Source organism: Oxyura jamaicensis, chromosome 10 (genome assembly GCF_011077185.1).
Source record: "Oxyura jamaicensis isolate SHBP4307 breed ruddy duck chromosome 10, BPBGC_Ojam_1.0, whole genome shotgun sequence".
Classification (NCBI taxonomy): Eukaryota; Metazoa; Chordata; class Aves; order Anseriformes; family Anatidae; genus Oxyura; species Oxyura jamaicensis.
The window spans coordinates 13,285,924-13,354,751 of NC_048902.1; the positions used below are offsets into that span (position 1 = coordinate 13,285,924).

General features: G+C 42.1%; 2 protein-coding genes across 3 annotated transcripts; one reads left to right on the forward strand and one right to left on the reverse strand.

Annotated features, from left to right (window-relative positions):
• Positions 1-1,020: 1,020 nt before the first annotated feature.
• ZFAND6 (zinc finger AN1-type containing 6) lies at positions 1,021-38,553 on the reverse strand. Of its 2 annotated transcripts, XM_035335419.1 has the most exons (7): positions 38,408-38,553; positions 35,845-35,939; positions 14,629-14,795; positions 13,303-13,414; positions 11,023-11,123; positions 2,587-2,700; positions 1,021-1,973 (listed from the first exon to the last, which is right to left on the reverse strand). In XM_035335419.1, the coding sequence occupies exons 3-7, from the start codon at positions 14,777-14,779 to the stop codon at positions 1,825-1,827; spliced, it is 627 nt and encodes a 208-aa protein (XP_035191310.1). In that variant the 5' UTR covers positions 14,780-14,795; positions 35,845-35,939; positions 38,408-38,553; the 3' UTR covers positions 1,021-1,824. The 2 variants fall into 2 exon arrangements, with proteins under 2 accessions (XP_035191310.1, XP_035191311.1); XM_035335420.1 differs by lacking the exons at positions 35,845-35,939; positions 38,408-38,553 and adding an exon at positions 32,224-32,351.
• A 25,919-nt stretch (positions 38,554-64,472) lies between these two features.
• Positions 64,473-67,413, forward strand: BCL2A1 (BCL2 related protein A1). The gene is made up of 2 exons (XM_035336339.1): positions 64,473-65,054; positions 66,547-67,413. Exons 1-2 carry the CDS (start codon positions 64,635-64,637, stop codon positions 66,649-66,651), a joined length of 525 nt encoding a protein of 174 aa, XP_035192230.1. The 5' UTR covers positions 64,473-64,634; the 3' UTR covers positions 66,652-67,413.
• The last annotated feature ends 1,415 nt before the right edge of the window (positions 67,414-68,828 follow it).

The following is a 68,828-nucleotide window of genomic DNA, read 5'->3' on the forward strand; positions in this document are numbered from 1 at the left end:
GCCAGCCATAGTTTTTAAAGAGCATTCAGAAGTTTAAAGGATGCAGTCAGCTTTGATTAAAAATTTAACATTTTAAATAAAGCCACGCAATCTCATTTATTTCACAAATGCTCAAAGGCAGCAGGCAAGTCACCGAAGTGAAGTTTCAACTGGGGAGCAGTACCATCTGGAGAGGAATTGGTTCTACTTCAGTGTGCTGTTATGTTCTGTGATAAGCATCGCTGGCTGAATTTACTGCGCTACTATACAAACCACTCGGCCTTTGTCATGTGGATGACCGGGATGGATGAATAGTTGAGGCACTGACTCTGATCTGACAAAATAGGCAGTCTTAACTAAAAGGAAATTAATGAACACCCCCCAACAAGATCATAAAATACCCTCTACCCCCAGAGGAGGATTACTTACAAGCCTGTAGATCCCCTAAGGAGCGTAAGGAGGGTGGTTACGGCCGTGTTCAATGTTGAAACCTACAGATTTCAAACCTCAGAAGAACTGGAGAAACCGTCTCAGGACAGTTTTCTCTCAACCATCTTCATCTTCAAGGAAGTTTGTGCAGTGCTCCAGACAGTGGATCACAAACCCCACAGCAGTATTTCTTAGGACCATAGTCACACACGCATGGATCCACAGCCTCATCACTGACTCAAAGCTGGCAACATTTGTTCTTCTTGTAGGCACGTCCCCAACTAAAGTGCATTGTCAGACGTGAGTGACACTCTGTATGGAAGCGGAGAGAACTCCCTGTGCAGCATGGATCACTATATAAGGTAGAAGCAACTGTGCACATCTGAATAGCAGTGTGTACCACAGTAAGTATACAAGAGAGAAAGCTTCTGGAAATCAGAGTCTTACCTGTAGTTATAAGTGAAAAGGTAAAAAGTTCTCTCTCTATATATAAATCAGAACTTACCTGGCATTGGATTAGGTACAGCCTATGGATCAATGCATTGTAAGTAAACGAAACGCCAGTGGAAGGTCCCATGAAAATAAAGCAGGAAAAATCCAGATGACAGATGCTAGTGACAGCCACAGGGGCTCTTTTTTTTTAATTTTATTTAATCAAAGTTAAGACGTGGATAAACATAAATACAGCACAGGTACTTCAGATCATTCTTCATATTTGTGTACAGACAAACTGATGGATGTAATCCCAATGAAACCTGCAGTCAGTGATGTGCATACAGCCTTCCCCCCATACACACAAAAACAAAAACCAATTTAAAAAAAAAAACACACAATCTCAGCACACACTCTCATTACAAATGATTCATACATAAATAGGTAGAGGGTGCAAACAAGCTAATATGCGAACATGTATAACCTCTCGTTAATGGGGAAAAAAACAGAAGCAGCCATAATGATTAAAATACATTCAGTTACTGATAACTAGTTGTGCCATACAAGGCATTATCAAAAAAAGGAAATTGTGCTGCAGAGAAAAGCTATATACAACAAGAAAATAAACTGCAAAGTTAACGCATGCATGTTTAAACCTGGAAAAGCACAGCCCTCCAATATTTTCTCCATGTTTGTTATAAAAGCCCTCTGCACTCAACTAAAATTAAAATGATCTTAAAGGATAATACTTGTAAAGTTTTACTTATGTCTTCAGCCACAGAAAACTGCAATGAAAATAAATGTTCAGTCATTTTCAAAAAAAAAAAAAAAACAAAAACAAAATCTATTCATCTGATGACATGCATGATTAAAAGGTCTAGGCAAGATACACTGCTCTACATTCCTGATGACTAAGGAAAAAAGCTCAAGTCAATTTAATCTGCAGATGGTCAAAGGATTTTGTATTCCAGCAGAAGCAGCAGTTCAGATCTTCTGGATCTTTTCCCCAACAACTACAGGATTCTCTTTTCTGATTTTCTCAGCAGCATCAGCTTTATAATTGTAAGAGCAACTGTGTACATCTGAATAGCGGTGCATACCACAGTAAACGTTTCCACACCGACACTCAAACCCTGTGGACACAAATATTAGTTTAGACATTTCAACATTCTTAATTATACTGGCCTGCTTTAAATCCTGAATGTGTTCACTCACTATCAATAAATCTCAGTCACCAGTGTCAATCAGCCAAAGAGCCTCTGCTGCAGAAAGCATAAGAATCACAAATAATATATTTAAGCAATTACAGTAAGATTTGACTTGACCATTCCCTCCTACCAAGATATACTAGTACAAAACCCTTGGAGACCTCCTGCTCATTTAATTTGTTAATCTTCACCCCACAAAACTCAAGTTCCTCAGGCCCTTTCACTGAACCACTGCAAAAGGTGGTTAGTGAATGGCAGCAAACATCAGCCAATTCCTCAGCTATGCAGACTTTAAAAGGGCAATATTTGGAGTTATAAATTTCACTAGAAAAAAAAAAGGAAGCTGAAAAACAAAATGCATACGTGAAAGATTAAATCTAGTATAAGCCAGCTGAAAGCACCTTTGCCCAATTTTTATTTGAAATTTACAGTATCAAGAGATGACCAAGCCCCAATTTTGCCCTAAGAGAACACCCTTTCAAAGGCCCAAAGCCTAAATCTCCTTTTAAGAAAGGGAAGTAAAATTGTTATTTCTTACCGGTAAGTCCAACCTTCTTCCTGCACATGAAACAGCGATTCTTTTTCTGTTTTGGTTTGTCAAGTGACTTGTCTTGTTCTTCAGGTGTAGGCTCTGCGTTCTCTGACACTGAAGCTAATATTAAAAAGTTGATGAGAACAGTGGAAAAGCGTCTCTCTCTCTCTCTCCCCTTCCCCTGCTTAAGTCATATAATAAATTTAAATCCCACATTGTAAGTTTGGACTCTGGGGTTAGCAATTTTGCTGCAACTTCCATGTCTGAAGTATAATGTACTCACAGCACTGGTACTGGAACTCCCTTCCTCCAAACCTTCAGTCTAAGTCACGGAGAGAATTCACTGAACACTCATACAAAACCCACAGTACAACAATACCATAAAGGAAAAAAAATGATGTCCATCCCTTTATACATCAGAATAAATAAAAATTAGGTTTGAGATTCAGTGCTACCAGATTTCGGAAGAAAATCAAACACCAGATGTTTCCTATGGGTGTTACTGGTCTGTTTCTTAAAATCTGCTTATAAAAAGTGTAAGAAGCTTTGCATATTATTAGGATCGGTTCAGAAAAACATTCCCTTCCAAATGCTGAAGCAACATTATTTTTTGCTGAAGGCTGCAATACTGAAGCCATACGAAGTGCAGGCAGTGTTTCAGAACAGTCTCTAGTGCTGTGATGCTGCTGCTCATGTACACCTGGAGAAAGCCTACACAGGGGCTCATCACTAATTAAGGGTAAGACACTAATAGCCCAAGATGCACAGAAATATAAGGGGAAGTACACTACCCTGAAACTCAGGAGGTAGGTAAACACCTATCTCATTTTGAAGATATTTGCTGGGACAACCTTCAGACTACCTTTATATTTTCCCACGTCTGAAAGGGACAGGTGACACGGAAGATTATAAACAAGTAACCATAGTATTTGCCTTACCTAGGTAAAAATAGATATTGGCTGGTTTTCCTCAAGTATTTGCACATTCCTTACATTACAAAACAGAAATAGAAACCAGAAAAAAAAAACACTTAATTCCAAGAAGTGCTAAGATCCGAGCTCTGCCAAGCAGCTATTGCTGTATGACAGCAGGACAAGTTACTAGTAAGGTACACAGAAGTGAGGAGTATTTGCAGTAAAAGAGGGAAAGAACAAAAGCAAGCTCCAGCACAGAGGAGCATCAACTAGAACCAGTGTGGTAAAGAATAAAATACAACAGCAAGCCCAGACATTTGTCAGGAAATAGCTGCAGGCATCTCTGTGCAGCTGGACTTTTGTTAGGTACAGACTGTTGATGCATCAAGGACCTTGCTAGTTCTGTGCCAGTTGACAGTGACTCTGCTCGATAATCCAGGTGGTTTTTGCTCTCCCCTCTCCTCGTGCTATTTAATTTTGGGGGGTGGAGGGTGGTTAAGGAAGTGTCACTTCATCTTTTTTGTATTGTATCAAAACATGGTAGAGACATCAACAGCTAGCAAAATCTCTGAACAGCAGACTTTGCACAAGTGGGTAGCATATTTCAAATGTTAAGACAGCAAGGACAGGCTATTAAATATGGTTTATTAAATCATTTTAAAACCACCATCTATGTCACAAGCACCAGATTTTTCTTTTCCGGAAACTTATAAAAATAATAGTTTGCAAGTGGCTTTACATGGCTGTTAAAGGGCAAATATGTGAGTGGACAGATAACATTAAAAGGTTTGCAAGATCAGTATAAAAGCAGTAAGGATTAAAAGATGTAAGTATCAGAAGAAGTAAGAGTTACTGAACTCTTGCAGTGTTATACAGAACAGACATTCCTGTGTTCATTAATTTGTTAAGAAAGCTTTATGCCATAAATTGGCATTTAGGAGCTAAAACTCCCAGGCTTGCACTTCCTCTTGTAGCAAGATCCAGTTATTTCAATACAAGTTTTACAGAAAGCCTCTAACTGTTAACCAAATTTAGGAAAAACTGGCACTGTTCCCTGCATAACAAGGCTCTAATACATACATAGATCTTCTTTGTGCATATGAATCTCACACTAAAAAAGGTTTAAAAATATTTAAGGGCTGCTGCTTTCTGTGGAACCGAGTGGGAAGATTTTTCTACTGCTGCCACGAGTCATTTTGTATCTACTGTAGTAACCATAAATTTTAGATCCGTTTGCTTTTCCATGGAAGCCAGAGATTTAACTCAAAGTCCTCTTTGATAATTATAGATGTCCTGACTACTAAAGCACCTTTAGATAACAAGGCACCAGTGCTTAGTGCTCAGTCTATAAACTAAACATGATGAACACAATAGAAAAAGGCCAGGTAAAGTGCAATACCACCCCGCTTGGAGCTTGCAGGAAATATGTTGCAACCACTCCCAGCTGCTGTACTTTGTCTGGATTCCAGGATGCTGCTGCCTGTGTTGCTTGAACCGGTTCCCTCCCTTCCCCCAGCCCCAGCTCTGCCTTTAGCTAGAGAACAGAAGCACTGGCAGTACCAGTACAAGCTGCCAACTAACCGAAAAAGAATAAAGCATGAAGAAACACTCATTTTTCTGCAGGTGACAAGCTGGCCTGCCTGCTAGAAGTTCCTTATTTTACAGAACATGTTCCTAGCTGATCAAAACAACCAGAGCCTGGATTTCCTCCTAGAGGCAGAAGCTTTTGCTACTGCTTTGCTTGTGCCAAGCCTGCTTGAACTTCAACATACTCTGACTGACCATGAAAACAACACCTAGGAGATGAAGCACGCGTCAGTCCTTGTATCCCTGCAGGCTCAACACAGAACCGAGCGCATTTGTTGCAAAGCTCCTGACATTTCTTCTGTTCTTTTCTCTCCCCCTGCTCTGGATGCTTTATGTTCGTTGCCTCTGTATTACCAGGCAGACTTTCTGAAAGAAAAAGGTCATTCCCACAGGAAGGGGACTAACAGCTATGTTTACCTTTTAAGTGCATTTCATTACACCTAGGAAGAATACTGTCTCCCCCAAATGAATGCAGTATTTAAAGTTAATCCTAAACAGAAGATCACTACTAACATTTCGACAACAAACTGAAAAAAATCAACCTAAAATACACTGCACCTACAAAGAGTAACAGTAGGATATTGCTGCATTCGTTTTGTGGTGGGTTTTTTGTTTGCACTTTTCCACCCACATGAGCTAAACAGTGCAGAGGGATTGTTTCAGTCTCAGATTAAAGATGGGACAAAAGGAGAAATCGTTTTTTTTGTGTTTTTTTTTTGTTTGTTTGTTTTGTTTTGTTTTTTACCACTTGCACTTCACACTAAGTCTCTGTGCAGTTTAGAAAGGCTTGCTGCCTAAATTTCATCCGCTTGGATCAGACCAGCATTTCACTAGCACAGACATAAAGAACTTCTTTAAAAGAAGAGTGTAAAAGACTGCAAGAACATTCCCCCAGTTTTCATCAGAAACCTTTCACCTACACTCTCTTGAACTACTTCACTCCCCTTTAAAAATTTCCATTACTGCAGTTAAACTAAAACTAGCAGCTGAAAAAAGCATCTGGCATCCTCTAACTGTTCAAACTGCTCCCAAGCAACCTGTTACAAGTTAGAACGTAGGGAAAACTATTTCCCCTCCTCATCCCATACATCTTGAGCCTACAGGTGAAGACCAGAAAGATGAAGTCCAGTAGATATTATGGGCTGAAAAAAGACTGGATTCAAATTCAGTTCCTTCAGCCAAGGACCGATAGCTGGTAGCTCCAGCTTTTCCTTGAGGTGAAACTATTCAGATGTCAAAGCATCTAGGAAACTATGAGAACGCAAGCTTCCTTTACCTGACCCCTGACTGCCTCTGAACTGCTGTAAACCTCAGGCAAACTGGGAAAATAAACCTTACTTCCAAAGCCAAAAGCTACATATGTATTCTGTCGCAAGGCTAGGATTTCCCCTGAAAAATTTAGTATGGGATAAAATCATAAAATTTTAAATATAAAAGATGTGAGGTACACCTAGTTTTCACTGATATTCTACAGGAGAAACTCCCAAATAGCAATAGAAAGCAAGGCTAAAAGTGATAAATATTTTGTGACAAGAGTTAAAACACGAAAGATCAGTTACTCCCATAGAAACCTCTGGAGAGGAAGATAAAAATGAAAGACAGGTAAGAACAAAACTAGCACCTGAAAAGAGAAAATATGCAAAGGGAAAAAGTGTATTAAAGCTACAGTATTTAACTTATTTGCATTTTTAAAAATCATTTACTAAAATCACTGACTACAAACATGAGCTGTTTCTTATAAATGTGAACTAGAAAGTAAAGTTTGCCAGAGAAACCACATCACTGAGCTACATAAGTAGCCTTAGGAGAAAAGCAGAAGTTAAAAAAATATATATTCTACTACATATATAAGTGAGCTTGTATGCAGTTTTAGTATGGAAGCACTAAGTAAAAGTTTACATAAGATAATAGAGCATTTAAATAAAAGCACACTTACCTATCGAATTTAGTTTAAATCTCTATCATGAGTTTCATTTCTCCCTGGATCGTTCATCTGGTAAATCAGGCTATCCTACATCATTTTCTGCATCTGTATCAAAATTATACTCTACATCTAAGTCCCTGGTACTGTCACAAAAACCTCAAGTATCCATCAATTCCTTTCCAGTACTGTTTACTGAAACAGTCCTGAAAAGGCCCAATGCAGTTGATGTCATTAGTTCACTAGAATTAAGTTTTAAGTTATCTCTATGTAAAATTCTGTACCTACTCATTGGTTTTAATATTAAGCTTTATTTAGTCAGCAATGATAATTACTGAAATGTTTTACCTCTCAAAAACCTAGACTAATGCCAAGCCAGATGATTTCATTGAGAGGAAGAAACACGCACCTTTTAGCTAGTTATTCAAGTTGGTTAAGCTTGATTTTTCAAAATACTAACAGTGCCATAGTACATTATTGATTGAATTTTGCATGCTAATATATGGACCTTCCTAATTCACAATGTGCTCAAAAAACAGATCAGCTCTCTAGGCACCCTGGAGTTTTCAGCCTCAGAGGCTGAGAGCTCACCCATTAATATAGCCTGTACTTAGATCCCAATGCTCTTGAGCTGTAAAATCTCCAATGAGTACGTGTTGGAAAAATCCTGCTTCCCAGGACAAGTTTCATTTACCTTTAAAAGCATCCCTGAAATATAAAGTACAATTCCTAACCTGGATGTTTTCAAAGACTGTTAGTCCCAAAGCAGTGAAATGCCTCTATTCGCTTGCAGGCTTGCCAGGTGGCAGCCCCATTAACCCACTGGCTAACAAATAAGGAATCCTGACCGGCTAATTATAACAATGCTGTAATGAGTGAAAGGTACAGCAATCCATGAGACATTTCTTCAGCTGAACTGAACTCAAGAAATGCTCCAAATAGAAGAAAGCTGCTAGAAAAGCTAGATTGTACCTACTTTAATGTGTTTCATTTTAGGTCACCTTTAATGATATGTTCATAAGAACACTAAATTCAAAATAAAAATATCTATTAGCCACTTTATAGCATCTAGGCTTTTTGCAGAGTTCAGTACCTACGAGCATTATGACAATCACTAAATGTAAAGACTAGATTTATTAACATATTCTGTAATTGTCCTTTATTTCTTTTGAAACACAAATTCAATTAAGAGAAAAATCTCAACTGCTCTTTGGGATTTTAGCTTTGTGGTTTTAGCTTCTCTGCAAACAGCACGAACTGTGTGCACAAAGCTCAAGTCCCGTTTATGTCTGCTTTAAAATAATCTAGGAAACCAAGCATTCAGCTAATCTTTCATTGATTTTATATACTAGTAAGATCTAATAAATGTTAAGTAATGGGACTTCGACCAAACAACTGCAGTAGACTAACTTATTACAGTAGTACAAAACAATTTGCTTCAGACAAGTATTCTAATGAAGCAATATTTTTCTGAATAATAAATGCCGAACAAGTGATTGAATCAGACAATTTTATTTTGTTCCTCCCCCGCATCAACACGAGTAGAATTATAAGGTCTTCTGTCTGGGACCAATTCCCACAATACCGAGACTTTTTTTTAAAATACTACATAGCCAGACAATGCTAAATAACTGAGTCACACATTTCTCTAACATTCTTGTCAGCAGCCTAAAATTCAAATTCTGAACAATGTGAGGAAAAAAAGTCTTTAGGGTGCAGAATTGTGACAATTCAATTAAGTCCACTTAGCATCCATTATAAGTTGCTTTCTTTCCAAACTTACACTTTTAAAGTAGAATATTAAAACTGGAAACACTAAATTTCAGATGATTTTCAGTTAAGGGACAGCACAGAAGCACTCTTCAGAAAATGGGGCTGACCCTGCCACCGTGAGTTATAAATAGAGATTGTAATTTAGAACTGCAATTACGTGCTGATGTTCTTAGTTTAGAAATCATTAAGGTACAAAGAAAAGGACACAGCTGAAGTACTCTAAACACCAGACATAGGTTGATCCTTGAAATGTGTACTGTAAAATAGGAACATACCCTTGAAATCAAAGCTTCTAGTTGAGAAACCATCTTCTAAGGAGAATTAGGAGTACACATTTATCCAAATTACTAAGAAGAGAGACGTTCTGGAAATTTGCTGGGGAAGTCTTTTCACAGGCCCAAGTTACCACACAGTACCAGAACCAAAGATTATTTTAGAATAAAGTACTCTTCCTCCTGCCTCCAAGTGAAAAAGCAGTAGTGCTACAAACCCAGAGTTTTGATTTACAGCTAAGCCAAGCAAGCAAGATACGTATGTAAACAGAGGCACTAATTCAGGCACTGGATGGAAAACAATGATCATGAGACTAACAGGTTGTGGAAACTTTTGAAGTAGTGAGGGAAAAAAAACAACATGACGGTCAGAGGAAAAACAGTGTACAAAAATCGACTTCATGTTGCCTGATACATGCTGTATCAATATCAGAATAAACCTGTAGTGCCAGATTTGTGTATCTGCAGCGTTTGCTCTACTTCTGAGGTCCCCTGCAAGGGACATACCTGCATAGGAGCTAGGTTACGGTTGGTACACAGCCCATCCCAGTTTGTCTATAGTGCTGAGCTGAAAGTAAAGCTATTTCATTACTGAGCAGTACATCAGCTGAAAGCCTACCTTGCAAACCTACCTCCACTGGGCAAATATATACAACTTTAGAAGCATAACCCTTTTCAGCCCTTGCTCTTTTCTCAAACCAGGAAGGGTCAGATGTCATTGATCTGTATATTAAGAGCATGCTGTGTGCGCATTGTCAAAGCTGAGGCAACAAAAGCTTTCAACTCCAGAAAACAAAGTAACAGGTACATGCCTCTAGAATAGATCTTCAAGACTAAACAAACTTTTGTCCAATAACTGACTTCTCAAAGGCTAGTACAAAATTACTTTAGCATTACCACCTTTTCTCTCAGTTTCACAGCTACTGTTTGTGTCACCAGCTATGTGGCCTTTACTCAGCACCAAGGAGATAATAGCCACAAACAACGACTCTACTATTCTACCCTACAAAAAGGGAGAACTCAGGTTAGTATAATAACTGTAATGCAGAACTTCAATACTGAAAATTCAACAAAATAACTTGTATTTATCAACTTTAAGTGGAATTATACGTTATATTTAAGGGAAAACCCAAACAACTATTTAAAGACAAGTCCATAGAAACAGCTCTACTCACTGAAGCTTTATCTGTGTGAGCAAAAGAAAAAATACTTACTGACTTACCTTTAAATAACTTTTATAATGTCTGTAGATTACAGGACTGAGCAGATTTGGTATACTATCTGTTATTTTTGCATCTTCCTAATAAATGCTATCAAACACTTTAGTTTTAAGCTCTGCAAGACTGTACGTAACAATCAATGTGGAAAAAAAACACTTTACTTGTAAGATCAGTAAGGATTTTAGGCCTATACAGTTGAAGTGATCCACTCAGTTATTTCCCTTCAAGCAACCAGAGTGCATAGTTCCATAATTTTATCTTCGATAACATTAATTTCAGTAGTTTAAAATATTACACCACAGCAAATAAAGTTCTTAGGTGAAAGGCTCTTTTGTAGGCATTTCACGTTTATACTAGAGAATAACACTGTTCTTAGCTATGTCATAACATCCTCTCCAAGTACGCTTAAACTTCTGTGATATTTGCCCAACCTGAAAATGACTATTTTGGGAAGTAATATATAGTCAGAGCTCTATCTACATGCAGAAGCTGTGGCATAAAGACTTAACAATAGGTTCATTTATGATGTGCATTTCCAATCCCAATAAACCTGATGCAACAGATACTGAAATCCACAATTAAATTTAGAAATTTCCAGTTTAAGGCTCATATATTAAAAAAAATCCTTATTTTGCCATCTGATTTCACAGAACATTTGGTTTTGAGAATGAGCCATCTCTTGAACAGGAGTGTATTACGAACACAGATTTTAAAACATTATTCATAAGCTCCATCTCTGAAAACTAGGCACCAACCTTGCAAATCTTCTGTCTCAGGTACTGTTTTGTCCACAGCCGTACTATCCGGTTGGGATGACGCTACAGATTCTGTTAAAAGTGACTGACTTGACACAGGGCTAGAAGGCAAAAAAAAGTTATTTTTAAACAAGGAACGTCCATATCCTAAGAGCATTCATTAAAGAAATACTTTAAGTCTTGACAAGAGACCATGCCAAAACTTTTCACTCTGAAGTTGCTTCAGTAACCACTAAAAAAAAGCGTTACACTAGGAATACCAGACAAGCTGAGCTGATGAAAAATTAAACATTTTTGCATTCACTGCATTCATAGTGAATATAGTCAGTTTAACTACCAAAAAATGTTTAGGTCTTTTTCCCCCCCCTTTTTGTAGTTTGGCATACTGTCCTTTCACACAGAAGCAACAATGCAACATTCAAAGCGCAAAGGTTTCTATAATATACACCATCAAGATAATTGTAGAGGAGGTACTTCTGGTATTCCAGTGATACAAACAAGAAAATTGCAGCATGTCAATGTTTCCAGCAATAAAGAATCTGCAGTTGTATGCAGAACCCCTTACATTTTTGCAGTGAAAAGCAGTGATGGCCAAGTTTCTCAACCCTGTCAGCCATACTGCTGAAATCAGTGTGGCTACAAACTCAGAGGTGAATACCCTGGACAGTTATGAGAGACAGATTTAATTCTAGCAGTCACAGACAAACTTCTCAGCAGCAGTTCTACTGTGGGACAATGTCCAGGTGATGGGTAAAACTATCCAATCGTCCAACTTATTTTTCACCTTCCTCTCAGGGATTCACTCTGAAATCAAGAAATCAGATTACCCAGCAGTCTATGAACCAACAAAGCCCTACAAGTAGTCCGTGACGCAACCAGGGCATCAGAGCTACAATTTTAATTGTTAAGTGTTACATAGAGGCCTTGAACTGCAGGCTGTCACCTACAAAAGTCCATTTTCAATTTAGCAGACATTTCCTCAGTGCATTGTAACTCTAATGTATGACCAGAGCCCCTACTTTTAGTTGAGAAAAAAGAACAAGTGATTTTTTTAAAACACAAGTCTCAGAGCCTCCATCCATCTTTTCTTCTGTAACTGATAAACTAGTGATCAAAAAAAATTTTTTTTTTTAAAAAAAGTTAATACTATAAAGGTTAGGTGGGAAAACAAACCCAAGGCACTGTAACTGGTTCACCTCTGTGCATTGACCTAGACCATTTTGTGTATATATACAACTTTATATGTATAAATATATATGTAAAACAGGCATTTCTTTTTAAATACAGATTAAGTGTTATATCAGGGTAAGATAGAAAGTATATATCTCAATTAGAAATCCCAGAATAGAAAGACCAAATATAGCATCAAGCATGGCACCTAGCACTCAGTTCATATGCAGGACCCAAGCATGAGATAACACCTCCTATAAAAAGCTAAGGAGCAGAAAACAGTCTGAACAGAATCAGTCAACAATAACAGATGAAATCAGATCCTGCTTACCCTTGGCCTGTCCTTTACTACATTTTGATTTTTAACTAGCAGTAATATTTATTCAAACTTTCATTTAGCTTCTATAGTGTAACTAACGTTTTTCACTGCAGAAGTTTCCAAAGCCCTTAAAAAAAAAGTTGCTGTTGGTTATGTCTTCCTAAACTGAATTGTAGCTACCAAATAAATATTTAGCTTTCACAAATGGAAAACACTTTAAATCTGAGGGATTTATAAAGGGCTGTTACCTCTCCTTGAATAATCCAGCTGGAAATTAGTTGTTTAATAAGACATCAGTTCAGCAGTACCACTTGTACTAAGATTCAGACATTTTTTCCTCTGTATGCTCCACTTTTTGTGCAACAACTATTCCTTAACACATTATCATACATTTATTTATTATTGACTTGTAAGTCAATAGCTTTCTGCCATTTTACAAAACCCTCAAATTTCTGGGATGGAAAGAGCTCTCCTTTGGTAAATATACAACCAACTGCACACTGTGGAGCCGGAAGACTAGCCAGACAAGTCTTTGTAGAACAGCATGAAGCTGGCAACACTCCTATTTGAGGCTAAATTCTAAAGGCAAATTTGCATTTCAATGCAAGATGTAGCTAACAGATCGGCCACTATTTACTGAGATCCCATGCTTTAAATTTCTCAGTTAAATCTTACATGTTTTCCTAATCCAGGTCTTGGCATTTAATTATGCAGAGTCAGAGCATAGTTAATCTCATCATGCTGATTAAAACATTTTTATGTACAAAAAGTAACAGACAGAAACAGCTTACCTTGGCTGCATAGATGGAGTTGATGTAGAATCTAAAGTTGACTGAGTTTCCTGGGCACTGCCTTCTGTGCATTGAACTGGTAAGGACTCAGTTATACTACTGACAGAAGTTGCTGGAAGGAAGACACTAATGTAAAATGTGTTACACTACTTCCTGGGATTACATCAATTACACAGTGCAATTATTCTTCGACCCCTGTGACACCAGCCAGGAAAGTAACTGAACCTCAGTCAATACCATAATGAAAAATAATTTTACAAGAAGTAATTATGCTTGGCCATGCTTTGAACATGTTCCAGCCCGAAGCCCCCACAAGTTCCACAGCACAAAAATGTTATGCTGGAACTTTAAAATAGTTGCTATTTTCCGCTACCTCAAGTGTCTACTAACAGCCTTCTCAGGATAAGCTCCAGTTTTCTGACGTAAGTTTTGTTTTACTTAATAAAACAAGATGGATCTGTGAGAAACAGTATTATTGCATCCTAGAATCACCTTAGGATCCATTCTGAAGTTGTAGAACCTAGAACCCTAGATTTCAAGCAATGGAATCTATTGCTTTAATATTAGAAGTTAATATTAAAAGGCAAAGAAGTCTTGAGGACGGCAACGTGAGATTCTTGGTGTCAGTATCCAGCCAAGCCAGAAGAGACATTTCAGGTTCTAGAGGGAAGCACTTCCCCACTCTTCTTCCCCAAGCAGAAACAGAGTGAACAGAGAAACGGTTCCTCTTTCTGAAGGAACTGCCATGAATTTAAGGGGAAAAGATCTCCTAGCTTATTCTTGGAGAGCAAATATAGGAAGAGTTCCTCAACCCACTGAAATTATTATGATCTGTTTTTTCCAAAAGTATATTGGGCCAAATAAGGATATAAAAAAAAAAAAACACAAAACCTATGACATTAGCAGAAACCTTTTAAAAAAAAAAAAGTGGAGGTTAATCCTTTAGCATCAGGCTGCAAACCTAAATGCCTGTATTTTAAATGCTTTTCACAAAGATTCCCCAAGCTAGATTTCTGTCTACTGCCAGTAATTTCAGGAAATGTGTTGATGTAGTGCTTTTCTGCATTTTTATCATGACATTGGAAACAACACAGCATTAAAACAAAGTACATTAGCAACTGCTAAGCAGATTAATCACAGCACAACTACACTGTGAACATTTCACACAAGTTTAATTTAACAGGTAAAATATGAATAGGATGGAGTGGTTTGCTCTAATGCTCCTATACTTTCAAGCATATTTAATAACTGGACATGGTCAGGAATCAAGCTACAGCCTAACTTTCCATTTCAAATTTCAATCAGCACTACAATAGCATTACTTACCAGGAGGACTAATTCTACCATTACTGTTCTGCCTTTGAAGATGTTCTTTGTAGCACACTGAACACATGCCATTTGTACGAGGGTTCCCATAAAAGCCGCAACCAGTGGAACAAAGCATAGGCACTTGGCTACGGTTGGTTTCTTGAGCCATTTTCCCTTCTACACACCTGAAATTGAGATATATAACCCATTATTTACAGGCCTCAGGAAAAACTCTTACAGTTAGTGTTCGGAAATCTGGATTTCCCTAAGATTTATCAAGATCTTCTAGAAAATCTACAAAATACGCTTATGGATAACCTTAAGCCTTCTTAATAAAATTACCACAAACACCCCTCTTCAATTGGATTTGAACCTCCTAACTATTCTCAAATGGTTGAACTTCCACATGAATTATGGATACCTGTCACTCACTGAGAATTTTTATTTTTATTTTTTTACCAGTTGCGAAAGAAAAAAAAAGGTTTCCCATTAAGGAACTAAGTATCTCAACATATTAATTATTCCACTCAAGATCAATTTAGGTCTACCATTTAACTCTCCCAATTAAAAATTAGACTGAAGCATAGACAATTTTAATTCTTGCAAGTTAAAACAAAGATAATCGGTATCATTGCTAATCAATGCTTCAAGTAGTATCAGTATATATATCAAAAGCAGAGATAAGAAAATCCAGAGGGAATGAGGTTTAAAGATATTTGCATATTTCACCAGTTGCCAAGTTATAAAACTAAATTAAACCACAGTCAGAAGTACACCAGGGTAAAAACATTTCCTTTTACATAAGATGTATTTGAAGCCAAATGCTAACAAGTTTCCCATTATTTTGTTTTTAGACAAATATCCTCAGCTCCTCTCACACCCACAACCATTGCATTTTGTTTTTATTTCCCAAAAGCACATGAAATTGATACCTCAAAAGTAAATCTCTGGGTTGCAAAGCTAGAAGCAAAACAGAAACAGCCCAGTCTTACAGAAGTAAGCTGCTCTACTCTAAGGACCATAAAGTACTCAAGATATAAGACAAGGGAGAGGTACAGGCAGGAAGACAAAAAAAGTCTCAGTATTTTATTAAGCTTCATCCTGCAATTAAGGTTATTTCAGCTGTTTGACTGCACTCTCCCACCCTAATATAGAAGCCCCCATTGACCTCAAACAACAGCTAAATTTGATTTTGCTGCAGTATTGTACTTGTAGCTAAAAGAGCACTTTCATGCCTGCCTTTCTCCAGATAATCCTTTCGAATGAAGCTGCAAGTAACACGTGGGAATTCAATTCTTATGCTGGCTGAGCCCAATGTTACACTTCACTCAAATGGCTTAGCTGAAATTAACACAAGTTTTCTCTGCTTTGGTAACTCAAACCAGTTTAAAGGTGAAACCTTACACAAGTCACTCCTGGCATAGTACATTTAAGACTGAACGACTAATTAAAAAACTCTTTGGACAGAGTATTTCAATGGCTAATAGAGATTCAGTGTCACAGTGTCACTTTTTAATTTTAAACAGCAGCAGATTAAAAAACCTTACCATACTGACTTTCAAAATTTACCCTGGTTCCTGCTCAACAGTTAGCTTCAAGCAGCATGCAGGAACTCAGTAGAAACAGCAGTTACTGCTAATTTTCTTATTCCCCAACACAACTCTTGCTGAAGGCAGCAGGTGCTAAAGCAATCACACAATAACAATTTCTAACATGGACTTAGAGCCTGCCCCAATTCAATAAACAAATTGTGAAAGATGCACAAGGATGCCCAGAAGAAGAACAAGAAAATCTGGACTGAGTTCCAGCTCAGCCAGCTCCCGAGTTCATTACGCAGTGGATCCAGCCACCAGGCAGAGTACAAACCAGTGGCAGGAAGCTCCAGAACACTCAGATCTCCAAGGGAAGTGCCAGGGATTCTTCTGAAGAGTTTTAAGGAAAGCCACAGGAAGTGGAAGATCCTGTATTGGCTGCTAATATTTTGGGAATAAAATGGAGAAGAGGGTATTGAATCGATGCAATGTTAGGAAGTGAGAATGAGAACAAGGTTGAACCACTACAATAACTTGTGGCATTCAGAAGGGGGCCATAGCATATGCTGTCCCCACCAGCTCCACTGCTCACCAGGACCTCCACTGACCCACCAACTAGATCCCCAAGCCAGGAAGAGAAAGAACGCCATCACAAGTCTCCTGACAGGTCAGTGAACTCAATCAGTCCATGCACACAAACCAAAATAAACAAGCACCATGCTCAGGGGAAAAACTTGGGGAGGGACGTGAAGGATGGCATGCAAACAGGCAGGATGCCTCACGGGGGACCACCCCTTTTAGCAGCCTGGGAGCTCCTGGGTGAGATGCTTGACCTGATCTATCTAAACCCTAAAGCCACAGACTGCCAAACCAGCACAATAAGCTCTTGTTGCTGAGCTTCTCACTCCCTCTCCCATGCCGTTCACTCCCTTTCAGTGCAAACAGCCACTGAAACAGATCAAAGTGATCAACCTTAGCAAACCAGCCACTCAAACAAGTTGCATCTGTCACACTTACTGGGCCCAAGAGAGGGGTTAAGGTGGGAGGCAGCAGCTGAAGACACATGGGCAATCACTTGTTTCAGCAACTGAGCAGGCCGAAAGCCTTAGGAAAACCATTGGCCAAAAGCAGGCGTTTAGAATACAAGGGAGCTGAGATCCAAAGTGCCGTGCCTCAGTGGCATTCCTGCCCCACATCTTGGGCAGGGCAGGAGTCAGATGGCAGCAAGGTATGCCTGCTGCCCTGCCTCTGGGAGCAGCCACTGAATAGATAACTGAACAGATGTCTGGGGGGAGCAAAGACCTCCCCCCTCCAGCTCCTGGCTCAATTTCTGAAGATGTGCTTCAAAACTGTCTCTAATTCCTCATGCAGGAAGACCCACGACGTCATCGAGCCCAACCATCACGTGTAATGGGAGGCTGTCACAGAAATTGCACCTTAGCAGGGCTGTGAAAGGGGTAATCCTGCCTGCACAGCCCCGGCCCCCGCTGCGTGTTCCCACCCCTTCCTCTGCACTGGAGCCAGCAATCACGAGGTGAGTCAGAGCAGCTCGTTCATCTGATGGAAAAACAGCAATATTTATGCTGGTGGACTGGAGAGCCTGCAGATCTGACAGACCAACTCGAGAACTGATGCACGGTGCAAAGGAAGTGACAAGGTTAAAAACAGGACAGCCCCTTCTAGTGGCAGCAGGCCATTACCGGGGATTAAGCTACTGTAAAATACATGCCAAGCACATACCCTATCTGTAGTCTCAAGACTGGTCTCCTAGCTTGGCTCGAGTACAAAACTGGAAGTAACTCTATAGCTGAAGTGACAGCAAGGTCTTGCGGCCACCATGGCCGCATATATGTCCCCCTCGGAGGTGTCACAAAACAAGCGTGGAGTTTTTAACACTGCTGGAGAGGTTTCCAGGCTCTGCCTGCTCCGTGTAAGCTGTGCTAGCACAAGGCTCGTAGGGTCACCCTGATACTTTGAATGCAAAATTGATTCATCTTTAAAAAAGACAGAACTTTTTACAATATTTTAAGCACGTTCCTTGCTGTGCTTTATAGTATAGCTGTATAACCAGTGGTATGAGCACTAATGCGAGGGAAGTGTACTAGAGGGAAGGGCAGGAGTTTCCCCTCAACACAACCCCAGAACATCCACTTTGCTGAAGATTATGGAGGAGACGGCCTCTTTTCGCATTAGCTAGAAATTGTTAAACTTAAACTGAGATAACCTCTGGTAATTTTTATTACTGCTCAGTTCAGAAATACTCACTGTTGCCACTAGAAGTCTGCAGCACTGTGTGCTACCATGCTAAATCCTTCTTTTCCTACCAATTTAGACTAAGATCTACCCATTTCTGTTAGCCTTGCCGTATACAGATATTTCCTGCATCTATAAGGCCTGACTCACCAAAATCTCACATGCAAGTCAAACACTAGCCTGCTGACACAGGTCCCACCATTCCCTCCTCACCAGCACATGTCTGCAGAGGGTAAATTACTCTGCATACCAAGCAGCAATCACAAGGAACCATATAAAGGACATCAGTGATTATAATCATAACATATACAGAGCTGAGGCTGTGGAAACGTGAGAGCTGGTTAAATCTGCTGGACGTCAGGCTCGCTGTGAAGAGAGATGCCTCTTCCAATACTCCACAAAGCAAATAAAATACTTACGTACATCCTTTCCCCACAGAACAAACACCATGATACTAGGCTTTTTTTTTTTTAAAACTAATATGTTTATATGATACAAGTTTCAAATAACCAATACTCTAGCTTTACAGGCTTGAAACGTTAATCAGTAAGATCAGAGAGCAGCATTTAGTAGGATTAAACACAGAAGGTTTAGGAATAATCTCTCTTTTTCCCCCCCTCCCCTCAACAAGAAGAGGAAAAAAAATCCTAACTCTGCAGTCAGCTCTCTATCTGTCTTCCCCTAAGGAAAAGATTCCAAATTCAAGTTCTCCTTAAACTTCCTTTCCATTCTGGGACACCCATTTGAATGGCATTTTCTGATTACAGTTTTTGTCATCTTATTCAAGATTGTCAACACTGCAGAAAATCTCCAGTAGGTGCTCAATGCACAGGCAACTCCTACTCCACCACCGGAGCTTTACGTTGTGAGGTTGTGTTTGCTATCCCTGCCCCATCAACCACCCCTGAAGTACACGCCTAAAATTCATTACTGGTATGAGAAGGATCCCTTCCCAAATGCTAACGCTGAAGCTAAGGAGACCACCCAGCAGCACTTGGCTGCAGTAGCAAACCCAAATGCAGTTTGAAGCGCTGCGATGCCAGCCTTGAAAATACTCCTCAAGGAGAAAGCAGAGCATTTAGTTCAGGCTCCTCTCCCTACTGTCAAGGACGATGGATCAATGCACTGACAGATTTCAACCAACACTCATCTCAAATCACTTAAAGGATGAGTCCAATTCTTAAACAAGCGATTAGAATATTCCCTCCTCTATCATAATCACCTTTTAATGGATCGGTTCAGCACTGATTTAACAAGCACCAATGCTAATGGTCACCTTCCCCTTGTGCTAACGAAGTAAGGAAGTAACTATAAAAATGGAAATTGTGCTGCTTAAATGTACAAACCTTCATCCCAGGCCCAAACAAAGGCAAGATATGAAGTTGTGTAGATTAAAAATGCATTTAATTCTATAGCACATGCTGAAACAGCTATCTAATGCCACCTGTATCACCATATGAAAAAGGCGTGTTAGCACAAAAAGTAATAAATAGGAAATGCATTCCTCCACAGGCTTATCAAAACAAATGGCAAATAAAGGCCTAAGGAAAGAGCTCTGTCGAATCTTGCCGCAGAAGTTTCCAAAGGGCTGTGTTAGAGGATACCAGTCCCCAGCAGAACCCACAGAAACAGGGAACGGCTGCTCAGGTGTCACACTGAAAGCAGGACACTGCTCAGGCTATAAAGCCCTAGAAGCATGAATCAATAGCGAGTTACAAAATAGTCCTGCTTTCTCTTTACTCTTCTGCTCTCTCCCAAAAGGCTCCAATTTACATTCACAGAGCAGATACTTGTAGCTGCTTTAAGGCATTGCCATGTCCCAGCAACTTGCTAGGGAGCCAAGAACTGGCAGATTTGAATAGGGGCCTCAGTCATTAGAGCTCAGCCCAGCTTTCTGGTTGCAGTCAGACATGTCATTTCATCTACAGCTCACCCTGGCTAAAACACTCCAGCTGGTTCAGATTTGCCAGCATAGCTGCACGCAGAGTTACACTCTGACCCAGTTTCATCAGAACGCTCTGGGTTAAAAAAAAGTGAATATGGTTAAGGACCAACTATGCAAGCAGATCTGTAAGGGCAGTGACCTCTTTGTTCACGTAGCAGAACACACAGCTGCTGCATTTTTCAAAACACAGGAGTTATCTAACTTCCTCAACACCCAGAGAATCCCTGAGTTTTAAAGCTTTCAGTTGACTCCAGTAGGCCCCAAGTTCTCCCTCTGCTCACAACTAAATGCAGCTTTAAATTGCAACTGGAGCTACTGAAGCAGATTTTATGTAATGACTTAATATTGAAAACATAATATTCAAACTAGTGACCAAAGACTTGCGTAACATGTTCTTGCAACTCACTTGACAAGTCATCTAATATCTACTTGTGTTCCAGTCTATTCCTGTTGAACAGCTTTTTATTTTTGTTTCATGCATAGACTTATTTTAGGATAAAAACAAGCACTTATATTAGACACTCCCTGCAGAAACTTTACAAAAAAATAGAAAGAGTTATAGAAGTCTTTTCTCCACTTTGAATTCTAAGTAGCCATCTAGTTCAGAACTTTCAGTACAAAAATTAAAAGTAAAGTTTGGACCCTCGAGAAAACTATGCTCACCTACAGCATAAATCCCAGATTTAAGATGGGAGAAAGACTGTTTACTCCCATAGTTCAGAATCACATCGGTAGAAAAAGCCACAACAAAGTGCAGTCTCAGAAATAGAAGGTGGACAGAAAACACCATACAGGTCTTACGAAGGGAAGGAACATCAGCAACTTTCATAACTGCTCTGAGCCAGAACACCGTACTAGTAGTATTACATCATTGCACAACCCAGGAACACTTGGTATAGACAAAGCCTCCAGTGTTAAGGAGTTTATATTGTGAACTTCAGCTGTCTGCTCTCACACTCTAGGTTACACGAGGAACAAGAAAACATTTCACGACCACCTCTTTGCTCTTAGTAGGGAAGAATAAAGATGCAGATTCTATACGAATATCAAGAAGATCATTGATACTAAGGATTCAGCTTTCCATGCTTGTCTGCATACACTATTAATAGACGTTACTTTGTTTACTTGTGGCCACATTCAACCTTTGCAAAGTACAGATTACGAGAATCAAAGATTAGCTTCTGTAAAACAAGGTACTTTAGAAACTCATTCCCCTCATACAAATGCATCAAGTTACTTACAGTGACCACTAAGTATGTCTACAGACAACAGAAGCAAAAGCAAGTTGTTCTTGTTTCCAGAACTCTTGCTACCTTCACCATACCAAATAAAAGGGCAATCCCACGATGTTCACCACTCTACTGAAGACTCAATCCTAAAAATAATGAGAATGGTAACAGGTATGTTTCATTGACTAGCAGAAGGAGACATATGCCATTTACATGGGATTTCTAAGAGCACAGACAAAAATTGTTTCATGAGTGTTGGAATTCCAGAAAGCTGCCACAGGGAGCTACAGGCTTTTGGTACCAGATGTTACCCCAGCATCATTGTAACACCTGCGGCACCTTACAGGACTAAATGCAGCACTCTGTATAAAGACTTCAAGAATCTTCCTTCTATCCTGGATGTATTTCACAAAAAGACTAAAGCAGCAAAATATAACTTGAGATACCAAGATTTGTGTTTAAATGTACTAAAAATGTTTTGGTTTCTTAGTTGATCAAGACTAACACCACAGCTTTATTAGCTTTAGGCCCTTGTGCACAGCATGATCCAAACTTTGTGAAATTAAGAGAGACACCAGTCTGGCAGAAAACACAACAGCTGCTTCTTTAATTCTGATCCCCTAGCAACATAATACCCTTGAAGACAGTCCCAGGTAACACAGGAAACTCCAGCCCACAGAAGTACCTAGCAGCTTTCAGAAACATCACTGCTAGCTTAAAGCTTTGGCCTCTTCAATGGTAACTGTTGAAAAATCTAAGCTGACAAAGCTGCCTTTTTGGAGAGGTCAACCTAAATGCAAGTTAATAAAAAAAAAAAAACTGCAGAGCACAGAAATGATGTCTACCATTCAAGAGAAAATAACAAGTAGCCCTTGGAGCAGGACACACTTGTTTACAGTAACACAGGACAGGGACCTTCAATAAAGATAACTAGTTAAGCATTGAAAGCACCAAGAGCAACACAGTAACTACAGTTATTTTGTACAAAGCAAAAGACAACTTTTGAGTGAATTACAGACCAAGAAAAGTGAGGAAAAGAGCAGGTCATGTTTCTGTAAGCTGCTTTTGTATCGGTATCTCTGGGAGAAGTCCGAGAGGCATATCTGAGGAACACAGGGAGGACACCGGCCAGCACCCTACTGGTCACGCTGTCCTACCCAAACCACCCTCAGTCAGTACACAAGCCAAAGGAGACACAAAGGCTTCTTTCTCCCAAAAGATGACGGTACACTTGCTTACTTTAGCCTACCCAGTTCACCTACTATTTGAGACTAGAGGTAGCAGGTTCGTTTTTGGAAGACAGCTCTCTGTGACAGGACAGCCATAGAAACCTTGCATGAAGTTATTTTGGTGATAGAATACATCATCGTGAATAAAAGAGCACAAATTTTAGATCAGTGCTGCTCAGGTGTCTGCTCAGGATGAGCAACGACTGAGGAGTTACACCCTTTAGAAAACCAAACCATCTCACAGTAATTGTTTTCCAGCAGCCTGTCACCTCAGCTCGCACAAACCAGTTTCCATCATGTGTAGCAGAACCGGTGTCAAGCTGCAGGAGCTGCAGACACCGCTGGCTGAGCCTTCTTCTTCCCCTGCACAAACTCTAGAGAGTGCTATCTCATAGCTGTACTTTGGCATTGAGGTGCCTGGAGCCAAAGATTGCAGGAATCCTCAAGCTACTCTCCATATTTCTATCACAGCTCTATAAATTAAAAGAAGGCATGTCAATAATCTGTCAGGTTTCAAATAAATTCTCAAAGTGTTCCAGAAATGACAAGACAGCTACTCTGAAACAGGCAAGACAAAGCCACATTTGGCTTGCCTTGGCACCACACAGTGCAGTCAGCCATTTCAGAAATCAGGGGTTGGGTAAAATTAGAAGATTCTAAAATTCCCTACATTCCTTCATGATACCAGACCCAAGTTTAAGGGATGTACATCGAGGGCAACTCCAAAAACTTTCATGCTGTGTTTAAAAACAGGTTTGGATTTACAAACTGATAAAAATAATACGTAGGGAAGATTCAAACACTTACAAGATTACCCATATAATTACTAGAAGAATAGATACAGATTCGGTAATCGCTTCTTTTGATATTCAGTGAATAAGTAATCTTCTCACAATACAGCATAAGTTTCACTTATTTTAAGCATATCAAACCCAGAAGAGATAAAAGCCGCTTTAACACGAGTTCCCAAAATAGACAGCTTCTTGCTAACAAAACACCTGTTGCTGAGAACTGACAGTAAGCACAAAACACGTTATAATTTGTTTTTGTAAACAGCACCATGTAGAATTTTAATTAGCTCATAATGCTACAGTTCTGCATAGGCCTAATGCTCAGGGAGGTCCTGCTCTAATATTAGGGTTCCTAGATGTTAATAAATAAAAGGATCATCATCATCGCTTCTGGTTAGGGCATCTTGAATTCAGCTCAACTTCCAAGAACATTGTGATTATCATGGATGATGTGTTGTTCAATTTAGAATGATGCACTATGTCTAATTTAAGTGTTCAAAATTATACAATACCCTTACTGTGGTTTGATGGGGAATTTAACCTAAAGCTAAAGCCTGTCCAAACAAACAGGGTATTTAGGGACAAGTTTTCGGCAAAAGAGGTATAAGTATAATGTTCCCTGTGGCAAAGCTGCATTCCTGGTCTTTTGCAATGCACTTAAATTTAGGCAAGGATTCAGAGGTGCTACTTTGTTTTAACCCCAATGTGATTCCAGTTTTGTTGTTGTGTTTTTTCAATCATAAGGGAAGCCAGGGAAGCCAGCTTACATGATCCCAAACAAGTTACTGAATTGTCTAAACAGTAGAACCAATCACCCTGCACCAAAGATACGAAAATATTACACAGCTGAGCAGCAGCCACCACGCTGGGCAACTGATATTTATCCATCCCTTAACATTTACTGCCACGTTGCACCAAAACTATGGCTAGATCAGCTATCCGGTCACACTAACCATGAAGTTGTGTCTTTCCTTAGCTTCCTTTCAACTGCCACACTGCTTGAAGCACTGCAACAAGCGAGCAGCCAAGTGCAACCAATAAACGTGCACCCAATTTGCACCTCCACGTAACCAGTGTGGTGGTTTCATGGTACGGGTAACTTGGGCATAATATCGGCACACCAGGAACTGATTTACCTCAAAGACTTTGTACTTCCAAAGCCTGGAGCAGTTCCTGTATCTGGTTCATGGTGCAGCTCTACAGTTCTGTGCCAGTAGAGTCAAGGTAGCACTGCTCTGCTGCAAAAAGGTGGAACTATCAAGGTAGCGTTGGAACTCAACTCTAAGCCACAGCTTCAGTCATAGTGGAATTCAAGAAAAGGTGAAAGCTGCATATGGCACAGAGACCAGGGTGAAAATCACACAAGATGCCTTATTGCAGCCTTTACCATTAATCTGACACTACCTCAGATAGATGAGGAGTTTAAAGAATAATCCAAAATTCACTGAGTGTAAGGCACTCTCCTTTCTGAAGGCTTCTAAAACTATAGCACTTGCTCAGATGGAGGGGTTGTCACGGCGTTTAGGAAAAGCTTAAGAACTATTGGAAGAAACTTAACTGAGGACAACTGGCTTTTTTCCCATTGCCATCACGGAACAGACAATCAGTTTTTTTTCTACTTCTTTTCTTAGCCCATACAGAACAGACTGCATAGATTTCAGTTACTCAACCTGAGCAGGACAAAAGCCAGAGCTAACTGCCAGCTTTCGAGTAAAAGTCTATGTTGCAGGCATTGTGCTTTAATCACACTTTTCACTTACTAATATTCACTTCAGGTACAACTCTGACCTGCTTTTCCGACAACCACGTTTGCTATTCATTCTGTTTTCAGGCTGGATTCAACTCCATGAGCAGGCATTTCTAGTACGAGGTCTCCCCCGCTCACTGTCCAGAACACTCAGATCAGCAAGTTAAGAGCACAATAGCCTAAAAATAGCATGGCTGGATGCCACTGTCTCCCATTTAATATGATGGTACCTTTGTACAGTGTTCTTTTTACAATTCTACAAAGAAAAATACAGCCATAAATAGCTTCAAGGGAGGGACTTGTATCCAAAGGACTGAGCTGTTAAGCAGTGCTTTGGGATTCCCCCTTCTTCATCCACCCATATGAGAAGAAATTTGCATTTTGAACAATAATTCCTTAAATACATCTGACTTCTCTTGCCACAGTGATTGTATTCTGCCAGATAACAGATCGACACATGACAGAGTAACAACACCTTCCAGAGAAAGGAAAATTCATGATCTAAAGGAGAAGTACAAAAACACAAGCCAGATCTCACTTCAATTACTTTGCTTGGCATACTAAGACCTCTTCATCCATTCTAACATGTGATACAAAACCTGCTCAGAAGACATTAAACCTCATTTTGTGCAACTGCATGGCTTTCTATCACAGCACTCGTTCCCTTTCATTCATAAATACTGGCCAACGTGACTTCTATCAGAAAACGCTGGAAAAAAAGGACACCACATACCCCATTTAAGGCATAAGGTCAGAAATACATGGGAGATCAGCAAGACCAAAGCCCTTCAGTGAGCCCTACAGACACATTCACATGCATCACAGCTTCAGCTGCTACATTACATTAGGCTAATTCCATGAGTACCATTTGTTTTTCAAGCTGTGGCAATGCACTGGCATTGTCTCCCAGAAACGTGTCTCACATTCCTTTCTGATGGGAAAGCACACAAAAATTACCACTGTTGAAGAATATTTGTATCCCTTGCATAAAAATAATTGATTTCACCCATAACCCTGGATTTTAAGAAAATAGTTTCTCTTATTTTAATAAATAGCTCTGATGCTGCTTAAGAAAACCCAGCAATACCACAACATGCATTTTACTTTGTATGTGCCACCCTGCGCAAGTTCACCAGATAGAGCTATCAGCTCACACAAAGAAGTTTCAGCAAATTCTTCATCTCAGTCCTTGACAGTTTGAGAAATTAAGGTGTCATAGCTGCATCAAGGACAGAAATATTCCTCAACAGAACAGACAGACTGATATTTCAAGCATTTTGACTGTGCAGTGGGGAATCTGTGGTAAAAAGATAGAAGGATAAGTAGGTAACAACTAATCAGGGATTTAGATACAGAATGACTAGGTATAAACTTAAGACCATGGGTCACACTGTGACTTTGAAAAACAACAAGCTAACTCTTGCAATAAGATCAAAAAGACAGATCAAAACAGTCAAAAGTTTCACAGACACTAAGCTAGAGAAAAGCAGATGCAGGAAGGCAACAATCAGCTAAGTGACTAGAACATAAAATTAAGTTTTGGGCTTGTTTGTTTGTTTTTGTTGTGTTTGTTTGTTGACTCTCCTCCTGCCTCCAAAAAAAAGGAGTTTAAAAGCTAGTCAATTACTCCACTGCTATGCTCAGGAGTTTTCAATTGAAATCAAAGCACTACACCAAGTTTGACTAGACTTATTAGGAAGGCAAAATATTCATGCACTGCTGGTACGCCAGTCCACAACAAGTCAAATCACTCCTTGATCTGAGTATTGGTCTCAGCCTCAGCACAGTTTGTCACACTCAGCTGACAATGTTTATTATGTAACTAATGACACACTTACCTTGACCTATCGTTACTAATGCCTCCTTCCTGCTCTTCCAGGATACTTTAAACAAAGCCCATGAAAACATACTGATATTCAAAACAACCCAATTGAGCAACTCTAAAGTTTCTTCCCTAAAAAATGTTCTAGGTAAGTCCACCCATGTTGACACTTATTTCAGGTATGAAATCAAATGGTTTTGATATCATAAGCACTAAAATAATTACATTTCTAGTTACCTTTCCCCAAGACAATAACATTTGGTTGATAACTAATTCTAATTAGCCCCTACAAAACCACTTATTCAAGGACTGAACACCAATACCCAACAGTACATCATCCTAGGGTAATATTTGGATGGTAGGGGCCCAGCATAAGAAGTCTTGTAAGTTTCACTTAGAAAACTAACTAGGCAGGAAGAACAACCTGCAAGTGTTTCAGTTTCTAAACACAACACAAGCACTTCCTTTGCCCCTGCCTCGATAAGGCTCTAATGCAAGAGGATTCTGTTGCACAGAAAACATTCTACTACATGGTAAAGTTACATTGCAAAGTTACATTGCACTAAAGATACTGATTCCCTATCATTTTAGAAAGAAAGCTTAAATTCACATAAGAGATCTTTCTTTGCAGCCTCATCTGCCCTGCCCTCAAGAAACAGCACAATCAACAACTGGTTAAATGTTTTCTTCTGACAGTCTAACTCAAACGTAAGACTTGCATATAAAAAGGCATGAAACTGCCCGATTTACTTACAGAAGTTCTGTAGTTTTGCCTGTAAAATCAGTGATACTCTTTTGCCTCTCACCTCCAAAAATTTAAAGCCTTCAGTGTCAGCAGCTAAAGCAGCTGTCTTCCCCGTGCAGTATTTTCATCAGCCTGATTTTGTGCATATATTCAACGGCATACGCTGTTCAGCCTTCTGCCTTGTTCAAGCTAATGGTGAAAAGTCAAGTCATTGTTTGAAAAAATAAAACACGCCCAATGCAAAACATTTAAACAAGCCGAGAGCACCTCACTTCTGTCCTCAAAAATCCTGCTATTAAGCTTCCACATTAATTTGATAATGAAGTTTATATTGGTTTCCCTAATCCTTCACATGGATAAAAATGCATTAGCACTGTGAATCACAGGACGCACCAGCGTGGTGTTGTCTTAAACCCTGGGCTAGTTAAACGTTCAGGTGGTTGTCAGGGCCTGCCAAGTCAGCCGCACTGTTTATAGTTTCGTTCTACAGATACAGGATTATTACATTTCAGACTGACAAATACCATACCCTGAAGGTTAGAGTGCTGTGACACAAATATATCCTGACAGGGTGGAACGGCTGAGCAGGGGTGGTCTTCAGCTTGGAGACCAGAGTCGAGACAGTTTCAGCTTCTGTAAGATTGCTGAACCATTAAGTTAAAGGAAGAGCCATACATTTAATGAAACTGTTGCTTAAAAAGGAACTATTTTTAGGAAATACTCAAATGCAAGAGTTCATTTGTTTAAGCAATGCTCAAAACATTTTCTTAAGTTGATCTAAATGGAACAGAAGATGGATGAAGTTCGGATTTAACTTGGTTTATCTCAATGTATAATTTAATAGCTAGAAAAGTTACTTTTCAAATGCACAAAACCTGAGTCTGTCAACAAACGCAGAATGCACAAGCAAATGCAACTTGATTGAGGAGAAACAATTTTTACACTGTCAAGGCTTTGTTTTTGCTAATCTCTATTTAACTCAAAAGCCCTATAAACACAGTTGGAAGGGATCTGTTAAAAATATATCACCCCACCCCTTCAATTAAGGGCTGAGAAGCTTATGACACATCTGAGACATCCAACAAGAACAGGGAAGAAAGACTTAATGTTCCTGATATTTCTAAAGGTAAAAAAAAAAAAAAGCAGGTTTAAAAAAACTTAAACCTTTCATGCCTCTGTTAAATGGATTTTAAAGCAAGGACAGTCCCTTGCCTTAGCTGTTTTTATTCCTTTGTTGGTCATGTGTAATTAACTGCTTATTTTCACAAAACCTTACTACAGCGTAAACATCACTGGCCTGATCATCTGCCCCACCCAGACTGAGCTCCACACCAGAGGAAAGCAACCATCTCCTCGAGGAGCCTTGTATCTATCCACCAGGGCCATACCTCCAGTACCAACCTTCCCTGCACCAGCACCGCTGTAATGATCAACAGCTACTCACCCCTTCACCATGTCTCTCCTAGGAGCAGCAACAAAACCTGTGAGCAGGCATAACCCTGTGTCTAAAACCATGGACAGATGTCCCTTTTCAGGAGGGCTGAAGTTCTCTGAGATGACATAATTCACCCACTCCCCTCCCTTCTGCCTTGGGCACGAAGCAATTAGCAGAAGTGATCCCTGAAGCACTTGGGGAATACAGGGAGGAAGAGTAAGGGAAGAGAGCCAGTTGGGTTGGCTCGAGCCACTAATTTAAAACAATTTAAGCGAGCCTAGTTGGCTTTGCCCCCAGCACCCACAGGACCCACTGCACTGGGAGAGCGGCAGGAGACACCACACGGAGCAGAAGGCACTCGCCAACAAGCAGGGCCCTGAAGCCCACCTGGCTGTTTGCGGGGTGGAAAGCTGCCCTCCCTAAGGCTACCAGCATGTTTTACAACAACTGTCCCAGGGGAGGTGCACAGCCTTCTCCAGGAAGCATTAAATGGAAGCACAGTGCGGGGTGGCCATCCCAGCGAGCAGAGCCACCCACATCACAGCCTCAGGAAGAGGTGCCAGCAGATGAGAGCACACAGGTCCTCTCTGCCTCACCAACAGGGGGGACAAGGTCCGGTCCTGCATTCCGTACCCAGGCTGACAATCCCTGTACAAATCTCTTATTCACATCACAGATGTGTATCCCACCCTGGCACAGGAAGCAGACATGTAAATCCCACAGCACACAACACGTTCACAGTGTTTAAGGCTTGCAGATGGAGCATGTGCAGGAGAAGAGTTTCTGAACAAGGAGTGCTGGAACAACCAATGGGTGCACGAGGACAACACGGGTCCTGCCAGCGACAGCTCTCAATGCAGGCAAGAAACATTTGCTGTAGCCTGAATACAGAAGTTGTACAGCTGTACCAGCAAAGTGGTATGTTTATCCTTTAGGGCAGATTTGCTTTCTACAAACAGCCTGCATTAGAATTGTATACATGTGGTGTAGAGTTGAGCACTTCACTTCTGCATTGAATACATCAGTAAAATCGGCCCCAGATAAGCTCTTTCCTAACTAAGTTGGGGGGCAGAGGGGACCAGAGAAGAACAGCTACTCATACACCAAGCAATATGATTCGTGTTGCCTGATGCATGCAGCTTTTCTTCCATTTTAAGCAAAACCAGCTTTTGGCCAAACATAGTATTCAACAGCACACAAATACCTAAGTTTGCTCCAGTTTGTTTGAGCAAGTCTAATGCACGCACTCATACCACGCATTTATAGGAATGAAAGCAAACTATTCTATTCTTCTTGCTCTCACCCGAGACATGAAACCTAGCCACTCAGTCTCGGCCTAGCATCAGTTGTAAAGTTAAGAAATGAATCAAACCCCAGGGATTTAAACGTATATATCCCCTTCTTAATTACCTCCCCTTGTGCAAGAGATCTGGCTCACCTCTCACCTAAAGGACTGCGCACAGTCACTGCTTGTTCTAAAGAAGTATATCCAAGGTTTAAATATAATCTACAACAAAAAGAAATGCTGTAAACAGAAAGCAAAAGCAAATTAGTAATTCAGACCTATGAGCCACTGAAGTATGGCAAGATGCCAGTGTGTCAAGGTGCTTTGACATATTTTTTAAAAAGTAATCTGTAGCCAGCATTTTTGGAGTACGCAAGATGGCTCAGTACAAAACTGAAAGCATGAGGTACACTTTAATAGCCACACTTTTGTTTATGTTCGCTACAGGTTTAAACAATAGCTTTTCTTTGCCGCTTGGAAGACTGCTGCTCAGTTTTCACAGCCATTCTTCTGTCATCTCGACTAATCATACAAATCCCATCAAACTCCTTACTTAGCCTCAACAAGTATTAGGGCCATGAGCGTTTCTTTCCAGTTCCCAGGAGCAGCCGTGTATAGACACAAGTGTTTATTCTATTTTTTTAAATAAACAACAGGAAATATTTAGGGAAGCAAGAAAATATAATCATTGCTCTAAAAGCATTGTTCTGTATGTGGCCTCATCTAACATACTTGTCAAAGATACCAAAAGGATGACGATTAAAACAAAAAAGTCTTCATTCTCATTAAAAACCCCTACTTCCTGACTCGCCACTTCCTGCTCTCCTCCCTCTCACCCTCATCCCATGCCACCCGTGGCAAATCACACTTGTCCTCTTCCTAAAGGTCTTTCAGAGGCACCAAGTATGGCTAAAAATAGTGCTAGGAAGGCCTTAGATGACACACCTGGTGCAGAAACTAAAAATAATCTCCCCTCAGAGCAGACACCCGCTACAGTCGGACAACACAGGATTCAGGAGAGCCGGAGCAGACAAATCCGCTCACCCCCAGCCCCGGCTGGAAGGGCAGCAGCTGCAGAGCAGGGCACTAACACAATTCTCCTGCCCGTGTTCGTGATCGGAGCCGCGACAGCCCCGGCTACCCGCGGAACTGAAGAGAAAGGAGGAGGCGAATCACGCTTTCTCCGCGCAGTTTCCAGCTATCTTTGTTCTGCACGCCGAGGACCTGCGAGGCGTTCCTGCGAGCGAGAGCAAAGCCAGAGACAACAGCGGAGCGGGGCTCGGCGGCACAACAATAGGCGATTTGAGACAAAACCACTCGGAGCAAACGCTGCCGCGGGCCGACCCCGCAGCGGCTGTCACGGCGAGCTGGCCCGAAGCCGGGCACGACCCGAGGGGCCGGAGCTGGAGCCGCTGCCCGGTGCGGCTCCCCCCGGGGCTCCCGGCCGTGCCCGAGGCCGGGCGGAGCGCCCCGAGCCCCCCCCCCCCCCCCTCCCGCGGAGCCCCCCGGCAGCCGGGCTGCTGCCCGCGGAGCCCCTTTTGTTCTGCTTCCCGGCCGGAAGGGGGGCGCTAGGACCCGGCCGCGAGGGGAAGGTGCCTACCGCCGCCCGGCTCCCCGCTCCGACCCCGGCTCAACTTCACTTCTTGCTCCCGCGGGGGGGGGCGGGCGGGGGGGAGAGCTCTCCCGGTGCAACCCAGCCTGCGCGCGCCGCCCCCGCCGCGATTGGTGGAGGGGAAGGAAGGCACCGCCCCGCCGGCCCGGCTCCGCGCTGCGATTGGTGGAACGGCGCGTCTGTTAGTTAAAGAACTTTTTCCTCGTTAGCAGGTTACGTTGAGGCAGCGCTTCGAGCACCCCCCCCGCCCCCCCCGTGAGTGGGGGGTGGCTCTTAAAGGGGCCGCATCCCCCCGGCGGCCGCCACGGGAGGCAGCGCGGGGCGCCGCGTCCAACCCCCCCCCGGGGGTCCCCCCCACGAGCAGCGGGACCCCCGCGACCTCTCCGCCGCCCCCGGCCCCCGCTCGCGGCCGGGGAAGGTCCGGCGGGGCGGCCCGGCTAAAAATAGGCTCGGCGGCCGCTCGCAGGAGGCTCCCGGCGCTGCGAAGCGTGAGTCAGCACGGCGAGAGGCGGGCGGCGCCTCGGGGGCAGCGGCTGCGGGCGCTGCTGGAAACTTTCGGGGCTCGTTGAGGCCGAAAGGAGCGAAGAGGTGCTGCGGGGCTCCGGGCGGCCGGCGGCACGGCTTCCTCCCAGCGCCACGCAGCAAGAAACGTTGCCTTCTAAACCGTGTTCGTGGGTTTGGGACGGCGGAAGCGGGTCAGCCAGGTGAAGCTAAGGCACTTAGAGGGAAGTCCTTGCTTTACAGGACTGTTCTTGCCTCTAGGGACATGCTGGAGCTGCCTCCCCCTGCTATAGCTAGGGGCTGTATGGCAACACGGCTATCTGCCCTAACTTTCCCAATGCAGGTTAATCAAGCCCAAACAACTTAGCACACAGTTGTTCCGCAAGTCCCACCAAAAAGAACAAAAATATACCATAAAAAGGATATCTGATTCCTCCAAAACAGTCACGTAACCTGTTTGTGCTACCTTCTCTTGTAGAGCGATCTATCGCCCCACAAAGCCAAACAGAACTGGAAAGCAGCAGTTCGTACAGCTGTTAGGTTAATGAGCACAAAGCATTGCAAGACTGGAGTTAGCTTTAACAAGATTTACATAACTTCCCCTGCAGAACCTAAAACGAGCTGAAAGAACCAGACGTTAACCCTTACACTTGAACCCTGCGCTGTACGTGAGCCAGGAGTTCGACATGGCTTTAGGAAGTCAGCTGCCCCCCCCGGGGATAACTGTGGGGCCACTTGCAGGACACTTCTGACCAAACACTATTGAAGGGATCTGATCCAAGCACATAGTTCACACAAATAAAACGTACCAGTAAAGCGTCCTGTAAGTATCTCAGTGACCAATCTTGGAAAGCTTCAACGTAGAGCACGTTAACTTTAGGCCCATAAAAACAACGGCAGAAGTCACCAATCTTATCACCAGAGTTGCCTAGTAATGGCAGAGGACATGGCAACCCTAAAGTCACTTCTGTTATTTGGGTACTATCAAAAAGAGAAGAAAAAAAACTATATAAACCTAGAACTCTCTGGCTCTGTACACTACAGAAGAAGTCTAACCACCTGGCAACTGCAACAGTGATGAAAAATAACTTTTATCATTGAACAACCCAACTCATACTCTTGTTAAACAGGCAGCTAGCAGCTCCTTATCACTACAAGGGAGAAGTTTCATTCCTTTCTCCCCACCTTTCCCCTCCCAGCCATGCAGCCTGGCCTACTGCCTTACTACAGCTCTGGTGCTCATCAGACCTTTCCATGCCCCTCTGACTCGCTGATCTGGCAGAGGTTTGGCCAGCTTCTGATAAGCAAGGGCATGGCTCACCCAGAGCATCTGGGGAAGGGCAAAGCAGATTCTCCTCTGTTCAAGACTGACCTCCTAGATTTGTTCATTTAATTTCCTTAGAAAAAAAAGGCAAAACACACACACCAAAAAAAACAATACACCACTCTTACCAAGAATGCACCAAGAGTAATTTGTTACCCTCACAAAAGTAACAGAACTCCCAAATCGGTGAAATAGGGGATCAAAACTAGGTTTACAGTTAGCCCTGCCTCACTGAACCAGAAATCATGGGTACACACATCTACGTGTTGGAAAATCCAAATATATATAAAAAATGCTACTCAAGTTGTTAACCCATGCTGAAGGAAACCTAGTGGAACGCTAAAAAGCCCAATTTACAAGCTCAGTTTCTGCACACAAGTAACCTATTTTCCCTGAAAAAACAGGCACATTTGGGAGGAAGTGCAGAGGCATCGTTTTAAGGCCTGGGCTCAAGGTAGGCCTTTGCTACTCTTACAGTATCTTTAGTAATGCAGAAAAACATGAAACAGCAGATTGCAGCTGCAAGTACACTAAACAGGGAAGCTTTGACAGCAGCATAAAAAAGATTCGGTTTGCTGCCACTGAACTTTGCTCTGAGGACAACAAGAGAGAGCACCTGACTCTCATTTGACTATTGTAATCATGGAGCAGCTAAAAGCCCATTTGTTCTGCAATCTTACATATACAGAAGACAGCAAGTTTGGAGGACTTGACAGCTCAAGAAATCAAGAACAGAGCCTTTCATCTTTAAGTCACCAGTTCAAACAGAGACCAGAATAGTAGCGATCAAAAGCTACATGTGATGGCTGTTCAGGGATTAGATAAAGAGATGGCTACTGGCTCTCTAGTTCCCAAAAGATCACCGTGAAGCACACCAGCTTTCCTCACAATTTGCACCTGTTTTTCACCTTCTTGAGTACAACATAACTTCTGGATTTTGTACATGTTAATAAGTAGCAAAGTAACAGAACTGGTGCTTTCACACACTGCACTTGCATTGTAGAAAAGGACTTTACCCTCTCCTTGTCAATTGTGTCAGCATTACAGCATGCGCTGATTTTTTTAAACAATTACAGCTCTGTCTTTTAGATTGTTTATTTATTATTATTAGAGATAGCTTTAAATGGAATATTTCGCTTCCTATTGTTTTTGTATTCTCAGATGTTGCAATACCTGTTTACAAACTCCAGTTCCCATAAACTTGCTGTATAAGATTTTTTGCAAAAATATAAATTTAAAACCACATGAGCATAGGAATTTCAGAACTTTGCCATTTGAGAAACAGCTCTGAAAAATCATTTTTTTTTAATCAAACCTAAACAAACTGCCTACATAAGGAAAGGAAGAAAAATCCCTGCACGATAAAAGAAATGTTCCTTTTCCTCATTCTTATACATTCTTCAGTATATCAGTGTGCAGTCTCTTGAAAGTCAGTTAGTGGTAGCCTTTTTCCAGCCTGCTTTTACTTTAAAGAGTCTGCAAGAAGTACCTGGAATTTCAAGGCAGGACAGGCAAGATGAAAGCAAGTTCTCAGTATGTGTTGACTGAAGGTTCTGAAGTACAGGTTTGTTGCCCTGGTACGAATACCACTACCAAAAGCAATCTTCTACACTACCTCAGCAAAACAAAGTTCCATACTTGTGGTAGCATTACTTCGTGAGAATAAATTTGCTGGTAGCAAGCCAAAGTCCTAGAAGCTTCAGTATCCTTAGCAGCAACTAAGGAGGCCCTTGCATACAAAGAATTCAGCTTGCTACTTCAAGAGTCTAGAGAGTGCAACATACCAGACTGATGAGATTTCAGTAAGCTTGAAGAACTTCCTGAGATTTCTCTTGCTGCTTTGAATCCAAGACGTACTGCCTCACTGTGATAATCAAATCTGGAAATAACAAAAAAAGGTACATGTGGTAAATATCAGGTCTTCATCAGAGAGGGCTGGTTAGTTGCCTGGATAGCCGTATTTACACACCAGACATTCCCCTGGAAGTTTGAGCAGCTATCTCAAACCACCCAAAGGTTAGCTACTCCGAGAACTTATTAAAGGTTATCCACATGCTAAATTCCAACTGCTTCCTTCTGCACAGGGAATAAGCCATTAAGAAAACAGCTTTCATTTCCCCCCCCTCCTTTTTGTTCCACGCTTATCTCCCGGCTTATAAAGCTGCAAAGCCGTAATGAGTCTTAATCACTCAGCAATCACCATATTGCTATTATGACTTTTTTTAAAAAAATATGTATTTTTAAGATCAGAATAGGGAATGACATCTTGTTCAGCTACACAGCTGAGGACTCCAGTGCCAGATGCCACACATCACTCTCTCTTCAGAGTACTTGAGGAGTGATCCAGACATTTTGAAAGACTTCCTTGTCGTCAGGTATCTCTTGGGTAGAAAAAAAATGTGGATTTCCATTGAATTTAGCATGCTCCAAGAACATCTATATATAATCTGTAATGCTCTTTGTAGTTTAAATCAAGTACCTTGAACACAAATCAAAGTCTATTCAGTACTTAATTATAAGCAAAAGGTAGCTGTACAGCTACTAACTGCCAAGAAAACGGAGCTGGAAGTTTGTGTACTTACAATTCTCTCAGAAATCAAACTAATTTATACAGCTATTACAGAAGGACACACCTTCACAGAAACAAGGCTTACCTTTATCTGTAACCACGGCAACTTTTCACTAGCTTGTGTCAATGCTACTCCCCTCCTGATAACTTACCACTATCTCTTTCAAGCTATTTGTACAAGGTTTTGTATGTGCCATCTGAGATCATAAAGTAACAAAAACTTGAAAGGTAAACTTACATTCTTACACCCTCAAAAGTGGTCTGTAACACGGAAGTTTCTCATCTTTGTCAACAACTCACCATTAGTCAAGAGGTAAGTTAATTTTAATCTGTTATTTTAACATGATTCATAGTTTTCTAAGACAAAAGTTATTTTAAGAGGATCCTTAGAAATATGTACAGGAGATAGAGGAAGTTCTTCGTTACTGAAGACATTATCTGGAAAGTAGTACAATCAAGGAATTATGCCACTGACGCGTCAAGGATTTGATACTCACTATCATAAGGAACAAAAATTCCCCCAGAACACACTGTTATTTTGGCCAGAACAAATACATATGAGGCAAGGGCCAGTCCCCTTGTTCTAGGCCAAGGGATAATTAATATAAAGAACAGGTGTAGGCACCGCAGCACTAACTAAATCAATCAGGCCAAATTCAAAGAGCAAAGATATAAAAGTTAAAGGAGACACAGGAAAGAGACTAAGGAATTGACTTATTTGCTTCCTCAGCCCTTGAGTTACCATCATCCACGGTTCAGAAGAGGATTAGCGCTCTGTGAAAGGAATTATTTACGATGACATCAGACAAAATCATTTGCTTAGAAGCAGAAGGAGGAAAAGAGGAGCTGCTTTATTCTTCTTTTCCCCTGGAGTTCATAGGGCAGCTCGCAAAGCTGCACCCTTCCCTCTGCAGTGTACACAGACAGCCTGGCACAGCTAAGAGGAGGGCACAGACCCTCAGAAGAACGAAAGAAACTCAGCACGCTGCCTGCAACTCTTATGCAATGACACCCATTATAGGGCAAGCCTGAACAAACATCCAGGGAATGGACTTCAGAGCACAACTGTGCGCTTCAAGTCGGTCCGCGGAGGGGGGGAAGGAGCTGCCCTTGGTTTTGCTGAACGCCTCCACCTTACGTCAGCACATTTGGTGGAGGCTTCGCCGGTAGCAGCAAGGAGACAATTACTGCTTTTTATTTTGCAAGGAACCCCCCCACCCCCACCCCCCCGTCCTTCGGGGGCTAACAGCCCGTGGATGCCTGCAGCCCTTATCTCTCACGCCAGCCTTTTTTTTTTTTTTCAGAGCCCAGAGCCAGTTAAGCTCGGTTAAATTTAGCCGGGCTCCTCGCCGAGCGCCACAACAACGCCGAAAAAGAACTTTTCTCCTGCTAAAAACACCAAAAAGGCTGACGAGACGGCGCAGGCTCGACCCCTGCCTCTAACGGCGAGGCTGCACGGGACTCACCGAGGGGCAGGCGGCGCCCTGACCCGCGGGGAAGGCCCTGGCGGCCGGGGGAAGCCCTCACCCCATCGGGGGGCTCCCAAACCCCTCACGACCCCCACGACCCCCACCCCCACGACCCCCAGCACTGCCCGGGAGGGGCCCTCAGCCAGCCCGGCGGGCCCGCCGCTCCCTCACAAGGACACCTCTGCCCCCGGGAGGGCTCCTGCGCACGCAGCCTGGCGGCCCCGTGAGGAAAAAATAAGGAAAAAAAAGAGAAAAAAAGGTCCCGATGGAGCCCCCCGCGCCCCGCCGGCCCCGCCGCGCTCCCCTCACCTGCCCGCGGCCCCGCTCGCTCCTCACCAAACTTTCTTTTTTTTTTTTTTTTTTCTCCGCCTGCCCTCGCCCTCGGAGTGACGCGGGCGGGCGCGGATTGGCGGCGCCGCGGAAGGGAGGCGGTGGGGGGGGGGCGGCGCCGCGGCTGGTTATGTATGGCGAGGAGACGGCGGCGACGTGAAACGCAGGATAGGATTTAAAGGGGCAGCGGCCTGTCCCGTGTGCTCCCCCCCCCCCATCACGTTCTCTTTCCCCGTTCCCCCTGGCCTGAAGCGAGCTCGGGGCCTGGGGGGGGACAGGCGGGGACGGGGCACGCAGGGCCGGGGGGCAGCGGCCCCCAGCTCCGGGCACGGAGCTCCCTCACGGAGCTGCAGGCTGCTCCCCTCAGGCCGGGCCGCGGCCTGGCTGAGAGGAGCCCGAGGAGAGGCCGCCCCCTCACACCTCACAACATAAAATAAAAATAAATAAAATAAAATGTTGCGTACCGTGTTTTAAATTCGTGAAGGATAAACGCTTGCTGGAATACAACTCGCCTGAGGGGGCTGGCGGCCTGCGCCTCCCCCGGCCCTGTCAGCGCTTCGTGCCCCCGGGGAGTCAGCTGTGGGTTCCAGCTCTCCTGATCCACAAAATGTTAAAATGTCGCCTGGGCCGGCCTTTTTTGTGCTGCTTTTTTTCAAATTAGGGGCTCCGAGGAGGTGCACCGCAGCTTATTTTAACAGAATGTTTTCATGTTGCACCCACGGTATGATCTCACGTAATTTCCCTGTCAGGGAAGGGTGTGAGGTGAAATTTAAGGATGATGGGGGCTCGTAGCAGACAGGACAGGACTCCAGGGAGATGGAGCAAAGCACATGAGAGCAGAATTTTACCTGTGGATAGCGTAGTGTACGGGGCCGTGATTGCAAGAGGACACACAGGGATTTCAGCAAAGATAAAGTCTGAGTAGCGATGGCTCATTGGTAAGATCTCACTAACATCAGCATTGTGAACCCAGCAGACAAATCCATAAACCTGGCAAAAGAGCTTATTAGCAAGAAGTCCTCCATTTTTTTTTTTATTGTTTAGAATATCTCAGCTTGGATCAACACCAGAAAATGCTGGTGCAACCAGCGTGGAAATGCTAACATAGTTTTACGGCTATTTTGGTAGAGGTTATTCACACTTGGCTGTCTTTGCTGATGCAATAAGTCCTCCAGATGCCAGGTTGCACGAACAGAAGATGACCTGCATTGCATGTGGGTATCACAGCATTCCCCACAACATTATTTGGAGTGCTTTCATGGTCTTGGCAGTAATCACAAGGAGCTGTGGGGAGCGATGATCACATTCCTCCAAGCCTGTCTATGGTTGTCTCTTTTATATATTTGAAAAAATACTTAATTCCTTTTGTTTCATCTTAGACTACTTTCTTTGTGCCAGGTTTCACCTCCTCATTAGAAATAGAGATGCTTAGTAGAAGGGTAGAACATTCACAGCGTCTCTTTAGAAAAAGGCCAGCTGATTCTTTTGCAGTTGTGAGCAACCAACACAACAGCTGGCAGTGCAGCAGCGGGAATAAAAAGGGAAATTCAGACAGTGAACAAGATGGACACCTCCTGCCAGGAGTTACTGACCAGCAACACATGGTGGAACAAATGTTAACTTATGGCATCAGATGTCAAGGGGGGGACAGCAGCATGTTCAGATGTAATCTTCCTTGATTGTGTTTGAAGCTCATCAATTTTCTGATGTGCCAAAATGAGAAACCTTAGTTACAGTAATGCTGGAGTAAGTGGATTTCTTGAAGCATTCAAAATCAGTATGTTTGGAATGGTCAGAGGCTGCCACAACTCAAGATCCAAACAGCTGGGAAATGGGGAATGCAAAGCTGCATGTCATCTGCAGAAGAGCCTGTAGTCAAACTGTTGTCTGAGGGAGAAAAAAAAATCATGAAAAAGATGACCATGTTTATTTTTGATGTAGAATAAAGTGTGGAAGTTAAAAAATGAATGTACATCTTGAACAACTGTGAATGGAAGATAAAGAAATAGCATTCAATTTTCTCATTTGAGGACCTGAAGATCAATAGTCTAAAAAACCTTGTTGAATGCACATAGGGTATGGGGAGAGGGAAGTGTCTGATCAGAGAAATGACTGGTAGCACCCAGAGAAGGGCCTCCTTGACTCAGAAAGGGTCAGAAATCAGCTAAAGAGGTTGGAAAGTTGAAAGTGAACCTGAGCCAGCAGATGAAAGCAGAAGACTGTTTTTAGCAGAGCACTGCAAAGAAGTTAGTTGTCCACCTTAAGTTGATATAAATAGTTTTGATTTTTAAGAATACACAAGCGTTGAGCAGGACATAGGATGACTAGAAGCATGTGGAGCTCGATAGGCAAAGCATGGAGATGAACATCCCAACTTAATTCTACCAGGCATGATTTTTCTTTGACAGAGTAGTCAAAAAGAAGCTCCAGACTCTTAAGATGATCCTTGGTACAAGCTGAAACATCTCAGAGAGGGGGGAAAGATTTCACAGGTATGCTGGTGATATGATGACGTATGGCAAGATGGAACAACCCATGAACATTTCTACTTCACAGCTTATAGTGTCGCAATTGAAAGTGTTTAATCTCCTTGACCTGTATTATTTAGATGTTTGTTGTACTTTAAGTTTCCCATCACCTTGATATCTCAGCGCAATTTGTTTTCGTATTCTTAAGGGCCATCTACCTCTTTCAAAAACATTGGCAAAAAATCTGAAATAAGTTTCCTCTTCTCATTTTTACCCCCTTCTCCCAAATCCATTTAACCAATGTGCAGAGGACTTTTGGTTCCTTTTATGTTTCCTTCTGCTACAGAAGGTTGTTATTTCTTCTTTTGCTAAAGCTTTAGAAACCACCTGAGGAATCTTAGTAATGTATTCATTTTGAGGTAGATTTATCTTCAGAGGCAATAAATAGAAAGTCTCTTCTTCACTTCAGTGGGCTTTGGATCAGGTGTTTAGTGCTAACATCATTTCAGTTCTTATAACCTGGTTGTTTGGGGCCCAGCGTGCAGCTCCTGAGACTGCTGAGAATTTCACCATAGGCTTTAATGAGAGAGGAATTGGCCCCTGCTTCCTGAGAGACAGCCTGTATAAATCCAAAAGAAATAAGCACAAGACAGCTGAGGCTTCAATGAGATTGATTTCATTCTGAATCTCTCTGGATATTTTTCCACGGTCACTCTGACCTCTGTTCCACACCTTGCAATAACAGGATGAGTTGGAGTTTCAGTGATCCAGGCCTACTGGAAATTTGGCCTAGCAGTCCTTTGGCAGTGCCGTTTAATGAGCAGCAATGCCAGCGCTGTCTTTCAATGCCCACATTCAGAAAATTGTAGAATTAGAATCCAAATCCTGCTTGTATTTGCAAGCTCAGAATGCCACTGACTTCAAGGGGGTTGTAGGATTTTAGCCAAGAGCAGAAATTGGCACAAGATCTTTTCAGATTCGCTCATGCTTCTGTTTATACGATGTTATCATCAAGAACTAACAGCATGCTTCACGCTGCATTTTACTTTTAAATTATATAAAGGGTATCTACTGTGCTGATGTTACATAGTTTGCAAGAAAGATGCACACATGGAAATGAAAAAACACTGATTACCATTAGGATTTCCAGCTTTCAGCATTCATTTTCCAAAACAACCCAGAGACTGTTTCTCACCAGAAGAATGCAGAAATGAAAAATCCCATTTCTTGGCATTTATTTATGAAACTCTGGAGTCTTGCTCATTAAGTCTGTTACTAAATAGTTATAATAATAATAATAAATGTTTATTAATGCACAAAAAGTTTGATACTTTGCTTTTCTTCTCTATGTACTGGTTTCCCAGTCAGAGTCCCTCCCTGAAAAAAACATCTTTTTCTGCCTCTCAGGGGGTGAGAGCAGAGAAGGAGCTCTAGGGAAAGCTGAAAGGACAACAGGAGAAAACAAAGTAGAGATTGACTGTAAGAACAGGTAGGTGGGATGGCAGGCAGAGCACATCTGACAGTGCCTGCTGCTGCCGGAGAGCATCCAGGCAGGCAGTAGAGCCAGATCTGTACTGCCCTGCCCAGAGCCACAGCACCAGCCTCAGAGCCACAGCTCCTTGATACCACTGGAGCTGTGGAAGGGACCTTGGAGCAATCCAGCTGCTGAGCATCTTTCTTGAGTAGGAAGGAGTGTAGGATGGAGATCCTCCATGGAGCAGAGCCCTGTCTGCTCAGCATTGCCCAAAATGAGGCAGATTGTTTTGCTATGCTATTACAAATCTGGGAGCCTCCTTCTAGATAGCCCTGTTTAGAAATCCAGGCTGGGGCCTTTTAAAACCTTAACAACTCCCTACTTAAGCTTTTAATATCCATGTTAAATAGATCATTGAGTATGGCCTAGTATTTGGGAGAACAGTGTGCCATTCTTGGCCAATGAGTAACTTCAGGCACAGAAATTATTTGGTACCTCTGTGCTTTTTTTTTTTTTTTTTTTTTTTTCCTCCTGTATCTGCTTTGTCTATGTAGATAGTGGAGGCTTTGAGGAAGGGAGAGGCTCATGCTCTGTGTGTTTAGTCATTAACACAGCGAATGCCAGCCTCACTGAGAGCCTCTGTGCTCTTCAGTCCTACCCTCAACAGCAGCATCTTAACACGAGGGCCTCTGTGTATGCTTGACAATCACCCTGCTGCTGAAACAGGGGTTTATTATTAATTACTGCTTAAACCCCAAATCTGGAACCCTATATTCTGCAACATTAAAATATCCATGTACCATGCTTGTGCAAACCCTTGCACAAGTAGGTCACTGTACAGAAAGCCCAGAGGCTACCAACTGCTAAGCTGTGAGCACAAAGGGACCAGAGATGCTCCAACAGGACATCAGAATTCCTTCAGCCACCAGGAACCAAAAGCCTCTGGCACACCATCTGGCTCTACGTGGCTCTGTTCTGGTCCTCACAAGCTGAGGAAAGCAAAGGTGCTGCCATCAGTGCAGCACTGTGGGGTGATCCCTTCCCAGCAGAGCTCCTGCGGAGGCATTGCAAGCCAGCAGGATTGAGCGTGTCTCTGAGGCCAATTTTTTGCTTTTGCAATTTTTGGTTGCCTCCATTACATGTAGCAGAGCTCTTAGTTAATCTTGTGTCACTGGACTTTGGGATTTAGAGACAAAGAAATGACTGACCTGCTCTGTGTAAATAATCTTGGCGTCGAGAAAGCAAACAGCACACTTGACATGGCTGTCAAGGATCTAGATACAAATGGTACCAATGACAAAAATGTCTGTTCATCCATCTACCTGCCTGTTTAGGAATGCCAAGAGCATCGGCCTACGATGGGTTTGACACTCTTGTTTGTTCTGTTACTGTCCATCTGACCTTGCTATTTCAGACAGGCTATTTGTCAGTGCCAGAGGAATCTGCTGCAACAACAGAGGGAATATCCAGTGTCGGTGTTCTCTTCTTCTTGATACAACCACCTCATTAGAGAAACTGAAACGTTGCTTTGATTGCTCAGAATGAAAGTGGTTGTTTTGCAAAAATCTACGAGCAGTTATTCACTTCTTGTAAAATTATAATGCCTCGAGTCTTTTTTCTAAAGCTGTCTTGGATAGCTGGAATGACTTGAAATTTGCAACCTATAAAAAGTTTTACAGCAGAGCAGATCTGATCAGTGTTTCCCTAAGTGAGACAATTAATCTTCTCTGTCAAAATGTCATCAGATTTTGCTGGATTTGAAAACAATTAAATGTTTTACTGGAGAGAGTAATAAAACAGGACAGTTCCATAGACTCACAGATGTTCAGAATGCATTTGAGATTTGTCTATTTTCTTTAGGAAATTTGGAGCTGAAAGTCTTAATACACCTAGAACACACATTTTGTCCCATAACAGCCAAGTAATTTGTCATGATCAGCTTTGAGCTTTGTCAGGCTTTGGTGGGGGAAACCAAGGCTGAAATGGGATTGCTGGTATTCTACCCTAGGAAAGAAACCAATGGACTTAGAAAATTGCATTTGCAGCCTGTGTGAGGACCACAATGGCAGAGAACCCAGGAACATTAGAGGCTTGTTCATCCTCATTCCCATCCTGGCCCTGCTAACTTTAATAAAACTAGATCTGGTCCAGCACATGTAAAATTTAATTTATTTTGATCTGAAGAAAGTCTTGTGCCCAATTCCCTTTACTATATTTTAAGGTATTCTGCACTTTACAGGACTGTTAAAAACACACATGAGCAACTTACCAATGTCACACAGAAAATGCCCCGGTGGGCTTCCCGAGCAGAAGTGCACACAGAGCGAGGCTGAGGATTTGGATCACTGATGAGTCTAAAGTTGAAGAGAGGCTTTGTCTTAACTTGTAGGAAAATTCACGTTGCCTCTAAACTGCTTAGCAAATGTTTCTTAATGTGCATCAGTCAACGGGGAACTTCAGCCGCCTGTGATTCCTGCTTCCTTCCCCATGATCCTTCCCCCTCTTCATCTTTCTCCCTCCTCTGCTGTTCGCTTTCTGCTCTCCTGCTGCCCTACAAAGTGTTCACTGCTGAGTAGCGGGATTATGACATATTGATAATCCGGAAGATTATGACATCAGAGCACTCCACCCCTTCCAGTTCTCATTTCTCTGCTTCTTTCTGCCTTTCTGCTTCTCCTCTCTTAAAACAAAGAGAAAAAATGGGTCATTAGAAAGAAACATCTTCTCTTCTGGCATTACCTCTGCCTCGTTTGCATTCTGTCCTTTGCATCCACTGGATGTGTTGGTTGAAATGCACGTCACACACTGACAAAATGCATCTCTGCATGTTGGTGTGAACTGTGCCGGCTGTACGTGCTTTGCTCACCCCACGTCACCTTTGCACGCACAAATCTGTGTGATATCATGCTTCTTGTATTGGTCATGGGGATAAGGATTTTTTCTTGGCTGCTCGTCTACATCTATTAATTTTCTCTTTAAAAATACAGGGTGTGTGTGTGTGATTTTAGCCCTTTAAGCATCTCTAAAATTTGTGACATTTTTGTGTCATATCTTTGTGCCTCCTCAGCCCTTCACTTTTCAAAATTAATGCATGTTAGCATTTTATTTGCACTGTAGTGGTCAGTTGACAATATTCTGACATTTTACAGGCTTGCAAAATTTTCCCTCCTTTGGGAAATTGTTAATTATGAGAGTTTCCACAATAAACAACAAGTTCTGCAGAAAGAGAGCAAGGCACCACAGTACAGAGCTCCATCATGAGAAAACGGGAGTGTGCGAGTAATTCGAGTATTTCAGAAATATTGCTTTATAAAATCTATTTCAAGTTGTGCTTTGCTCTCTTATGTAATGTTCTCTGGAATCTGCTTGGGAATATTCGTGTTACCTATTTTCTTGTCCTTACTAGTACAGAATAAAATTTATGGACACCACACCAAGCTCACTAGCTCTTGCTAAGAATTGTGCTTAATGCACTGCTGTTAATTTGCTGACATACCTAATTATGCAGTTGAATATGTCAAGCATTAAGTTATGTCTACCTGCCAGTCATTGATGTGGCTGTTAAGTAACACAGATTTACCCAAACTACCTTTAAATGAAGCTCGGGTACTGCTACCAACTTAGCCATTGCTGAGCCGCATGGCCTGTAAAACCAACCAGAATAACTCCATAAATATCACAGTGCTGTAATAATTAGCCAGCTTAAAGTGCTGGTGGGGATGAGCTGGTGCTAGGATGCTGGACTATGAACTGCGGTATAAGACACAGCCTTTTGTGCTGCTTTTATGCTGGTGTCAATAAAGTCCAGCAGAAAATACCGGGAGAAGCACTGCTGGTTGCAAACACCACTGCTAAACATGCCGGAGCTGATCTGCCAGGGCCCCTGCTCTTGGAAGAAAGGAATTGTGAGAATTACAAACCATAAAACACAAGGCTGTCTGCTAAAACATCCCAGTGTAGTTCAAAATCAATACTGAGCCATAAGTAAATCAGAGAAAGCAAAGCAATAAGCAAAATAGAGAAAGTTATAAACATCGAAGACCTATGTATTAGTCCATATCTAACAAAAAGTTACCTCTGTCCAGACAGCGTAAGAATAAATGGTCCCACAGGACACGAGAAACAAGCTCCCTACAGTGTGTATCAGACCCTTTCCTTTGGAATAGGGAAATTAACTTACACTGAGCCAGAATCTAAACCTTCTGGATTTTTTTCTCCAGTGCTTCAATAGATTTTCCACGTGATCTTGGGCAAGATGCATAATTTCCCTCTGCCGTGGCTTTAGGTAATGCTTCCCTACCCTGTAGCTTGTGTTGTGAGCTGCTGAATTTCAAAGAATACTTGTTAGCTAGGATTATATCAAATCCTGTAAAAGGTGGATAGAAATGGGATGACTTCAGGTGTTCCCTGAGTCAGTGGGAGCTGAGGTCTTGGCAGATGCTCAGCAGTTTTCAGACTCAGCCTCTTGGTAAGGAAACCTTTCCCTAACCAACATGCTGGGAGCAGGTTTAGCTTAGGGGCAAGTAGTTACGCTCTTAATACTCAGTGGGCAAATCGATTGTTTGCTAAAAAAAAAAAAAAAAAGATTGATTTCTCATTGGCACCACGTGTAGAAGGCATTTCAGTGGGGTCAGGATTGATTCTGCTCCTGAGGAATGAGTTCCTGCTAACGTCTGGGGAAATATCGGAGTGAAATTTCTAAGGGGTCAGGTCCCATCAAAGGTGGGAGGACAAGGGACAAGAGTGCACAAACCAACTTGTTCGGCAAAGCAGAGCAGTTATCAGACGTGCAGGGGCTGTGCAAGGACAGGGGATCTAGGCACGTAGTTACAAAGACAGAAGAAGGCAGGGAGCATTAGCAGGTGGCTGGGCACGTTGCTCCCTACAGCACTGCATTTATTAGATTCAATAAGGCCCGACGGGAAGACACCAATACTTTGAATTCATTTACTGGCTAAATCAAATGATTTTTCTTATGAATGGGTTTTATACACTTAAAAATGATTCCTACCCATTAGCAGGGTAATAACTAGAGACAGATCCAAACAAACAAACACTGACAGAACAAACACTGTGCACAGAAGAGAACCTTTCACCTGCAGCTGATCCCTTCCCCGGCTGCTACTTTTACAGCCTTATGTACACACAAGGATCAACACTTCAGCTTTGCAGCACTCTTTGTCATGTCCAGGTAATTAAAAGGATGCCACTGCACCTGGTAGAACTATAAAAATGTCCTTATAAAAGCCTCGGCAGTATTTAATATTTTATTCATTGCAATGTTGTTGTGTTTTGCCTGCAGTAAAACAGCCTCATGGAAGCAAGATGCTACAGCTGAGGGCTAGCAAACATTTTCCCATCGACATGTTACTTGAGCTCAGAGGCTATTTTGAATCTCTCTCTCTCTTTTTTTTTTTTTTTTTTAATCAATCTTCCTGCTTTCAAGACAGAAAGAAAGAAAATTATTTTTCTACAAGCAAGGAACCAGAACAGACAGTGTTTAAGCTTCCACTCCCTTTAAATAAGTGGAGAAGACTAAAAACTTTACTTCCCAGGGAAATATATTCCATCTTTTAGTCTTGAAATGCCTGAATAATTGCCTTACATATAACATTATCTCTCCTGTTAGTGACTCAGGAACTAGAAGGAAAAATAAAACAAAGTTTAATATATACAAAAGAACATTGATAGCTTTATTGCAGAAGGTGTTGTAAGCCAAACTGCACAAGCATAGACATAGCTATTAAAGGAAAATTACAGAGTTGCCAACACAAACTGTTCAGAAATAAACTGTCAGCCTTCCCCCCCTTCCCAAAGCCCCACAATTGCCTTATAGAGTGTTGGTTTCCAAAATACAGGTTCAGTTTGTTCTTATTTGTCTTCACTTCTTGATATGCTGGGAAATCACATGAAACCAGCTTCATTTTACAGACGTGGAGGCTGTAAACTTCTTTTTGACAAGGATTCTTGAGTAATAACATGACTCTGGAACAGAGAGATTTCAGAGAATCACAACCAGGCCCTGTGTCCTGCAGTAAAATTGTGAGTTTTGGCAAAATTCATCTATTCAATTCCAGCAGACTAACTGGCACTCTAGGTTTTTCCACCCAGCAAGCTTGTGTCAGAGAAAGAGGTCTCTCTGCCTAGGATTTACAGACACAGAGGGAAATAAAAAAACATGTTGGTAAATCAAGAAGTTCCCACTATGTTCTGCATATGCTCAAATCATCCAGAAGTACATATGCAGGATGCCTGACTCATCCCCAAATCCTGGATGTAAGTATAGGAGCCCCGGGTGGAGAGCATGCCAGCAGTGCAATAAGCAACGTGACTAACATCCATCGTATGTAGTTTGTTTTCTCATCCTTGTTTTTTTTTTTCAAGGGAAGGACCGCGTCTCTTGGCAGGTCCTGTCGTGTTCCTGGATACAAGGAGAGCGCTAAGCTCGAGGAACTGCAGCTAGCACAGGAAGCAGAAGGTGGTGATGTTTGTGACAGCAGTGAGCCCCCCCCCAAAAAAATGCAGGGCTTACTCACGGATGGAGCTATCCCCTGCCTGGACAGGCTGCACAGTCATTTTGCAGCATCCCACTTATCTGAGGGGTGTGACTACCAGTGAGGTGCTCAGTCTGAATGATTGGATATGCCAAGCGCAGCCTTGCCACCATCTTGCTTTAAGGCTCTGAATTTATTTAGAGAAGAGGAAAAAGGAGAGAAAGCCTGGAAGATTTGGCTTAACCACACCAAGCCATGTGAAGGCAACAAGAAGAAATGAATATGCCGAGCCCAAGCCAAACCAGTGTCACACTCAATCACAAGTTGAAGGTGCAGTCTTGGGACAATCAGCCCCATCGTGACCATCATCCAACACCAATCCATTGACACAATTTAAAAAAATCTCAGCAAAAGCTACGTGTATTTTCCTAAAGTAGGTTTATATATCCAAACCCTAAGTCATTGTGTTTTTGTGAAAATCAAACCCCTCATTTTAGATGGAAAAGGAAAATCCCTCATTTGGTTTCACTGAGTACCTTCAGTGGTAGCACTGGTGTTGCTAATTCTGGTCATTTTACTGCAGGTCTTACATTATTCACTGCTTTTTTTCTTTAAAAAAAATAAATAGAAGGAAAGAAAGAAAAAAGGTATTGTGTGTGGCTCGTGATAAATGAGTGCCCCAAGTTTCTAGCCTTCATGGTTGCAGAGACAAGCTTGCAGACCTGGAACGGGTGTGCCTTAACTTTAGAAAACCCAAAGGCAAGTAGAAAATATGCATTTTATTGTTTTTGATCATCCTTGTGATTTTAAGTCATGCATGACTTTTTGAGGAGGCCTGACTCACAGCATTTTAATACGTTCGTATTGGGCTGCAGCATCCCACAAAGAATGAAAAGCAACGGGAAGAGCTGTAGGGGGATGCCTACCCAGGTGAGAGGTTAGGGGCAGCCCAGCAAGTATGAAACATCCTGCCCGTGCCAGCAATCACTGCTTCATGTTCACACTGGCCAGTTGGCAGCCAGGAGGAGTCTAACACTCCTGGTGCTTTACGGGAGCAGGGAAAGTTAATGAAGAGCAAGGAGAGGCGAGGAAGAATTCCTTCCCAACTCAAAAATGGGTGAAAGTTGATCCTGAGAAAAATAGACCAAATCTCTAACTGCTACCGCTGTGTTAATGAAAGGTTGGAAAAACAGAGAGGGAAGGCATGTGTTTATATCGCAGAGCTGGTAATGAGGGATTCTTGTTCTTGTCCTGATTCTGCCAGTGACTCATCTGGCAGGGTTAGGCTTCTTCAGTTCTCACTTCAGAGTAGGTTAGACTTAACTATAGACTCAGACGCTGTCACATTTACTCGTGTTGAGTAACACTTTCTTCCCTGGTGACACTCTTTGTGAAGCAAGAAACTGCACAGATCACAGAGCATGAATGACTGAGGCCCACTGCGGATGCCAGGAGATGATATGATGTACCTGCAGCACAAGAGATGCTCTGAGGCTTCACCGGTTAGGCCCATGCTTAATGCATCTCTTAATTAGCTGAGCCATATGGAGATACAGAGATCAGTTATTATTCTTCTCTACAGGCTCTTGGTTGGGAGCAAATGAGCAGGAGCAGGGGAGGATTTGGAGTTGAGGTCTGCTCAGTTTGAGAGCCCACTCTAGCGGCAAGGAGGTGACAGGATCACGGAGCTCCTCTTCCGTACTTAACCCTGAAGCAGCAGCAGGGAAGGTGAAGAGTCCACAATATCTTTCTGGAGATCCTTCTGAAAATCTTTGTAAGTCTAAGATGCTCTGCTCCAAAACTGAGCTGAGCTTGAGGCCCAGCGTAAAACCCCTGGTTTTGGAAGCTCTGCCATGAGTGCACACAGCTTACAAACCCCCCGACTTGGTGGCAATTACTGACAGCACGAGAGCACTACTCAGTAAACACTTCCAGGGAGTTTTTTTCATGTTTAGCCAAGTGCTTGATTCAAAATACAGCTTTAAAATTCAACCAGTTGCACAGACCACTGAACATCAGCTGTTCAGGAAGTTTGGTTAGTACTGATGAGTGTTATCAGCATCGATATACATTGCTTAGGGATGACAATTAATACAATATATATGATTTTGTCAGCAACGGCACTGTGCCATGTCTCCATTCCACCTTGGAGGCATCCTTTGTGGAGTGGTTGCAGATCTGTTAATAAGGACTGCACATAGAAAGCAAGCTTCATAAAAACTAAGTTCTATTGTAATTGTGGGATTGTGGCTATGTTCGAATACCAGAAGTGAACTCTTGATACCTCCTCAGATTTCAAATAAACTCCATGTGGAATGAATTCAGGCCAGTGTCTCATTAGTGCTCTTATGGAGGCCCTTACATTTTTATTTCTGATTGGAAACATTTCACATTGTTTTCCTTTCTTCAATTGATCTCAGAGAAAACATTGCCTTGCTAGACTTCTTAATTCCTAAATTACCTAGTTCACATTTATTGTCATTACTCCAGTACACAAAAATCAGGCTGGGCAGCTAAACATCATTCTGTATTAAACGCACACTTCAGAACTTACAGCCGCAATAAAACCCTCACCTTTATGCTCACTGGCTCAATAATTTCATGCCCCCTTTTATTACATATCCATAACTTACAGCAATGTAAAAACACATTGTTTTTCCTGATAATTTTGCCATCCTGCTATTTTACGAGCCAGTCGGATTGTCTGCGAGCACACGCACCAGGTACTGCATCTCGGCAAAAGAACTGGATTATGGCCAAATAAAACACTCAGACTAATATTATGGCTAATATGCCAGAAGTGTTCACAATGGGTTTTTAAATAATCCTCTACAATTATATTATGCCATTCATCCTGAAGAGAACCAAGGTGCTGTGGAGGCTGATAGTGTTGTTTGTTTGCTTTTCTCTTTGCTGGAAGGTAATCGCTGCTGAGCTGGAGGAGAGGTGACCATCCTGCATGGCGTTACGAGTACAGGAGGTAACGAAGCAATGAATATTACCATTTGAAATTGCAAGCTAATTACTTCAGTTGGAGTTTGATGAGGATGTGAGAGCTGGTGGTGAAAATATGTCCCGACGTGTTTGTGGGTCAGTTCTCATCACTTGAGAGCAATGGCTGCTCCACCAGCATCAGGTTCTCCATCATCACAATCTGCACACCATTGCCAGGAGAACTCATGGACAACACTGTGCCTTCAGCAGTGAAAACTTCATTTTTAACAGCACACAAGTCTCTCCAGGAAATTTCCCAAGGAGCCCAGTGACTTGTGAAGCCCAGCTCCCTTTGGTTTAGGAGAACTTTGGCATAAACAGCTTTACTCACTGCAGTCCAGACACGCGCTGAGGTGTGGGAAGGTGCGTGACAGGCAGCCTTCAGCCAGGGACGTGTAGGCGCCTTGCTGATGTCTGAGTTGTAATGCAGTTAATGCCGTACTGTTTAATTCACAGTGAATCTTCCCTAAAGGTAGTAGGAGGATATATAGCTTTCTACTGGACTTAGAACTGCATCATTAATGCATCCCCACGGCCTGCTCTAACTTCTATGTCGGGGCTGGCTCTGACACTTACTTGAAGGATGGGAAGATCAGAGTTGAATACAGAAAAAGTGAGAAATTCCTCTGTTTTGTTATTTTCTGCATTCACTGTGTTGCAATATGTAGTTATGGAAAGATTTGTCTGAAACAGCAGATCGTTCTTGACAGACTGTCCATATCACGTTGCCTGTGTAACCCACCACTGTCTGAATGGAGCTGCAGTGCAAGAGGAGATCACTGATCAGACCATCATTTAAGAAAAAAAATGTTACCAAAGACAGATAAAAAGCACCAAATCAGTATACACCGACACTGAGGTCTACATAACAGGAAGTCATAGGAAAAATCACTGAGAAGAGAGCTTTCTGTCCAAACTGGATCCAACACCAAATTAATTTGCAAATGAGAGAACCTGCCCCAAACCCTATTGCTGAGCAAGGAACCCAGCTTGAGACTTCCCCTTGGTAAAGGCCTGGGCCCAGAAACCTGAGGGAAGAAAGGCACATCCCTAAAAGCAGGATGAAAGGAGGAGTCATGGTATAAGCTCAGGATTTATTAAAGAGGGCATTAATGTCCTAGGACATCTCTATCTCCAGCCCAGTCTCCCTCTCTCACTCCCAGTACTGAGAGCAAGGCATCCACATTGCAGTGCTGTCTTTTCTCTCTGGTTCCCACACATCAGGCATAGTACATCAAACGCTGTTTCAGATGGTGCTTGTTTTCTGTGCTTAACCAAAATCATTAGGCAAATTATGTAGCAGGGTGCACAGGGATTTAGCAGTGGGATTCCCATTAATACAGCCAGACATCCATGGCCAAATCTCTGCACAGAATTGCTTTAATCTTTTCAACTTCTAAATAGTTTGCTTTGCCTATACAGAGATGCTGTAGACAAACTGAAGGTAAAACTTCACAGATTTTTTAATCAGTCAAGAGTCAATACTCTCTTCAGGTTCCTCAAATGAGAAGAAACCCTGTGATGTTGTATGACAGAAGAGGAATGCACCAAATTAAAAGCACTGTAATAGCCGAGACTGATTGGTATCGATCAGTCCTTTGTAAGCTGATAACTCAACTGCTCTCCTTGAAATAAATTTCTACACATTCCTTAAGAGTCAGTGACCAATGCAGTCATTCACCCACGATAACAAGGGTGAGCCTGTGCTGACTCAGTATTCTTCCTAACCTAAATGTCAGCAGGTACCCAAACTCCAAGCTTCAGTAAGGGGTGGAGATGGCAGCGATATCAGCATTGGTAGAGTAGGAGATTACAGTTATCTTGTCACCATATCCTGACTCATACAAGTACAGAGACATTGCCAGAAAGACGACACCAGTCAAGTTACTTAGCTTTGACAGAGAACTCCTCGCCTATCATTTTGATTGTTTAACCACTGAACCTGCTGCAAAATATACCCTGGTGTCAGTGGTAGAGGACAAGCTTTCACTGAAAGCCAAACAGGCACCTCAGGGTGGAGAGATGCTTTACAATATTCCTGCCTTGAATCCTATTGCAGCATCACTCCGACAGCTAAAAAGAAAAGCACAGAAGTCATCTATACCCATGGTACTGAAGAGGATTTAAAATGTTGCTTGTCCTCCTTGATCCATTGAGGTCCAAGTTGCAGCAGTTCAGATTCTGCTTCATGAGCAGCCTTTGCAGCAGGGTCAAGACAGAAGAAGGGAGGGAATGATTTCTGGGAGAAGGAGACACAGCAGCTGTTGCAAGGCTAGTTGTCAGCAAGCGTGACTGAGAGCCTCCATTCGGGATTGTTGATCTCTGCAAAACCATTACAAGAAATGAAATGATAAAGCTGTGGGGGATTCATCTAGCTAGCAGAGCCTGTCTTAGCTGGGAGTTATGAGCTATACACAAGGATGTCCTAATAGGAATTATAAGCGTTGTGTTAATAAATATGGCAGACTAGATGATCTGATTCAAATATGCACTTTACTTTGTTTAAAGATTTATCAGAAGGAACCCATTTTGATCTTACTCACACCCAGGTGCAACCCAGGTAGCAGATATAGAGACAAACACTACTGAGCCATGACTGTAACACTGCCCGGGGAGATGACTACGCATGGTATAGGGCAACAGAGCTGGAGCATAACCCCTTTTTATGGCTGTTTGCTAAGGGGGAGGAAAAAAAAAAAAAAAAAAGCATTTTTGCTTTTTTGCTTATAAAGTGAACACATTTGGTCTGGCCTTGCTGAGAGCCAGTAATCCTGCAGCTTGGAAGTGGCATTTTTACTGAGTCACTTTTCACAGCAGAACACCACTTGCAGTGTATTATCGGGGCTGTAAACATTTGTCTCAGCACTCCCATCTCGTTAACATTGCCAGGAGTCAGGGAAGAGGTTTGCTAACGCTGAGCTCTATGCCACAGTGCAAGCTTCTAGATCGCACTTCGTCATCCAGCTCTGTTCCCTCGGAAGGTGACAGAAGTGCTCACAACTCCTTAGGATGGAGGAAGCCCCTTTGCAGGCTAGGTCCTGCAGTGGGGTGCTGCCTTTTTCCACTCAGGAGGATGCACTGACAGCAAAACACACACATGAGGCCACAGGACCAGGTCTTGAATCTGCAGGAAGGAAGAAATGTGATTGTGTGGATTTTTTCGGAAGAAAACATTAATGTCTCAGAGAGACATAATAGCTAGAGAACCCTGATGTACCTAAAACTCCTCCTGACTTCACCAGAGGCCGTGGTTAACGTAGAGCCTTATTTGGCAAGGCATTAATACAATAAAATCCCAGCCTTTTCTTTGTTGAGCATCCAGCTGGATACCACTAACAGAAAACCTGACTACATCATGCAAGTGTGTTGTGTTTTACCTTCTAAGAGAGATTAGTTTCTATTAGATTACAAGTTAATTAACTATAAAGGTAGTTTATTGCTGTTACAATTACATCCAATTTTCCATCTGCAAAACATTACATACTGACAGAACTATTTCTTCATTTACAAAAAGATTTTGCCTTTTATGAAATCTGCCATTTTAAACTCCTTTAGAGAGTTACACAAGATAACTTAGTATACTAAACACTGCAAAGACCATGACAGAAGAAGAAGAAGAAGAATCCACTCACAAGCTGACTCTCCAGAAGTCACTAGCAAACAGCAGAGGACAAACTAAAAAAGTTCTACACCAATTTCCGAATTACATGAAAAGTAGCTTCTATATAATGGTTAAAAAGGAAGAATATTTTCAGAAGCAAGTACCTTGGAGCAAAGATCAATGCACAGGAAAATGAATCACCTCAAAGTGCAGTAACACAGTTTAATAGAATAATTTTACAGCAAGGCTCACTGTGAACAAGAAGTGATTTGAAGAGACAGACTTGATAGAGCAGTCTTTCAGATTGCCTCACAAGTACTCAGTCTTTGGGGACTTGACCAAAACACGTCTGAAGAATTATGAGCCCTACAGCTTTGTCATCTCTAGGGCAGATCTCTGTCTTATCCACAGGGCCATATAGGAGAAAAACAGGACCCAATAAACAAACACACACAAGTGCCCAAACCAACATCTCACCCTATAGCTACGTTAGGCTACTCTATTAAAAATAACACATAGGCCTGGCAGAGATCAAGGACCCGGCGCAGGACAAAGAGCACCACTGACTCCTGACAAAAAATAAAAGAAAAGAAAACAAATACTAGAGCTCTGACTCACGTGCAGCTGGCAAATGGCTGAAGTGATGTTAATCTGAGTCAGCTCTTACCTGCTCCAGCTCTGCTGGGCACGTGGCCGTGGACTCATTGCCACCAACAGCCCAGGCCCTGGCATCTCAGTGTGCCCCAAACCAGCTGAGTGGCACCACAAGTGGCACTTCTCCTGGCAAGCCTCCTTGGGAAGGCTGCTAAATACATGCAAAAGAGACACCTGACTGTAATGCTCTAATTTCCTCTATTTTAGAAGTAGGGAAGTGAGTCACAGAGAGGCTAGAAGCTCTGTCAAGGTCATGCAGGAAAGCTGTGGCATGAGAGCCAATGTCTGCTGAATCAACAGATCTTTTGGAGAAGCCCATCCCGCAGATGGGGAAACTGAAACTCGGAGACCCGAAGGGTTCTGCCAGACCATGTGAATACTGACTTTTATACAGGGTATAAAGACTTTAGATTCTGTGGCTTGCCACCTTTTGTAGAGAGCCCTGGTTCCTGCCAAGGCATTCAGCTGCCGATGGAGTTGTGCTGCCTGGAGACAGCAACTCCCCCAGTCCCCAGAGGCAGCCGGAGAAACAAACTCCTTTTGGAGCTGCACTGGCCATTTATTAGCTGGAGAATATAAAGGCTGGATGTAAAGCAAACTAATTACTTCTGAAGGGGGCTTTTTGGAGCTGAGTCGTAAGTTGCAAAATAGATTGGGAATGGCTGTTTATTGTCAAGCCTCCAGAAGGAGATTAAGGGCAAAGGAGAATCAAGGATGTTGCTATTATTTATGTTGCTTGAGCACTGGTCACTGGATATGCATTCCTCATTAGGTGATTAACAGTTATCTAGCACACAGAGCAAATAAAAACCTTGTCTAACTCAGTCAGCCCATTCTCTCTTTAGTTTTGCTGTACTAAATCACATGAAACTGGCTATTTACTGTCACTCCTAAATATCATTTATCTGCTGTGATGTCATATTTCAAAATTAGGAATAATTAAGAAAACATAAGAGGTCTTTTAACTAAAGTTCTTTTCCCTTGAAAATCAATAACTTTGGGCTTCATTTAGCTCCCTGTATATAGATTCATGTCCCCACACAGATGATGTTACCAAAATCAATAGAGCTTTGCTGAGGCATGGGGGTCAGCCTGTGCAGAGCTCCTCTGACTTCATGAGCAAAGCACTCACTGCTGGGTCCAAGCTTCCATCTGTATTTGGGTTTAAAACAGTTTCTCAGCTCTAGAATAAACTATGAAAGCCTTTGATTAAGTCATTACGATGCATAATTCCCTGGCACGCCAAGAATCTAGTCCCAAATTGATACAAAGGCAAGTCTGCTAAGGATGAATGGGTGCTCTGGGGTTTTATTGTGAAAACTCAAAATGACGTATGCTGAACTGCTGGTGCAGAGTTTAGTTGTTGTTGCTACTGATAGCCATTAAAGTGCCTTGCCAATTAAATGCAATCATAATGAAGTACTATCATGGTCCTGCTCCCACTGCTTTGTGAAGCCAGCAGGCTTTGGGCAGGCTCAGCACTTCTCCCCACACTCATGAACGGGGACAGGAGACTCCTTGTGGGTTTAAGAGGTGAAAGAGCCAGCACAAGGCAATCCATGTCCTGTCTGGGGCATCCAGGTGTTGCTTTACTGTCTATAACAGTCAGCACAAACTACTGATTATTTGAAAGGGTCTAGAAGAGCTCAGCTTTCTAAAAGGCAGAGCATTTTGGGGTCTAAACAGCCACTGGTGTTAGCATCATTACTGACATGCTAATAGTTTCTGTGCAGGCTTAATTCTGTGCAGGCTTCGAATGAACCAAAGGCTTTATACACAGACATTACAATGAAGTGATGCACAAATGTGGTTCAAAGCACTGAATTCTGTGAAGATATATGATTAAAAAATGAGCTCAAAAGCAAAATTCCTTCTGCTGTGGTCAAAGAATGGCAGCAGGTCTGGATAACTAGTCATGGTAGCATCAGCTTCCTTCACAGTTATTTAATAGGACGTCATTTCACTTAAAAAGATTGAGGGGCTAGTAATACATGCTCAGACAGCACGGTAATGAATGTGGTATAAATACCTGGAGAGACAGATTAGCTAGCTATTTCTGCTCACAGCCTTCTCCTAGGAGCACAAAAATGCCATCTCAGCAGGCCTTTTTTGGAGGATCACAAAATCATAACAAACACGGGGATAAAAATATACCATGGGAGCTACAGCTAATTCCTTGCCACAATTTGCAGCAATTTACACATAATCATTGTGGGTTTGAAAATACTGCACAATGCCAGCAGCAGAGTGTGTGCTGAAATGGTGCAGATCAGCATGAGAAAGACACTTTTTTTCTAAACCCGCCCCCCTAGAATAGTTGTATGGGGTATTAGGTTTGTGAATTCTTCTTGGCACTTGGCTTATGCAGGACATTTTTATTCTACCATATACAGTCCAACTTCTTAGGCTATAGGTGGATGGAATAAATTTCATACCAAATGTTTTCACGCTCTGGAAAAGTCCTACCAGATTGCAATGTAGTCTGTCTTCCTGGTACATTAGGTGAAAGGATTTAAAAAAAAAAATAAAGCTGAAAACAGCAGGCACTAGCACCACAACGTTTTCATGCAAATACACATTTGAAGAAGTAATAAAATTGTGGTAGAAATACTGAATTAGGGTTCAGGAACATATTTTAATATAAATATTTATTTTGAGCATATGAGAATTGCTAAAATCACATTACACATTCATGTCATTAGACATAATTTCACTCAAAGCAGATCTGGATTGATTATAAAAGAGGAAAATATCTGCATACTGTAAAGATGTATTTCAGTTCATTTTTATAGCTTGAAATAATTCATGACAATTTGCAAAGGGAATAAAAACAAATGCACTCCCAGACTGGACCCTGCATATAAAACAAAATAAGGACAAGTTACAAACCTCCATGAAGAGTGATTTATAGCTGAAATACTAGTGTTGCTACGGCCCTCTTTTATAGGGTCATGAACAGAGGGGATATCATAAAAGGTGGACCAAAATGATTTATTAGAAGGGTACATTATCTTCTAAAGGAGAGATATTTAACCTATGAATCACTAATACTTGACCCAGTGCAAAGGTCTCTGGTATTAACAGGAGGAGATGCAGGCTTGATTTGAAGTAGGGAAGCAAATGTGCTCCTGGGAGAGCTGATGCAGAGGACTGCAAGGCTCTTGAGACATCCAGGTACCTTGCACCTGGTGAAGTGAACTTGAATTTTAAAGCAATTTATTTTAAAAACATGAGATACGTAAACTTCCTTTGGAAAACCAAATAGAAAAAAATTTAAGAGCACTCCTGACTCCTTTAATCTGTTAGTCACCTTACTGAGCAGCTACAATTTTTTTTCGGAAGGCACCAGAAGGAACTGCCCACTTATATCCTCTTTATGCTCAGCAGAAACTTTTTACTTCAATCTTGTTTGTGTTTTGAAAATCCCAACCACTGGGGCTCTGCATGCTAAGTAAGGCTCGGCTATGTGGCTGAAGTGCTGTGCAACCACATTTTAAATGTCACCACGATTTAAAGTATCTTTAAAGCATCGATGCGGCTGACGTTGACTGCCCATCTCCCCTGATCCCATTACGTCCCAAGACACAGATCTGAACCAAAGCTGCAGATCAATACACAAATGGACTTTGCACATGCTCACGTTGCACCTGCTATAAGAGTGAACCAAAAGCCAAGAGCACTCTTGCCTTGTAGGAGTGTGGGACACACAAAGTTTTGGTTATCCTATTGAGGCATGAACCTTTGACTTATTATTTCATGAATATTCCCAAGCAGACCTTTGATTTAGCTTCTGGGAGCAAGTATTTTCAGCAGTGAAGATGGCTTCAGTCTGAAGTGCTCCTGCTGGGATCTGCAAGGTCTTGCTATGTTTTTACCAAGTTTCTAAGTTTCTACCAAGACCTGTTTGTGCTCCATTGTCCGGGAGGCTTAGGGAGCCTGACTTCTCCATGGCTCACTGCTGACAAGCTCTGATGACTTGTTCAAATTATCCTAATCCTGGATAAACCTTTGGAAAGGCATGTGAGAACAAAACATGTGTCCACACACATGCACATGATGACAAATGGCACATGCATCGTGGAGCAACGTGCTCGTCTGACCCCTTGACTCATGGTGTTTAGAGAGGTTGAATCCAGAAGGCAAGCTGTGAGCTGTTACCAGAGGAAGTGGTGAGGCAGTGGCTGGCCCTGAATAGCGCAGCCCTCCTGCCCCTCGCTGTACTCCTCTCACATCACTCCAGGGGTCAGGATGGCCTCTCAGAGAATTCTTCTCATGCTGAGTCAATGGAGAGCTGCAGTGTGCATCTTCACCTGAAAGATCCTCCCAGATTTGCTGCATGGTATTTTGAGAGCAGAAGAGAGCCCATGATTTATTGCTCGGCCCTCTGCCATTCCAGACTGTGCCACAGCTCAACAGAAAGCTGGAGAAGATACTTGTTTTAGCTTTTCAACTGGTTCTGAATCTCTCAGTTGGCCCAGAGGATGCAAAAATAGCTGCCCCCTCCTATCCTTCCTGGAGCTTGTCTTCTGTGCTATATCAGCATCTCCTGAGGCACACAGAATGCAAGCTGGCTCTAAGTTTCTCTTTCAATTGCCACAGAATTTGAGATCCACAATCCTGCTACGAATATTCCCTGTTATATTTCTATCCCAGAAACATTACGAGCTGGGATCGAGTTTTTTACGACGAACCGGTCTTCAATACCAATGAACCAAACTTCTTACGGAGATAAGCTTCCCAAGCTCTGGGCTAAAGATCTTGGCTGATAACAAGTCAGGCGACGTAGTATCATTGATTAATTTAGATCATTACCCGTGATGAGTCCCGGTGCTGCAGTATTTCAGCTCCTGGCTGCACACAGGAGCTGGTGTTGGCGGCACCCGAGCGCCCAGGACGTGTGCCTGCAGCCAAGGCGGCTGCGACTAGGTGGCAGCACTCCACTGGGCAAAGCAGCCCGGGGACGGCCCGAGGAAGCTCCGCAGCTCGCAGGGCGCCCGCTCGCGTGTTCCCAGCTGTAGGAGAATGGAGGGTAAATAAAAGTCACCGAAGACTCCCGAAGTCTTGTAGCAGGGCTGTGCGGGACAGCTGGAAAGTTACAAGTGAACCGAGCAATGAAATCCAATACTGCATGGAAATTGTCCAGGTTTGGACACGAAAAACTGAAGAAAAACAGAAAAATCCTGCAAGGACTTTCTCAAGGCCTCAGACTGTTCCTCCAGACAAAGCCTGGCTGCCTTAGAAGAGTTCACTGTTCCCAAATTTACCTGGGACTTGAGCAACTCTGGCAAGGCAGATGCAGCACGAATAGCTCAATGAAGCTGAGCTATGGCCATTTTGCCATTTTGGCTTAATTTGGTCTGAAACAAGATGAGATAACATTATCTCGTATGAGTCCATTTTATGAAAATCTGTCAACTCAGTTCCCATCTGTTCTAGAAAATAAGCCTTTTCATGTTAGGGGAGGATGTGGAGCTAGCTCTGCAGAGCACAGATTTAAATTAAAGTATTTGAAGCCCCTTTCTATGCCAGGTAGCAAGGGGAGGGTTTGCATTTGAGCTTCCATGTCAAGCTGGTTTCTATTTCAAACCTATTATCAAAAATTATCCTATATAAAAGAGAGAGTACATACAGATAAGAGGAAAAGAAGAAGTGTGCTGTATGAGAGTTCACTGTAGGCAGCACTGTGGAGATACAGCAGGTAGGAAGAGCAGAGATTCATTAAGTTCAAGGTATTTACTTAACGGCATTCACAAGGTATTCACAAAATGTGAATAAAACCTGGTAGGAGAAAGGAAGGCACAGCCTAATGTAGAAAATGAGAATTGGAGTGTTACAGTGGAATGATGCAGGTAAGAGATCCCAAAGATGACTTCATGCTGTGCTCAGAGCTGAACAGCACAGCTGGAGAAGACTGCTCTGGTCTGACCTTATATATATATATATGATATATATGTATATATGTGCATACATGTATATATGTATATATACACACACACCTTATATATATATATACACACCTTATATATATGTATGTACACACATATATACACATATATATACATGTTACCTGTCAGGGCTACTAAACATCCAGCACCCGCCAGCACCCGCCGCCACACACTGTTGAAAAGCAAATACATCTAACATTGAGGCTGATGGACCCGGGGCACCTTCAGCAGCTCCATCCCCAGTTCTGGTCACTGGTGTCACAGCTGCTGTTCGCGATGTCAGCTCTGAGCTGTCACCCCCCTCCTGGGAGCTGAGCATGAGCTTCACCTTTCAGCCCTGTAAGAGATCAAGGGGCTGGAAGCGTTTGCACCAAAATTGCCAAGATATTAACAGTGGTTTCTTTCAATAATGGCGACATATTCATAGCCTTATTTCATCAGCCTCCTCTGAATCCTAAATGCTCCACTAATTAAGAAACATCTGCCTCTGCCTCTGCTCTGATGCTGCAGGTGGTGAAGAAAACAAAACTTGTCTCTGTAGGTATTGTTCACTGTTCCCATATTCAACTATTACTTATATTCACAATGAATACAAACAACTTTTCATTAATCAATTATTAAGAGAGTCAGGAGTGAGTTATAACTTAATAGACTGTGCTATATAGAAAAAGGGTTCTAGGGATTTTTCCTTGAGTTAGCCCTGTTTGCAGCAAGCACTTGACAGGAGGGAAGCTGTCTGGGTACAGCATTTTCACTCCTTTCTCCCAGAAATTTCTGCCCAGATTTAGGTGAGTTGGGAAGAGGTAGGAGCTGTCACATCCTTCTCTCTCTCTCTTTTTTTTTTTCTTTTTTTTTTCCTTTTTTTTTTTTTCTTTTTCTCATTTTGTTTTGTTTTCATTTGCATTCCTCATAAAAATGTTGGCAGTTTGCTGAAATCACTGAACGTAACAAAGGCAAAGACAGCCTAAATAGCTCTGCCAAAGCAGCAGCTGCAGGTATTGGATAGAAGACACCTCTGAACTTTCAAAATGAGCTTTGGTAAGAAGGCGTGCATGTGGAGGGGAGAGCTAGCTTCCCACCCCAACCCACTCCCAGCCCTAGCATCTCATCCTGCCCTAGGGGGAAGCATCTAAAATGTGAGCTTTCCCAGCTCATACCGCCCTCCTACACTCATTCTTGCCCAAGGGTGAACGTGGCACCAGCCACCTCCTTCTTTGCTTCCAACAGAAAGCGAGGCAAATGGTGAAGGGATTGATGTCTGTGCTACACTGGTGATACCTTGAGGTTTCGAGCCCCGCTGTGCGTGGAAGATGACTGTGTCACTTTGAACCTGGTTCACCTCATACAGAAGAAAAACCCTGCAAAGGAAGTGGAAAGTACGCTTTTGTAATTAATAGGTTTCTGCAAAAGTGTGATGTCAGAGCAGTGGCATATACAATTTGAGTGGGGGCTAGCCAGGGCTAGCAATACACTGACACCACAGTCGTGTTGCAGTTTAAGATTCGCCTGATGCTCCGGCAAGATCAGGTTGCCTCAGGAGAAGTGGATTTGTCAGGAAAAGGGGGAGCTAAAGACCTCTGCCTCTTCTCCCCGAAAACAACTGCTTGATCAGAGCAGTCATTGTAGGCATCGTGATGCTTTTTTGTTATCTGTCATGAAAGAATTGGATGGTATTGCACATCACTAGCTTGGCCCCGTATTTTCAGCCTCCTGTTCTGACATGCTGACTCCATTAGCATTGTCTTTTATACTAATATTGTTTTTCACACCAGAACTCCCTGTGGGGGAAGGAAATCCTTGAAGCCATTCACTCAAATCTTCAAAGAAGGACCTTGAAGAGCACTCACAGAGAGAGTGTGGGAAACTTTGGAACAGGGAATAATGCTAAAAAGCTGGCTTTCCCCTTTTCCCATCCATACATGCACCACTGTTGTGTTCCCACTTCTAGCTGCTACATAAAGATCCCTGCATGATGAAAAAGCTTTATCCATTTTTCCATACTGTTGGAAACTTCTACCAGTTTCTTCCAAAATTTGTGAAGCAGAGATAACCCATAAATCTGCAACACAGACTGCAGCCTTAACCACTGGCTCTGAAGATTGGGGTGGGGGAAGTTGGGGATTAGAGCAGACTGCAGGTTCCTATAGCATGCAGCTTTTCAGGCTTTTTTTCTTTTTTCCAGCTAAATGCTTAACCTTTGCTAGCAAACACCTCTCTGAAATGCCAAATCTTTGCAAGTGTTACGTAGCAAAAGTCCCTAGGAAATGACAATTTACACTGCTTAAGAAATGCGGTAAGTGGTGTTCTTAGCTGTAGAATCATTCTATTTATAAAAATAATAAATCACTCAAGATTTGTTTTCTCCCCTGAGCAGACGTTTTTTTCTTTCACTTCCGCTTCGACATATTCCACAACCCACACGATCATTAAGTGACTACACTTTTACAGGAACTTCCGTGGTAAAATAAAAAAAATTCCATCTAAAACCGAAGATACAAAGCTGTGTGCATGTCTTGTGGCTGCTCATTACTGACCCTGATTAAGAGCGGTGCACTGCTCTCCGAGCTTCATACTAAATGGAAACTGCTGAGTTCTATTACGTTTACTATTTAGCTCAAGATTACCTGCAATATGTGCTTCAGGAATCACATCTTGGACCAGCCCAAACCAGAGTTGCTCACGTCTTGCGAAACATTGCATCTTCACTGCAAGATCAAACAGAGGAGGCTCTCCGACCCTTCCTGGACAGGATTGATATTACTTCTGTAGATGTTGCCAAGAGAATTTTCAATGGTGTCATGGATGAAAAATTTGCTGATGGAAATACTAATTGGGGAAGAATTATGACCATATTTACTTTTGGGGGTCTTCTCACTAAGAAGCTTCAAGAGCACGGAGTTCAGCTCACTGGAGAGGAGAAGGAGCAGATCTCTTATTTCATCACAGAGTACATCATAAACAACAAAGCCGAATGGATAGATGCAAATGGTGGCTGGGTAAGTTCCAGTTCAGCATCTTCTAATTTTTCCCCAAAATACAGAGTCAGAGATTTTTCTTAATTAAGGGAAAATCTTGTTACAGACACTTTCAAAAACATTTTATTAAGGGCTTTATGTGGTGGCTTAGTTTATGATGTCTGTAACTTCTGCTTGAGACTTACAGAGAAAGCTTTGCTTCTGCTTTAAATGGAACAATGCTAAAAGACATCTTTCTTTTGAAAAAGGCACTTTCTGTTAACAGTCAAAACCCTAGAGTTAATCATAGGATTGTATGATAATTCTCTATTAGGAAATCATCTAGTGCAACCTCCTGCTCCAAGCAGGTTAAACAAGGCATTCCATCAAAACTTCCCATTCTTAAATCTAAAATTGAATGCATCCTACAGTTAGTGTAGCAATTATGCTTTCATAGAGGAGTTGGTCCAAAAATACTGAAGTTCAAAGTAAGGGAAGAATACACAGGTCTCATCCTCACAGTTAAGTCAGTACTTCTGCTGTGGATTTCATGAAGCCATTATTTAATCCCCCAAATCAGTTGACTTAAACACATTTAGAGGTAAGAATGACTGGAGACAAATCTCTTCTGTTTGTTTGGGCTGAGAGAATCCTAGAAGTTCCATATATCAATGGCCAAAGCTGAGAAAAGCATTTGTCAATATGTGGATTACTTTGTCAAGCTGCTGTAATTCCCTTCTGTTAGGGGAGGTCCCTTTTGCTTTGCATAGTTTCATCCCACCAATACCTTTTTCTATTGCAATTAGGGGAAGCTGAGTAACAGTGACATCAGAATTAGTTATTTCCCTGGTACTTTTTTTTTTTTCTTTACCTATTTGTAAATGTTACTTTCTCTTTCCATCCCTTTCTAGTCCCACTTCTCTTATATTTCCTATTTGCTATTACTTTTTTTTCCCTCCCTTGTTTTCCAGTGTTTTTCTTATCCTTTATTCTCCTTTTGCTTGTTTTGATCCTTCTCTGGCTGGTAACAGTAAAAAAAGGCGATAATGACTCATGGACCCTTGATGCATCAGATTTATTGTAGAGGCTTCTCTCTTCATCTCTTGCAAATAGAGTCATTTTTATTTTAGAGAAGTATCAACTCCAGGCAGCTTTCTGTCATAACATGTGGCCCATCATAGTAGAAGAAGAAGGCTTAAAGGAAGATAATTATAATCATATTATTATATCAGAAACACAGTACTTGTATCTTCAAGATGGGGGCTCAGAGGATATAGTTCACATTCATTTTCTATTTACACAGGGAGGGCATGGTCTTGACTTGGAGATAAAACAAACATTGAACAAGGTGCAGCTATTTTCACCTACTCATTTTAAAGCCCTATTCATCTTTTTGAGGTAGAACTCCAAAGAGCTGTCTCTCTATGCACAATGGTGTAGCACTTTGTTAATCTGATACCAGCCCAATGTGGTCCATTTTTCCTGTACATGCTGCTTCTAAGCTGTCCCTAACTGTGCATGTTCTTTTCCACAGGAAAATGGCTTCCTAACAAAGTTTGAAAGAAGATCACTACTGTCTTTCTCCAAAATTACAGACATATTTGTGGCTGTTTTTTCCTTGTTCAGAGAGTACTACTGAAATGATGGACCTGCCATTCATGCACAATCTAGATATTGCCACAAGCTTCATTGCTAAGCTTTCCTCCAAGCAGTATCAACTAGAAAATAATTTTACTTTTTTTTTTTTCCTTTTTAATTTATTTGTATTTATTTTGACTAAATGCAAAGTTTAGCATGCTCTCCTAATTGCCAAACCTAAAGAAAAGACCCCTCTAGAGAGGAATCGACACAGCAACATGCAATAATGCAAGCCAACCTTTCCAGGCAGGACCGCTTCGAGAGAGAGAGATCGTCCCCCACATCCAGACAGTTCTTGGAATCTCTGTTGCACCTCCATGAAAGGACATTAGTTTACTGAAATACAATCCAATGGGTTAGGAAACAATTTTAATCTCATTTGTTTTGTAAATGAATACTATTGTAATGCATTTTTATTGCAACATTTGTATTAAGTAAAAGGAGGGGATTCCTCTGAAGAAAAAGGAAAAGCAAATTCCAATGTAAAAGTGGGTGCAAATTACTGACACAAAGCAATCTTCATAGTTAGAACAAATTGTGGAAACTGTCAACTTAGACTTGTACACTCACTCGCTGTTAATGCAATGGTACATGTTTCTTTGTTGTATTTTTAATTGCTCATATCTGCAGTGACTGCTCCTTCAAAATTTTGTAATGTAGTCACCTGAACATTTTTAAACTAGATTTTTTTAAATAGAGAAATACAAATTATTTTTAAAGCAAGAAATTTGTGTAAATACACTAATATTTTTGAAAAATACATTAAAATATATATTTTACAGTCTTATGATTGGCCTCATCTCTTTCAGAAAACACTGGAGGAAGGGGAAAGATCTATGGGGGTAAGATAACTATCAGAAAAGCTGTTACTGAGCTACTGGAGAATCTAAGTAATAAATGGGTTTGAGCTGAACCCCAGGGATGTTAATACTTTAATTTTCTGTAGTACTCTTAAGTGTTATATGGTAGTTTATACAAGATATTGATAGCTTTTTGCAAGATTAATGAACTGGGTCAGCTTCAATGACTGTAATTGGTGTTTTGGGATACACGGCCTAGTCAGCAAATTCAAAGGTAGCTCCTAACAGATTTCCAGAGACAACTATTGTTTTGACCCAAGTTCCATTTGCTTTCAAACTTTAAACAGCAGCTTCTCAAGAATTCAGTTTAGAAGGGTTTTCTTTAGCTGTAGTGACTGCCCTACATTTGGGAACTAAGACTAGGTCTAAATAGTCTTCTTTTGTAGACATGGTGGGAGGTGAACCAAAAAAAGGCAGCAGTGGGTCTGTGGCACACAACAGCAGTATTCCCCGAGACAAATGTTCTGAACCATCGAGGCTTTATGACACCAGCAGAATGAACCGGCCTCCTTCTGCTATTGGGCTCGCTCTCCAACTTGCTGGGTTTAGCTAGAGAACATATGCTTGCGTTAACATCCACAAGAAACCGTATTGCTCCCTCTTCCTCTCCAATGAAAGCAAGAAAGATGATTTAGTATGTATAGCAGGATTTCTGAGATTAATTTTGTTGCTGTTGAAGAAGAGATGGCAGCTTCCTGAGGGCATATGGCAGCTAAAGGAAAATATCCCCCCAGGACAGCTATGGAAGTTTCTATTGGGAATGACATTTTAAACGTATTTTGTCATATTTATTTATCTGTAGTCTCAGTCTTCAGGATAAGGGCAATAATTCTTATTCAGTTCCCTTTCTTTAAAGCTCATTTCTTTAAATACCTGTAACGCCTACAGCAGATGTATGAAAGAGCCTGTTCCCAAATTCCTACCAAGGGAGAAACCAAAGGACAGCGTCTCCCTTTCGACGCCCCCGTCCCCCAGGCCAGCACCCAGGTGTGAGGGGGTGTGAGGCTGCCATGGGCCGGTGCCAGCGCAGCGCTTTCTGTTCCTCTCAGGGCACAAAATCTCCCCTGCATTCCAGGTCCGCCATCCACCACCAGAGCTTGTAGGGATGTGAAACCATCTGGCAGGCAGCGGTCGAATATCCTGCTGAAGTGTAATTTCCCTTTCTACAGCAAAATTAGGAAAGGGGAAATTCTTTGCAATAAATGCTAGATTGACATTCAGCCTTGAAAATGGTTCTGCATGGCACAAGGCTCACCCTGATGGGCTGTGGTGGCTGGTGTGGAGTGGAGACCGTGGGCAGAGCACACCAGGCCTCAGA

Excerpts from the sequence above, each read along its gene's own strand:
- BCL2A1 (XM_035336339.1), top strand. The coding sequence starts at position 64,635 with ATGGAAACTGCTGAGTTCTATTACGTTTACTATTTAGCTCAAGATTAC. Across the intron at positions 65,055-66,546 it reads TAGATGCAAATGGTGGCTGG|GAAAATGGCTTCCTAACAAA; the intron begins GTAAGTTCCAGT and ends TCTTTTCCACAG.
- ZFAND6 (XM_035335419.1), bottom strand. The coding sequence starts at position 14,779 with ATGGCTCAAGAAACCAACCGTAGCCAAGTGCCTATGCTTTGTTCCACT. Across the intron at positions 11,124-13,302 it reads ACTCCATCTATGCAGCCAAG|CCCTGTGTCAAGTCAGTCAC; the intron begins GTAAGCTGTTTC and ends TTTGCCTTCTAG. Across the intron at positions 2,701-11,022 it reads TGAGACAGAAGATTTGCAAG|CTTCAGTGTCAGAGAACGCA; the intron begins GTTGGTGCCTAG and ends TTTTAATATTAG.